This window comes from Zea mays, chromosome 5 (genome assembly GCF_902167145.1).
Source record: "Zea mays cultivar B73 chromosome 5, Zm-B73-REFERENCE-NAM-5.0, whole genome shotgun sequence".
In the NCBI taxonomy this organism is placed as follows: domain Eukaryota; kingdom Viridiplantae; phylum Streptophyta; class Magnoliopsida; order Poales; family Poaceae; genus Zea; species Zea mays.
The window spans coordinates 42,580,991-42,653,079 of record NC_050100.1 but is presented as its reverse complement, the minus strand read 5'-3'; positions in this window follow the sequence as shown (position 1 = coordinate 42,653,079).

The window sequence follows — 72,089 nt, the reverse complement described above, 5'->3', positions numbered from 1 at the left end:
GTTGGATGTAATGTAGATAGGAATAGTATATCTAAGACTTGCCAATTTTTGGGAAGATACCTAGTGTCCTATAGTTCAAAGAAACAAAAATCTGTTGCCCTATCCACCATCGAGACCCAGTATATTGCGGCAAGACATTATTGTGTGCAATTACTTTCGATGAGGCAAACCCTTAGGGACTTCAGCTATAATCTGAGCAAAGTCCCACTCCTATGTGATAACTAAAGTGCTATCCGCATGGTGGAGAATTATGTAGAACACAAACTGTTAGCTGCACTAAGCACATATATATCCGATACCACTTTCTGAGAGACCGCCAACAAATGGGAGATATCGTTATAAAACATGTGAGCACCCATCACCAATTAGCCGATATCTTCAACAAGCCATTGGATGAAAAGAGATTTTGTGAGTTGAGGAGTGAGCTTAATATCTTAGACTCTTGGAACGTGGATTAAATGCACACTTGCATATTTTTCATATACCTTTAATCATTATGCTTTAGTTTCTTTATGCTTAAACTGTTCATATTATACTTGTGCCAAGATTCAAAGTGTAGAAAATCATCCCCAGACCTCACAAGTTCAAGTGTAGTGATGTGTGCATTTAAGGAGAGGATAGTCTACATATTGACCTTTTTTGAGACTAACATTGCTTTCGAGTTGATCATGTGTGTAGTCTCAAGGTATTTGAAAGGGAAATGATGAATTTGGACAAAGAAGGGCGCTTCCACTGCACTTCGATATCAAAGGTTCTTTGTCTACATTCACTTGATTTTCATTGCTTTTATTTCTTCTTTATCGATTTTTGGTGAGGCAATGGGAATGACCATATGGATTTCTTTATTTTGGTGCTTAATGCCAAAGGGGTACAAATTAGAGGTCAAAGCAAATGAACCCACCACCACTTGAGGTTTTAAAAGTATTTTGATTTTTAAACATGTCTTTTGATCCAAAACAATGTTGATAGCAAAGAGCTCTCATAGTGAAAATTGCTTAAAGTTGAGTTTTTGATCAAAGAGAGTTACTTTAAGTCAAAACTGGTTTGATTTGCAAACTCAAAGTGTGTTTGACTTAGAAAAGAGAAAATGTAGAAAATGTCTTGATTTGCAAAATTAAAACAAGTGGTGGCTAAAAGATCCAAATATGCCAAATCATTGAAAAACTTAGTATTTGTCATTTCAACTTAATTTGAACTTCAAATTGCAACTTTTATCTCATATTGCGTATCAAACTTGATTTGAGTTAGCCATATTCTAGTTGCTATGGTTGTGTTGGCATAAATCACCAAAAATGGCGAGATTGAAAGGGAAATGGGCAATTAAGCATTTCTACATGTTTTGGTGATTGAATGTCCAACACAACATCTTGGACTAACTTGTTTGTTAAGTGTATGAGTATAGGTTCAAGTGGTTCTAAGCTTAAGTTCGTGATTAATTATGTTGATGATATATATGCTAAATATTATTGCTTATGCTTAAATGGGTTTGGTATATACTTATACTTAGCAATCAGCTGTTGATAATAAAATATTGACCAATTAAAATGCTAACCGCATTAAACTTTAGCCTTACCTTGTTAACCTTGCATTTTCACCCCACTTGCTGAGCCCCCACAATGAGTGAGCTCACCCATTTCTTAATTTTGATCAGAAGTTTGTAGATGAAGATTATGATGATAAACTTGGTGGATGCTAGTCTAGTGATTCCCCCTATCATCTTCCTATGGAAGGATGCCCATGTTTTGTTGTACTTTGATGAATAAAGGTTAAGACATTAAGTCTGTGCAAAGTGTAATATGTTAATATAATCTTTATTTACGCTTTTATGCATTGTTCTTTTGATATATTATACTTGTGATGTCAACATATGTGTGGAAATAGATCTTGGCACACATATGCTATGCATTCGGTTTTGCCCTTAAAACCGGGTGTGACAGTAGAGTCTTGAGCAGAACTTGTGTCATGTGGTGTTGTGATATTACCTGTGGTGGAATGGAGGTGCTTACTAGAAGGGTGGATTGGAGATGAAGCAACACCAGACGTGTAGTCGGCAGAGCGGGATACCGAGTGGGTGGGGGTTTGCCTTGGCTTAGTGTGTTCAGGGTGTGGGAGGGAAAGGGTAACTGGGTGTATTTATAGCTGGGTACATATGGTTTGGTACGGTAGAGTTTACTGTTTATGGGAATAGTGGTGAAAGAATTGTCTGACATAGTTCAAATGGGGAAATTATAGGCAGAATATGGGACACGAGTATTTTTGGAGTTTTCTAAAATATGAACCATTCTTAAAGAATGACATGGTTGGATAGAGGATAAGTTGATAAGAATTTAGAAACTAGAATTATCGAAATCTAAGTTTGGAGTAGTTTTGGATTTTATAATCATAGGAATATTCCTGGAATATTCCAGAATTTGAATACATGGAGATATTTGGAAAATAAAAAAATACAATTGTATTTTTAGCAGAGTGCTAGGAATAATTTTTAGACTATTCATGAGCAGAGATTTATGTTGGTGGCAACTATTCCTACCCACTGTGTTACATGGGACAACAGTAAGGCATGACCCAGATGGCTGGAATACTGTGATATTTTGATTCAGGTGGGCTGTGGTATCTTGGGCTAGGTTTTATAGGATTGACGGCGTATCCATACAAACATGGTTCATCATTATTTTTGGAAGCCTAGTTCAAAAAAAAACCTTAAAGTTAAGCGTGCTCAACATGGAGCAATTCTGGAATGGGTGACCAAACGGGAAGTTCTTACCGGAAGAAAAATCATAGTCACCGGAGTCTTATGACTGCGATATTGGTCTGGCAGGTCTTAGGTGAGATTGTCATCATGATGGATGAGCAGTTGAATATTTAGGCGATCGGACGAACGATGAATAGTAATGATAATAGTAGGATAAACGATCTAAGGAACGTGGAGATCGTGGACTCATCGTAGTTTTCTGTAACCCCGATTCAATTAGCAACAAGGCTAAAAGGGGAACCCTACAAAAACAATATAGACACATTGTACTCATCTTCTTCCTAGAAACATCGCCTATAACCCACAGAGAACTCAACAACACACAAACAAAAACCACAGGACGTAGGGTATTACGCCTCCGAGCGGCTTGGACCTAAGCAATCGCTTGTGTCCTCGATATGCTCTGCATGTACCATTGAGTTGTGATAGTCGTCGCCTTCTTCTGAAAAGCGCTACGCGACCATCCTCATAGTGCGTTGCCGGTAGACGACACCGACAATATGGGTGGCAAATTCTCGAGGCTCAAAAAGTATGTCACATGGAGGAGAAATATTGCGAGATGTGTAAATGTATGAATAATGAGGTGCACGAAGAGTAGTAGCACACAATATGTTGGGGGCCTTCGGCTTCCGAAGGTCCTCAAAAACATGATTTAACAATGTTTCTGGAGTATAATGTGTGAACAGGTATCTTCGGACTTGAATCAGAAAGGGAGAAGCTCAAAAGATACGAAGGTTGACACAGTGCCGAAGCTGTGAAGCAGGAAAGCTTCGGCATGTTCGCAGAAAAGGGAACCGACTTAAAGATGAAAAGGCCATTTAGACCTCGATAGAATGCTATAGAATTATCACCAAATGTAAAGGGCATGTATGTAATTTTGTATGGGTTGTACCCCGTGCCTATAAATAGGTGAACAGTACCCCCGTACTGTTCACGCTGACTTGGCATTTGCTTTTGCGTCACACTTGTATTTTCATCTCCTTCCAAGCCGAAGGTACATTTATAATTCAATATTGTTTCTATTTCTTTATGATGAGTTAATAAAGTTAAATGAATAATGTTATATGATTATTCATGCTATCTTTTATGTTTCATATGCTTCGTCTTTTACTAATGTATATTGTAGTGATGAAGGTTAATCCTTCATGACCTTCGTCCGGAGATCGTTATATCCTAAGGGAAATAATGCTTCAAAGGACGAAGGATCTTAATGTTTAACATTTTCTATGTTGCCTTGTTCTTAACTCATAGCATTTGAGAACAAGTCCCCAACATTGGCGCCCACCTCCGGTGAACTCACTTCCACTTCGAGTTTTTGTGAACACCTTCGGAAGCTATAAACCTTCGCTATGGCGCCGAAGAAAGCTTCAGCAACTGGGGCAGGAGCACTACAACCGCTGGACCACAACCAGGAGACCGTCTCTCTTCGGGAGGCCCGAAGCCAGAAGAGAAAAGCCGTCAGCCCGACGCTTGAGGAAGAAGAGCTAGACCAAGAAATCAGAGAGATGGAGATGCTACATCAACAAGTGCAGAAGAAGAAGGAGAAGATGGCCCGCCTAGCTGAGTTGCAAAGGCAAATAGACGAAGCCTCTGAGGAAGTTCGCCATCTCACTCACGATGAGCAGAACAGAAGGCCTCATCAGAAAGACCTTCATCAGGAGGGCTTCGTCAACGAAGATGACTGGTATGATAATTTCCATCAGGGAAATTTTGTTTTCGATGATGCTTCTCCTCTGTCTGCTGAGCTGCAGGCTACACCTTGGCCTCCATCCTATAAGCCACCCCAGCTTCCCATGTTTGACGGCCACTCCGACCCGAAGCAATTCTTGATGAGCTACGAAGCAACAGTGTCTTCGTACGGGGGCAACGCTGCAGTCATGGCGAAGTCTTTCGTTATGGCCGTCAGGAATGTTGCTCAGACCTGGTATTCCTCCCTTCGGCCAGGAACAATCACTTCATGGCAGAAGCTGAAGGATATGTTACTGACCAGCTTTCAAGGATTTCAAACGAAGCCGGTTACAGCTCAAGCCCTCTTCCAGTGTATTCAGGATCACGAAGAATACCTTCAGGCGTATGTCCGAAGGTTCTTACGATTGAGGGCGCAGGCACCAACGGTGCCCAATGAAATCGTTATCGAAGCCATGATCAAGGGGCTTCGCCCTGGACCTGCAGCTCAATACTTTGCTCGGAAGCCTCCTCAGACCTTGGAGAAATTGCTCCAAAAGATGGATGAGTACATTCGTGCTGACAATGACTTTCGCCAAAGAAGGGAGGAGGCCTTCAGATTTTCTGAAATGACCAGGGCCTTCGGAGGAAGATACTACCCGAGGCATGTCCGTTCCATCCACAACACTCAGAATGATGATAAGGGGAGTCAGCAGAACAGACCGCAGTGCTCCTCACAGGCTTCGGGGCAACAACAAACTTCCTTCCGGCCACCAGCTCCAAGAGGCAGAGGCGCCAGGGGCTTCGGCGGAAGATTCGGAGATCAGCCAAGGAGACTGTTTTGCTTGTTCTGTGGAGAAGGCAAGGGCCATACCACTAGGACGTGCCATGTTACAATCCAGAAGCAAAAGGAAATAGCCGAAGCTGCATCTCAACAAGCTCAGCCGAAGCAGGTCATGCATACTGCTTCGTATCATCCGCCTTATATCCCACAATACATAGACAACCACCCTGCAGCTTCTGTAGCTTCGGCAAGTCAACCTCAAGCTTCCTGGCAGCAGCTTCCGCCTCCACCTCCATTGCAGCAAGGTCAACAGCCAGAAGGGAGTCAATACGCTCCACATCAGAGGGACTTCAGAGAACAGTCCGAAGCTCGCACAGTCAACAGCACTGTGCCAGAGTCGAAGCACATTTATTGACATATCCTACCTTTGATAGCAGTTTTTTCTATTCAGTTTTATTTTTTGAAGCAAGAAACATTGATAGTTTTCATGTAATAATTTCGTTGTTTCCTACGAGGAAAGTTTATTTGCTTCACAGGCTTAAGTTACTGAAGCCCAAAACTTTTTCCGTTACCAAGGAGGACCTTCGGATTAAAAATCCTTCGGAATAACAGAAAGTCGTTCTAAGGAACGCAGAGTAAGTTTATAAAGTCACAAAAAGCCGTTCCAAAGGGAGCGCAGAGTAAGTTTTCTGCTCAGAAGTCGTTCCTAAAGGAATGCAGAGCTTACAGCGAAAAGTCAACGCTGATACCGTCTAAGTAAAAGACGAAGAAGCTCCTAAGGGAGGCTTACAGCGAAAAGTCAACGCTGATACCGTCTAAGTAAAAGACGAAGAAGCTCCTAAGGGAGGCTTACAGCGAAAAGTCAACGCTGATACCGTCTAAGTAAAAGACGAAGAAGCTCCAAAGACGTTCCTAAGGGAATGCAGAGCTCACGAATGTATTTTGTGTGTATCTTCGGAACAAATGTCACATGCATAACATAACATCATCACATCATTTTGCATGGCATAAGCATCATACATCATATTGCATTTGGCAAGAGAAGAGGATACTCTCAACCTTCGAAGGGATGCTTTGAAAAAGTGACATTGAAACTGTATAGCTTCGGAATACAGTTTCGGGGAATATTTTCACGAAACATGGGCGAACTTTATCAGATCAATATCAAAGTTGCATAGCTTCGGAAAATAGCTTCGGAAAATGTTTTCACGAGGCATCGATGTCATTCATCAGAATAATTTTAACGAAGGCTGTCTTCTTCACGACGCATGAAAAGAAGGGAAGGTGTTTTTTCGCCGAAGGCTCAAAAGTGGTATGTATTTAAAGTTTCATGCATCGTAAAGAATTCAATAATGAAAAGAGACTTGTATATTACATTCAAATGTACAAAGTGTTGCATAGATTACACTTTAAATGTTTTTTCCAAATAGCATCTAATTTTCCCTCAATACTGCTTCGGCGGCTTCATTCAGAAGTTGGTCAACAACCTTGTCCAAGATAGTTTCGGCCATTTGTTTAATTTCTTCGTCGACATTTGATCCAGCAGTTTCTGAGGGAAGAGAACATTTCTTCATTACTTTTGCAAACCTTGAGCAAAGTTTGGAATAAAAATTACAACACAATAAGAGCGACTAATTGGTACCTAATTGCCTTTCGGGCTCTGTACTCCTTTCGGCAGCTTCTACCACTTTTCTGGCGTCATGAATGCCTTTTTCGCTCCTTTGGATGATCTCTTGCGCCATTCCTCGGCCGCCGTCGTTCCAGATATCAGTAAAAAATTTGCCACCAACCACGCTTGCTTCGGCCGAGGGGTCCTTGACGTCTTCGGAAGATAAGGTAGCTTCGGATTGAGCTAAAAATTTTACATGCCCGCAACCTTTCTTCTCTAAGACAGAAGCAATTCCTCTGGCGCCCGAAAAAGCGCATATGTCGCCACGACTGTTCAGAATCTCTTCGAAGGCCTCTGCTTCGTGGCTAATCCATTCCAGCGGACCTTCGGGATTGCCTCGAGAGAAATTCTCTTCGCTGGAAAAGGCGCCTACGCTGGCGAAGCTGGATTTAATTTTATTCACACATTCTACAGATTTGACATAGCATTTCCCCTGAGATGTGCGAAGCTCCTTAACTCTTGATTCCAATTTGCTGACCATAAAATCACTAAGTTCTCGTTTCGTTTCCTCAAGCGCGCGCTCCTCTTTAGCTCTAGCCAGCTGTTTCTGAAGATCTTTAATCTCGCGTTTTTGAGCTTCGGCCTGGGCCTTTGAAGCAGCTTCGTCTTTTTTCACTTTATCTACCAGTGTAAGCAGAATTTTATCTTTTTCCAAAGCTTCGTTTCTCAGTCTGATAACTTCGGAGCGTAAATTATTAAACGCAATTTCATAGCTTTCATCTTCGGCGCTCTTTTGGGCTCTTAGTGCGTTGCTTAGGATCAGGCCCTATACGAAAAAGAATTCATATAAGAAAAAAGGAATGAGTTGCGTAAAAATAAGGGGGTTTTTCAAGTGTTTAATTCCTATACCTTCAGGCTGTTGTACGCAAGACTGTCTGCGAGATCTTCTTTCGTCATGGCGCTTAATCCAGATTCAAGCTTCGGGAAACCAATACTTCTGGCCATTTCTCGGCAGACAGATAGCTCTTTGTTGTCAGGCAGGCAGTATAAGAAGTCATCTTCATTCGTTCCATTGAATATTACTGCCCCCTTCGGATATTTTAGTTCCTTTGCATAATGGATGGCTTCATGAGTTTCTTCTTCAGATAGCTTCTTCCCCGAAGCATGTCGTATCATGTAATCACGCATGCTGGCAGGTGCTTCGGGGATGGCGGTGTCAGTTTCTTCAACTAATACTGGTTCTGGAATTTTTATTGCTTCGGCTTCAAAAGGTTGCTCCTTGTAGGGCTCTGAAGGCCCAGCTTCAGCTTCAGCTTGTTGAGCCGAAGCTTCAGTAGAAGCTTCAGCAACTTCAACACTCTTTTTTGGAATTGTGCTTGAAGACTTAATTGTCTCCAAGACGTCTAGTACATTTACCATTCTTTTCCTTTTTGGGGTCACTGATGGCCCCTTTTGGTTTTTTGCTGTTTCAATATTTACTGCAGGACTCAAAACTTCTAATGTTTTTTCCTTAGTCGGTTTTTTCGCTTCTTCCATTTTTTCTGTGGATGGCGCTTCGGCCATCTCTGCAGTTTCTGGCAGCAAGGTTGGCTGTTCAGCTTCGGTGGCCGAAGAAGCTTCTCCGGTAAACTCAGGCACCGAAGCTGGTTCAATATAGCGTGGCCGGTGTGTGAGGACCTTTATCCTCTTTCTCTTTGATTCTGGCTCGCTAGGAGCAGTTGCAGCCTCCTCTTCTGCAGAGGTTGTGTTCTTTCTTTTCTGCCCTCGAGTGAGATAACGATAGTCAGGGTAAAAGAACCCAATTGCATCAAACACCCGATTGAGTCTCTTCTTTTTTCGGCCTCCGAAGGCTGCTGATAACGCAGTGTTCTCAGCCTTCGAATATGCGCCAAGAAGTTCGTCACTTAATATTTCAATGCTTTTCAACCAGTCGTCGTCAGGTTCGACAAATTTGTCCCCATATTTGAATGTGTATTTTAATCTGACTAGTCCGCCTTCGTCGGACTCTTTGATGGTTTCCTTCGGCATTTCCCACTTTTCTGCAAGTGGCCATACCCTGAAGGCAATATGTTCTTGGACCAAGTCCCTTGTCCCAATAAACGAGCAGACTACTCCGAAGGCCCTTTGGCATTCTTCGGCGGCTTCGTTCATTTCAACCTTCGGCCTCCGAAGGCCGAAGCTTTGCCAAATAGGACGCATAATTATACCTTTGATGTCTTCTCGTGCTGATAAGTCATTCTTCACATAAAACCATTCTGTCATCCAATCCCCGGGCCATCTCTTCCGAAAGGTTGGTACGGGACAGCTTGCCCCGGACCGAGAAACGAAGCTGTAGCAGCCAAAGTTGTTATGGTACTGTTCTTTGCCCCAAGGCTTTGTTTCATATAATAATTCATGAACATTACAGAAGCTTCTTGCGTCAGGCTTCAGACCTTGGCTCCTCGCAGCCCACACGAAGATATTTAGCCTTATAATTGCCTCGGGAGTAAGTTGATGAAGATAGACTTCGAAGATTTTCAACACCTCCACGACGAAGCTGCTCAAGGGGAATCGCAATCCAGCTTTCAAAAAGCTTCGGTACACCACAACTTCATTTTCTTCAGGGTGTGGACAAGTTTTTTCCCCTTCGTCCGCCCTCACAATGGACAGATCCCGGAAATACCTTCCTCTCATATTAACAAGATGATTCTCTTTGATAGTTGATTTACCATAAACTGAATGGCTTGGTCGCCAGGGGCGATCTTCGGAGTCTTCGCCACCGCTGTCCATATCATAACTTTCACTGTCACCAGTATCTTCAGACAGCCCCTCCAGAATTTCCTTGGTAATCTTTTCTGTGTTGGACTTCGACATCGCTATAAGAAACCCTAGGTTCTTCTCTTCATCAAGACTCAGCTTCATCTCAGCAGCAGCCTTCTTAGCAGCTTCAGACATCTTCGGAAGCGCTAAAAAACTGTTTCTAAAAGCCGAAGCTTCAAAGCTAAAAACTTAGCAGATCACAGTGCACAAGAGCTAAAAAATGAGTGAGCAGGAGTGGTTGGCCAGAAAGCGTGCAAAATAAGTTTGCGGTATGGCCGTATTTATACGCTTGATGCGTTGAAAGTTGAAAGACCCCACTTGTCATTGAATGTTGCTATTCTAGCAAAGGGAAGGTGTTTTTTCGGACCTTCGGCATAAAGCCTTCGTTCATATCGCAATCTGAATTTATTATTTCAAACAAATTAATATTGCGAGGGGCTACTGTTGGGGGCCTTCGGCTTCCGAAGGTCCTCAAAAACATGATTTAACAATGTTTCTGGAGTATAATGTGTGAACAGGTATCTTCGGACTTGAATCAGAAAGGGAGAAGCTCAAAAGATACGAAGGTTGACACAGTGCCGAAGCTGTGAAGCAGGAAAGCTTCGGCATGTTCGCAGAAAAGGGAACCGACTTAAAGATGAAAAGGCCATTTAGACCTCGATAGAATGCTATAGAATTATCACCAAATGTAAAGGGCATGTATGTAATTTTGTATGGGTTGTACCCCGTGCCTATAAATAGGTGAACAGTACCCCCGTACTGTTCACGCTGACTTGGCATTTGCTTTTGCGTCACACTTGTATTTTCATCTCCTTCCAAGCCGAAGGTACATTTATAATTCAATATTGTTTCTATTTCTTTATGATGAGTTAATAAAGTTAAATGAATAATGTTATATGATTATTCATGCTATCTTTTATGTTTCATATGCTTCGTCTTTTACTAATGTATATTGTAGTGATGAAGGTTAATCCTTCATGACCTTCGTCCGGAGATCGTTATATCCTAAGGGAAATAATGCTTCAAAGGACGAAGGATCTTAATGTTTAACATTTTCTATGTTGCCTTGTTCTTAACTCATAGCATTTGAGAACAAGTCCCCAACACAATAGTTGTGCATAGGAGGAGATTTTGGATGTGAAAACTAGTTGGGGCAAATCATCGAACACTTGGAGGGCATGTTAACAAGGAGTGGTGGAATATGCAATTTAGAGAGGGAAGATGTCACGCCCGGATTTAAGGACAAATCCAGATGTCTCACATGTGTGCCAAGATCAAATCTCACACATATCATGACTCAGTGTATAGAAATTAATGTCACAAACTTTATTACATTGTATAATTTTTGTAAAAAATAACTAAATAAAATAAATCATATGACGACACAATCCTCCATAGGCACAGTTGACTGGGAGACAATAGCCTAGACTCTTCGAACTCATCGTAATAGCCTTCCTTCGACGTACCTGCTCTTGACGTGGGTAGAGATTATAGCAAGAGTGAGCTCCTATACGATCAGCGCTCAGCAAGTGTGGGGAAAAAGTATAGTGTAAGGCTCACTAAGGAATATGGCTGAGGCTGAGCATAGCTTTAATTTTGTTGGTCAAAATTTTATTAGCAACTACTATGTATAAGTAAATACCAACCCAATTAAGTAATACTACCTCCGTTCACAAATATATGACACCATTGACTTTTTTCGAAAACTTTGACCACTTGTCTTATTCAAAAATGTAAAATTTTAAGTCAAACATAAAATACATTAAGTGATAGAACAAACCGCAAAAAATAAATGACAAGTCATTATGTTTATGAACGGAGGGAGTAGATCATAAATGAAATCCCAGTGAAAGCTCTCTTGTGGGGTTTGGTGTTTAAATGACAACCCAATTAAAGGACTAACAAGCGTGCTAAGTGTTGAACAGGTGTTTGATGCAAAGCTAATAGGGTTCAACACAAGTGAACAAGTGTGATGGTCCAAAGACTGAATTATCTATAGATAATGAACACTGCTTAAGTGAGACTCGGTGTGCGTAACTCAGAGACAACCGATCAAGCCAAGGATGGAGGCAAGAAGAGCTTTGAGGTACCGAGTGCACGGGAGAAGGTCAAGGAGACCAGGAACCCAAAGCCAGGGGTGAAGAAGAAGACTTGCAAAGTCAAGGTTGATCGAGTTAAGAGTTATGGTGCATCAAGGATCACTACATAAGGACATGACTTACAACCAATGAGGTAACATCTACAATTATATGGTGTAAGTCATAAGGCTCAAGATCAAGCTCGAGAAATGAACAAGGGAGTTGGAGCTCAGATATGTCAATCTAGATCAAGTCAAGTTGACTTAATAGTTTAGAGTCCAACATCGACCTCAAACATGCCAAATTGGGCAAAACAATGAAAAAGGTTAAGTATGTAAGGTTTGAGTGTTCAACCATGTTGCATACACCTCTTACTACAAATTTGGTGCTTTGGTTTGCTCTCTAACTCTTTCTGTAGAGAAAGTACCATTCTGAGCTCTGCTGGAGGAGAAACAGAAAAGCTAGGAGAAGAACAAGAAAGATGTAAGTTTTAGGACTAAATCAATTGGATTATACTCTAAATATGTTTGTTTAAGTCTTAGGAAAATCCTCCCAAAAGTTGAAGTCAAACGGAGAAAGAACGGAGGAAAAATCACTTAGTGTGCTGTTGGTTGGTGCACAGGACAGTGAATAGTAGCTGTCCGGTGCACAGGGCAGTGAATAGTAACTATGTCCGGTGCACATGACAGTGAATAGTAACATGTCCGGTGCACATGACAGTGAATAGTAGCTGCGTCCGGTGCACAGGACAGTGAATAGTAGCTGTGTCCGGTGCACAGGACAGTGAATAGTGACCTGTCCGGTGCACAAGACAGTGAATAGTAACCTGTCCGGTGCACCAACGGCTAGCTGTTCCAGAGAAGAAAACTACCAATCAGATCTGTTACTGTTCATTGTCCAGTGCGCCACCGGACAGTCCGGTGCACCCGCAACCAGGGAAGGTTGGGAGCTTCCAAAAATGAAGCTTCCTAGGCTCTTTGGGGCTATAAAAGGGACCCCTAGGCGCTTCAAACAAGAACACAAGAGCAACCAACAAGTGCATACATCATTTGGATCAATTCTCTCTCTCCCTCTCTTGTGTATCTCTCTAGTTTGTGTAGAGGCGAAGTTATAAGCCTTTAGAGAGAGGGGAAGTGTTGCTGAGAGCTAGAGCAAAATCTTGAGCGCATTGTTACTCTGCCGGAGTGCTGCCTAGAAGATTGTAAGCAACCACAGCATCATTGTAACTGACATCAACATAGTGGAAGGCTCTATATGTCGCACTGACAGATCTGAGCAAACGGAGGAAGGAGTTGAAATAGACTTCAAGCCAAGGTGTGGCTAACTCCAACGAGGACTAGGCAAGCATTTCAGGCTTGGCCGAACCTCAGGATAAATCCCTGTGTCTGTGTGCTCTGCTCTATGCTGTGTGCTATTTCTCTGTCTTATTTGTTGTTTATACTTGCACTTCTATATTTATATGTGGTACAAGCTGTCTTCGAAGTGCAGGGTATTTTAAGACAGAAACTTCAATTCCGCTGCAACCTACTCGAAGGGTCTTTCATTCCACTGCGATCTAGCCTTCGAGTAGAGTAAGAATTTCCAGTTTTAAAGTGATATTTATTATCCGCCTATTCATCCCCCTCTCTAGGCGACATCCAGATCCTATTCCTGGGCATAGGGAACTTTCAATTGGTATCAAAGCTAGGCCTCTCCAGTGTGGGCTTAGCCGTCCGGAGATGACGATGTCGTCACAAGAGGTAATTCTAGAACTTCTTCTAGGCGATGGTTCTAATTATAATTCTTGGTCTGTCTCTATTTATAATGCTTTCATGCATATTGATCCTGATTGGAGACAGGTCTTTAGTAGAAGTATTTTTCCCTCTGATATTAGTAAAAAACCTTCTAATGCTGAACTAAGATGTCTATCTCTCAATCACCATGCTTCCAACATCTTAGTTGACTCTCTTTCTAGAGGTGCTTATTTTGCCATCATGAGTAGTGATAGTGATTTATTTGTTGATGCTCATGATCTATGAACTAGAATTAAAATAAAATATTCTGAGTCCAATTGTACTACTTCTACTCCCTATGTTGCTTGTGGTACTAACCTTTCGAAGGGAGAAGAAAAACGATGGCAACCAAACAATGAATCCACCTAACTGACAGGTATGTCTTCCACTAGTTATAAATGTCATTGCTAACAATGATAGTGGAGACGAAAGCGATGATGAGGAGGAATATGAGGATGATAGCGAGGATGAGTCTTCATCACCACAAGGTACATTTTCCTGTATTGCTTCCACTGATAATAATGACAGGGAAAATGAGACTGGCGATGTGGAAGAAGAGGAGATTCGCCGGTTCTACACACATCTCAACAAAGAAGACAAAGTGCTCTTGGTTAAGCTGTTGAGGAGGAACAAGGAACAAGGCGAGACGCTTCTCAGGCTAGAGGAGACTCTCATCAAAACCAATGACAGCCTGGAGAAGATGACCAAAGGACATGAGGAGCTAAAGTGCTCTCATGATAATTTGGTCCAACGGTATGAATCTGTTTTATTCGAGCAAAGAAATAATCATGATGTATTATCTGATGTTGCTCAACTTAAAACTGAGAATTCTATGCTTAAGAGTCAAGTAGAAATGATAAATTTAGAAAAACTTGCTCTAAGTGAAAAATATAATATGCTATCTTATTCTCATAATGAATTAGTTGATGACCATACCATGCTTGATGTTGCTCATGAGGTTGTAATTGCGAACTTAAATTCATGTGAACCTCATCCTTGCACATGTGCGCATTTAGATAATATATCACCATGTGCTAACCCCTGTTGCTCAAAAGAAAGCCAATTTTTGATTGAGCATCAAGCTGCAGGATCAAAAGGAAAGTTGCTCATCAATAAAGAAAGGAACAAGAAAGCAAAGCAACTAAAGAGAAGACGCATTGCTCAACCTCCTCGAGATATCCACAGACGCATGGTGAAGAAGCTTGAGACTGGAGAAACTGCAGCAAGTGTTAAACTCCATAAGAAGGATGTTCCTAAAGCAATAAATGAAGAAATCAACATGAACAAGGAAAAAGGTAAAAATTCAATTAGTCATGTTGTTTGCACTGATCATCTCTCTATGTCATCCAAGAGCAAAAAGGGAAGAGGAAAAAAGAGGTGCTTCAAGTGCAAGGAATTAGGTCACTTCATTGCGTCTTGTCCACATAAAGACAAGGATGAAGGAATGAGGAGATGTTTTGGATGCAACAATAAGGACCATATGATCACTTCATGTCCGATCATGAAGAATCAAAGACGTGCACCCTCCAAGATGACCCTCACTAAGAAAAAAGACAAACAGCAAGTGTCATGTCAGGTTGAGCGACGCTTCTGCTACATGTGTGGTGAGCATGGTCATCTACCTAAGGTATGTAAGAAGGGTAAGGTTCCTAAAAAAGTAAATTTACCTCAGTCTTATTCGCTTAGGAGACCCAAATCATACACTTGTGCTAGATCAGTAATGAGATCACCTAGAACTAGCACAACTGCTATTTGGGTACCAAAGGCCCTTTTAGATGAACGTTATGGACCCATCTTGAGATGGGTACCAAACCGTGCCAACTAGACCACGCAGGTGCTCGAGATGGACTGGAGACCCTGGGGGAGCTTAAGATGGTTAATTCAAATTCTATGCTTAAGCTGTCAATTTTATTGTCTATTTATTGACCCGAGGTTGAATTATTGTGCAATACTAATCTCATGTTCATCTTGAGTTAAATAAGTTGTAGAGGTCCTCAATCATTATTGGTGAATCAAGCAAAAGACTTTGATGAGAATCTGCAACTTGCTCTCCAAAGAACGGTACCCGTGTATCTTAAGTGCATTATTTCCAATCAGTATTGCTCTTAAGTTGGATTGTTGTGCTATACATATCCTTGGAGTAGTTATGCCTTTGAAATTGCTTGTGTTGAATATCTTTCAATTAATGATTCATGATTTCCAAGATCATAATAATGCTTGCTCAATCATGATTGTGTGCTTTATAGGTTATATCTCTTGAATCATTCAATGGGTAGCTTTTCATTTGATATATCTACCACGATTAACTCTCTTGGTGTATGTGGCTAAACCTATATTTTTTTGTAAATCATGTTGTGTGATTTTTAATGATTATGCATTAACCTATGTGCAAGCATGATAGTTTTGTTTAGTCCATGTTCACATGATTACTCTGTCTTGGTACTCTATGTATACCAAAATAAGAAATCCATGTTGTGTCTCTAATGCACCCTCTCGAGCTATGAGGTGCATGAGCAAAAGGAGCCCTAAATTGGTGACAACAGGTGCTCTCACTCCACACTACCTAAAAAGAATGAATCTCATGGCATTCAGGTAAAAGGCAAAGGTATGAAGGATGGAACTATGCAATTTCATTGAATATCTTGAAGTTCCGTTGATTGTGATCATAGCTATGTTCTTGCCTTTCAATTGGTAGTATCTTGGCTTAGGTGCTTTATGCTTTAAAATGTTGTTTCCTTTGGTGTACGTAAGAAAATACTTCTTAATCATGGTGTGCTTAGACATTGTGCTTTATATGCATGATCTTGTCGTTTTTCAATTGGTATATGTGTTGCAATGATCATCATGTGTGAAGTGTGCCTACGTTGCTTTTAAAATGTTATATATCTTGAGACATGCATTGTTTCCACTAGTCATAAGTTGTATTATGTCATCTATTCAATTGGTATCTTTTTGTGATGCAATTGATATATTATGCCTAGACCAAGGTATGTTGTGATCCCCTCTAGTTCTGAGGACACTAGAATGTGCAAGGTGCGAGTCATTCAAATACTTGATGCACAACTTTAGGGGGAGCAAACATAACTTGTGTCTTTTGAAACTAACTATTTCTTGAGTGATCCTATATAGTCTCAAGGTGGAAAAGGGAAGATGAGCAAGAAATGGAGCAATCAGGACTTGGGTACCTCCACAAGTCGAGTAATTGGTATCTAAAGTTGTGAGTAATTGCATATTTAAAGATTGCTCGTGCTCTATTGTAGTTGGTGATCCTAGATGCTTATCTTTAAATATCATGGAGCTATGACAGTGATGATCTTTCAATTAGTAGCCTTGGTAGTGTGCTTCAATTGGTATCTCTTGGTAATCACTAGAATAGAAGCTTCATCTTGTGCCACAATACTATAACTTGTTCTAAGTTTGGTGTCTTAGCAACTAGAAAAGGTCAGGATAAATGACCAGGCACAAGTGTTAAGGAGCTCCCTAGAGATAAAACTTTCAAGATGGAAATCTTAAATTGATGGCAAAAGGAACTCCGCCTACTTAGATGGAAAGTACACCATAACATGGTAAAGGTACAACAGGAGGTATTGACCTTTTGCGTATTTGTATCTTAATTTTCCTCCAATGCTTGTGTTGCATATGTTTAATGTGTAAGGGGGGAGTAATGTTAGTGTGTTGCATTTTACCTGCTTAATACCCTGCTGTCCCTTGACATCATCCTATGTTCTTGCTTGAATATGGTTTTGGTGTTTGATGTCAAAGGGGGAGAATTTGTGCATTAAAGCTCACCTCAATCTGAGAGGAAAGCTTATCTTAAGTGTGAAGAGGGTGAAGATTAATTTTTTGTGTGCTAAAGGACCCAAAGGGGTTTCCTTGAGTTCCTTTGATCTTAAGGAAGAATGTGTTAGTTTTGTTGATAATACTTATCATATGCTTATTGTTGTATTATATGGTGATAATGCATAATTAGTGCTTTCGTTGATATGAATCAATTGGTATCTATTGTTTTTGTCCTGTAATAGATATTCATATGGTTCTGGTGCTTTAAATTGGTATCTTAATGGTGAATAGTGGTAGGTTGATATTCCTATGGCATATCCATTTAATTGGTGTTTAACTCTTATTATGTGCATTTGTGTGTTATATGCATCACAGTTTAATTCTTGACACAATGCATCCCACGGGTGCTAAGGTGTAGTAATGCTTCGAATTAGCCTAAGTATGTGCAATTTGGCATATAAGGCCAAAGTTGAGATTTTAATGTAAGCACATATTTTAGGGGGAGCATTCTATAAACTTAGAATTCAAAATTTGTGCTTTAAATCTTATTCTTGTGTAAGCTTTAATTGTGTTGCCATCAATCACCAAAAAGGGGGAGACTGAAAGCTCTCTTGTGGGTTTTGGTGTTTAGATGACAACCCAATTAAAGGACTAACAAGTGTGCTAAGTGTTGAACAGGTGCTTAATGCAAAGCTAATAGGGTTCAACATAAGTGCAAGTGTGATGGTCCAAAGACTGAATTATCTATAGATAATGAACACTGCTTAAGTGAGACTCGGTGTGCGTAACTCAGAGACAACCGATCAAGCCAAGGATGGAGGCAAGAAGAGCTTCGAGGTACCGAGTGCACGGGAGATGGTCAAGGAGACCAGGAACTGAGAGCACCTAGAGGGGGGGGGTGAATAGGTGATCCTGTAAAAACTTCAAACTTAAGCCACAAAAACTTGTTAAGTGTTAGCACGATTATTGCCAAGTGGCTAAGGTGAAGTCTCAACAATCTCAACAAAACACAGTACCACAAGAGAATCAAGCACAGAGTGACACAGTGGTTTTATCCCGTGGTTCGGCCAAGACCAACGCTTGCCTACTCCACGTTGTGGCGTCCCAACGGACGAGGGTTGCAATCAACCCCTCTCAAGCGGTCCAAAGACCCACTTGAATACCACGGTGTTTTGTTTTCCTTTCACTATCCCGTTTGCAAGGAATCTCCACAAATTGGAGTCTCTTGCCCTTACAAGTATATGATCACAAATGAAACACAGAGTAAGGGAGGGAAGCAACACACACAAATCCACAGCAAAAGCGCACACACACGGCCAAGAATCGAGCTCACAAGACTATCTCAGAGTTCTCACTTAGAACAGAGCTCGAATCACTTAGAAACACAAACGAATGCGCAGAGACTTAGTGTGGATGATCAAGAATGCTCAAAGGTTGCTTGTGTATCTCCTCCATGCGCCTAGGGGCTCCTTTTATAGCCCCAAGGCAGCTAGGAGCCGTTGATAGCAAATCCGGAAGGCCATCCTTGCCTTCTGTCGTCGGGGGCACCGGACAGTCCGGTGCACACCGGACACTGTCCGGTGCCCGATTTGTTTCCTTAAACGGCGAAGACGACCGTTGCAGACCGTTGGCAGATCTGGCGCTGTTGGCGCACCGGACATGTCCGGTGCACACCGGACAGTCCGGTGCCGTCTTCCGACCGTTGGCTCGGCCACGTGTCCCGCGCGGATTGCGCGGCCGACCGTTGGCCCTGCCGACCGTTGGCTCACCGGACAGTCCGGTGCACACCGGACAGTCCGGTGAATTTTAGCCGAAGTCGCCGGAGAAAAACCCGAGAGCGGCTGGTTTGCGCTGCGCTGATCTGGCGCACCGGACACTGTCCGGTGCACACCGGACAGTCCGGTGCCCCAGCCCGAAGCAGCCTTTGGCTGTACACAGCCACTCTCCACTTCTTTTCTTTTCTTCTTTCTCCTGTTTCTAACACTTAGACAAGATGTTAGTACACAAAACTAATGTACTAAGGCTTAGAAACATACCTTTACTTGTGATTTACACTTTGTTCATCCATGAGCATATTTTCACATTTAGGCCCTTGTGTTTGCACTCAATCACCAAAATACTTAGAAATGGCCCAAGGGCACATTTCCCTTTCAATCTCCCCCTTTTTGGTGATTTATGCCAACACAACATAAAGCAAGTGGAACAAGTGCAAAATCACTTCAAATAAAAACTCAAATTGGTTTTGATTCAATTTTGGCATATATGGATCATCCTTTGCCACCACTTGGTTTGTTTTTGCAAATCAAACTCAAATCTCTATCTCTAAGTCAAACACACATGTTGAAGTTTAAAGAGAGTCATTCCAAAAGAGATTGATCAAAGATTTCAAAAACTCCCCCTATTTCCCATACTCAATACTTCTCCCCACAAGAAGCCAACTTTTGACAATAGAGACAATAAGAGACAATAAAAGCTTTTGACAAAAACAAAAACTCTATCCTACTCTTTTCAAAATCTCTCAAGTGGTAGCTGTCCCCCTATTTCCCATACTCAATACTTCTCCCCACAAGAAGCCAACTTTTGACAATAGAGACAATAAGAGACAATAAAAGCTTTTGACAAAAACAAAAACTCTATCCTACTCTTTTCAAAATCTCTCAAGTGGTAGCTGATCCATTTATCGCTTTGGCCTTTATTTTCTCCCCCTTTGGCATCAAGCACCAAAACGGGATCAATCTTGGCCTTTTAACCCCATTGCCTCACCAAAGTCTTCAATTAAGAGCAAATGGCAATAATATTTCATGAGATGAACTTGGAATTAGTTACCCTCTCATCGGAGTGCAGTGGAAGTCTTTCATGGTCCAAGTCCACCTTTTCCCTTTCAATCCTCCTTCGAGACTAAATTATCAAACTCAAGCACATGGTTAGTCTCAAAGGGTCAAGTTGTAACACATCTCCCCCTGCACATGTGCATCACTTTGCAACGGACTTGTGAGGTCCAGGGAGTGTTTGTACAACTTGAGCACCATAATAAGCAACATAATGCAGAAAGGAACATGATCAAAAGCATAACTACATGTATGCTACAATTCAATCCAGGTTCCGCGAATCTAAGACATTTAGCTCACTACGCAACCTGCAAAAGGTCTTCTCATCTAGAGGCTTAGTGAAGATATCGGCTAGCTGGTTCTCGGTGCTAACATGAAACACTTCGATATCTCCCTTTTGCTGGTGGTCTCTCAAAAAGTGATGCCGGATGTCTATGTGCTTTGTGCGGCTGTGTTCAACAGGATTTTCCGCCATGCGGATAGCACTCTCATTATCACATAGGAGTGGGACTTTGCTCAGATTGTAGCCAAAGTCCCTGAGGGTTTGCCTCATCCAAAGTAGTTGCGCGCAACACTGTCCTGCGGCAACATACTCGGCCTCAGCGGTGGATAGGGCAACGGAATTTTGTTTCTTAGAGTTCCATGACACCAGGGACCTTCCTAAGAATTGGCACGTCCCCGATGTACTCTTCCTATCTACCTTACATCCAGCATAGTCGGAGTCTGAGTATCCAACTAAGTCAAAGGTAGACCCCTTTGGATACCAGAGCCCGAAGCAAGGCGTAGCAACCAAATATCTAAGAATTCGCTTCACCGCCACTAAGTGACACTCCTTAGGATCGGATTGAAATCTAGCACACATGCATACGCTAAGCATAATATCCGGTCTACTAGCACATAAGTAAAGCAAAGAACCTATCATTGACCGGTATGCTTTTTGATCAACGGACTTACCTCCTTTGTTGAGGTCGGTGTGTCCGTCGGTCCCCATCGGAGTCTTTGCGGGCTTGGCGTCCTTCATCCCAAACCGCTTTAGCAGATCTTGCGTGTACTTCGTTTGGGAGATGAAGGTGCCGTCCTTGAGTTGCTTCACTTGGAACCCAAGGAAGTAGTTCAACTCGCCCATCATCGACATCTCGAATTTCTGCGTCATCACCCTGCTAAATTCTTCACAAGACTTTTGGTTAGTAGAACCAAATATTATGTCATCGACATAAATTTGGCACACAAACAAATCACCATTACAAGTCTTAGTAAAAAGAGTTGGATCGGCTTTCCCAACCTTGAAAGCATTAGCAATTAAGAAATCTCTAAGGCATTCATACCATGCTCTTGGGGCTTGCTTAAGTCCATAGAGCGCCTTAGAGAGCTTACACACATGGTCGGGGTACCGTTCATCCTCGAAGCCAGGGGGTTGCTCCACGTACACCTCCTCCTTGATTGGCCCGTTGAGGAAGGCGCTCTTCACATCCATTTGAAACAACCTGAATGAATGGTGAGCGGCATATGCTAGCAAGATACGAATTGATTCTAGCCTAGCCACAGGAGCAAAAGTCTCCTCGAAATCCAAACCTGCGACTTGGGCATAACCTTTTGCCACAAGTCGAGCCTTGTTCCTCGTTACCACCCCGTGCTCGTCCTGTTTGTTGCGGAACACCCACTTGGTTCCCACAACATTTTGCTTCGGACGAGGCACCAGTGTCCAAACTTCATTGCGCTTGAAGTTGTTTAACTCCTCTTGCATGGCCAACACCCAGTCCGGATCTAGCAAGGCCTCTTCTACCCTGAAAGGCTCAATAGAAGAGACAAAGGAGTAATGCTCACAGAAATTAACTAATCGAGATCGAGTAGTTACTCCCTTGCTGATGTCACCCAGAATTTGGTCGACGGGATGATCCCTTTGAATCATCGCTCGAACTTGAGTTGGAGGTGCCGGTTGCGCTTCTTCCTCTATCATTTGGTCATCTTGTGCTCCCCCTTGATCAAGCGCCTCCACTTGAGGTACCTGTTCGTCATCTTTGGTTGGGGGTTGCACCATAGTTGAGGAAGAAGGTTGATCTCGTTCATCTTGTTCCTGTGGCCGTACTTCTCCAATCGCCATGGTCCGTATAGCGGCCGTCGGAACATCTTCTTCATCTACATCATCACAATCAACAACTTGCTCTCTTGGAGAGCCATTAGTCTCATCAAATACAACGTCGCTAGAGACTTCAACCAAACCCGATGATTTGTTGAAGACTCTATACGCCTTTGTATTTGAGTCATAACCTAACAAAAACCCTTCTACAGCTTTGGGAGCAAACTTAGAATTTCTACCCTTCTTCACTAGAATGTAGCATTTACTCCCAAATACACGAAAGTACGATACATTGGGTTTGTTACCGGTTAGCAGCTCATACGACGTCTTCTTGAGGAGGCGATGAAGGTAGACCCTGTTGATGGCGTGGCACGCCGTGTTCACGGCTTCCGTCCAAAAGCACTCGGGGGTCTTGAACTCTCCTAGCATCGTCCTCGCCATGTCGATGAGCGTCCTGTTCTTCCTCTCTACCACACCATTTTGCTGTGGTGTGTAGGGAGCGGAGAACTCGTGCTTGATCCCTTCTTCTTCAAGGAACTCCTCCACTTGAAGGTTCTTGAATTCGGACCCGTTGTCGCTCCTTATCTTCTTCACTTTGAGCTCAAACTCATTTTGAGCCCTCCTGAGAAAGCGCTTGAGGGTCCCTTGGGTTTCAGACTTATCCTGCAAAAAGAACACCCAAGTGAAGCGGGAAAAATCATCAACAATAACTAAACCATACTTACTTCCCCCTATGCTTAGATAGGCGACGGGTCCGAAGAGGTCCATATGCAGCAGCTCCAGGGGTCTTGAAGTGGTCATCACATTCTTGCTGTGATGTGCTCCTCCCACCTGTTTCCCTGCTTGACAAGCTGCACAAGGTCTATCTTTTTCGAAATGAACATTGGTTAGACCTATCACATGTTCTCCCTTTAGAAGCTTGTGGAGGTTCTTCATCCCCACATGTGCTAAGCGGCGATGCCACAGCCAGCCCATGCAAGTCTTAGCCATTAAGCATGCATCTAGACCGGCCTCTTCTTTTGCAAAATCAACTAAATAAAGTTTGCCGTCTAATACACCCTTAAAAGCTAGTGAACCATCACTTCTTCTAAAGACAGACACATCTACATTTGTAAATAAACAATTATATCCCATTTGACATAATTGACTGACAGATAGCAAATTATATCCAAGACTCTCCACTAAGAATACATTTGATATAGAATGCTCATTAGAAATTGCAATTTTACCTAGCCCTTTTACCTTGCCTTGATTCCCATCACCGAATATGATTGAATCTTGGGAATCCTTATTCTTGACGTAGGAGGTGAACATCTTCTTCTCCCCCGTCATATGGTTTGTGCATCCGCTATCAATAATCCAGCTTGAACCCCCGGATGCATAAACCTGCAAGGCAAATTTAGGCTTGGGTCTTAGGTACCCAACTCATGTTGGGTCCTACAAGGTTAGTGCAAATATCCTTAGGGACCCAAATGCAAGTCCTGTCTCCCTTGCATTTTGCCCCTAACTTCCTAGCAACTATTTTCCTATCCTTTCTACAAATAGCAAAGGAAGTGTTTAAAGCACAATAAATTATAGAAGGTTCATTCACTACTTTCCTAGGAGCATGAATAACATTCTTTCTAGGCACATGAGCAATATTTCTCCTAGGCATATCCCTATCATGCTTATAAGAAGAACTAGAGGCAAACATGGTATGAGAATCATAAACATGTGAATCAAAATCATTATAAGCATTTCTAGCATTTCTCCTATCATAATACATAAAAGCATGGTTCTTTTTAGCATTACTAGCCATAGGGGCCTTCCCTTTCTCCTTGACGAAGATGGGAGCCTTATGGCTTGTTAAGTTCTTGGCCTCTCTCTTGAAGCCAAGACCATCCTTAATTGAGGGGTGTCTACCAACCGTATAGGCATCCCTTGCAAATTTTATTTTATCAACTTCATTCTTGCTAGTCTTAAGTTGGGCATTAAGACTAGCCACTTCCTTATTTAATTTGGAAATTAAAACTAGATGTTCACTACAGGCATCAACATCGAAATCCTTACACTTAGTGCAAATCTTAACATGTTCTACACAAGAATTAGATTTATTTGCTACTTCTAACTTAGCATTTAAATCATTGTTAACACCTTGTAAAGTAGAAATGGTTTCATGACAAGTAGATAGTTCATAAGAAAGCATTTCATTTCTTTTTACTTCTAAAGCATATGATTTTTGTGCCTCTACAAATTTATCATGTTCATCATACAATAAATCCTCCTGCTTTTCTAAAAGCCTATCCTTTTCATTCAATGCATCAATCAATTCATTGATTTTATCTATCTTAGATCTATCTAAGCCCTTGAACAAGCATGAATAATCTATGTCATCATCACTAGACTCACTATCACTAGAAGAAGCATAAGTGGAGTCTTGAGTACTCACCTTCTTCTCCCTTGCCATAAGACATGTGAGACGCTCGTTGGGGAAGAGAGCCGATTTGTTGAAGGCAGTGGCGGCGAGTCCTTCGTTGTCGGAGTCGGAGGAGGAGCAATCCGAGTCCCACTCCTTTCCTAGATGCGCCTCGCCCTTTGCCTTCTTGTATTGCTTCTTCTTTTCTCTTTTGTTCCCCTTTTCCTGGTCACTTTCATTATCGGGACAGTTAGCGATAAAATGACCAAGCTTACCGCATTTGAAGCATGAGCGCTTCCCCTTGGTCTTGGTCTTGCTTGGCTGCCCCTTGCGACCATTTAGCGCCGTCTTGAATCTCTTGATGATGAGAGCCATCTCTTCATCGTTGAGTCCGGCCGCCTCAATTTGTGCCACCTTGCTAGGTAGCGCCTCCTTGCTTCGTGTTGCCTTGAGAGCGAGAGGTTGCGGCTCGTTGGTCGGACCATTCAAGGCGTCGTCCACATATCTCGCCTCCTTGATCATCATTCGCCCGCTAACAAATTTCCCAAGAACTTCTTCGGGCGACATCTTGGTGTACCTGGGATTTTCACGTATATTGTTCACCAAGTGAGGATCAAGAACGGTAAATGACCTTAGCATTAGGCGGACGACGTCGTGGTCCGTCCATCGCGTGCTCCCGTAGCTTCTTATCTTGTTGATAAGGGTCTTGAGCCGATTGTATGTTTGCGTTGGCTCCTCGCCCCTTATCATTGCGAACCGTCCAAGCTCGCCCTCCACCAACTCCATCTTGGTGAGTAAGGTGACGTCGTTCCCCTCATGAGAAATTTTGAGGGTGTCCCAGATTTGCTTGGCGTTATCCAAGCCGCTCACCTTATGGTATTCATTCCTGCACAAGGAAGCTAGAAGAACAGTAGTAGCTTGTGCATTCTTATGAATTTGTTCATTAATGAACATGGGACTATCCGAACTATCAAAATGCATTCCACTCTCTACAATCTCCCATATACTAGGATGGAGAGAGAATAGGTGACTACGCATTTTGTGGCTCCAAAATCCGTAGTCCTCTCCATCAAAGTGTGGGGGCTTGCCGAGTGGAATGGAGAGCAAATGAGAATGTGAACTTTGCGGAATACGAGAGTAATCAAAAGAAAAGTTCGAATTAACCGGTTTTCTTTGTTTGTCGCAGTCGTCGTCCTTTTGGGAAGAAGAGGACTCATCGCTGTCGTAGTAGACGATCTCCTTGATGCGTCTTGTCTTCTTCTTCTTCCCATCTCTTCGCTTGTGGCCCGAGCCCGAGTCATTAGACTTGTCATCCCTTGGCTCGTTGACGAAGGACTCCTTCTCCTTGTCGTTGATCACAATTCCCTTCCCCTTAGGATCCATCTCTTCGGGCGGTTAGTCCCTTTCTTGAAGAGAACGGCTCCGATACCAATTGAGAGCACCTAGAGGGGGGGGTGAATAGGTGATCCTGTAAAAACTTCAAACTTAAGCCACAAAAACTTGTTAAGTGTTAGCACGATTATTGCCAAGTGGCTAAGGTGAAGTCTCAACAATCTCAACAAAACACAGTACCACAAGAGAATCAAGCACAGAGTGACACAGTGGTTTTATCCCGTGGTTCGGCCAAGACCAACGCTTGCCTACTCCACGTTGTGGCGTCCCAACGGACGAGGGTTGCAATCAACCCCTCTCAAGCGGTCCAAAGACCCACTTGAATACCACGGTGTTTTGTTTTCCTTTCACTATCCCGTTTGCAAGGAATCTCCACAAATTGGAGTCTCTTGCCCTTACAAGTATATGATCACAAATGAAACACAGAGTAAGGGAGGGAAGCAACACACACAAATCCACAGCAAAAGCGCACACACACGGCCAAGAATCGAGCTCACAAGACTATCTCAGAGTTCTCACTTAGAACAGAGCTCGAATCACTTAGAAACACAAACGAATGCGCAGAGACTTAGTGTGGATGATCAAGAATGCTCAAAGGTTGCTTGTGTATCTCCTCCATGCGCCTAGGGGCTCCTTTTATAGCCCCAAGGCAGCTAGGAGCCGTTGATAGCAAATCCGGAAGGCCATCCTTGCCTTCTGTCGTCGGGGGCACCGGACAGTCCGGTGCACACCGGACACTGTCCGGTGCCCGATTTGTTTCCTTAAACGGCGAAGACGACCGTTGCAGACCGTTGGCAGATCTGGCGCTGTTGGCGCACCGGACATGTCCGGTGCACACCGGACAGTCCGGTGCCGTCTTCCGACCGTTGGCTCGGCCACGTGTCCCGCGCGGATTGCGCGGCCGACCGTTGGCCCTGCCGACCGTTGGCTCACCGGACAGTCCGGTGCACACTGGACAGTCCGGTGCACACCGGACAGTCCGGTGAATTTTAGCCGAAGTCGCCGGAGAAAAACCCGAGAGCGGCTGGTTTGCGCTGCGCTGATCTGGCGCACCGGACACTGTCCGGTGCACACCGGACAGTCCGGTGCCCCAGCCCGAAGCAGCCTTTGGCTGTACACAGCCACTCTCCACTTCTTTTCTTTTCTTCTTTCTCCTGTTTCTAACACTTAGACAAGATGTTAGTACACAAAACTAATGTACTAAGGCTTAGAAACATACCTTTACTTGTGATTTACACTTTGTTCATCCATGAGCATATTTTCACATTTAGGCCCTTGTGTTTGCACTCAATCACCAAAATACTTAGAAATGGCCCAAGGGCACATTTCCCTTTCAGGAACCCAAAGCCAAGGGTGAAGAAGAAGACTTGCAAAGTCAAGGTTGATTGAGTTAAGAGTTATGGTGCATCAAGGATCACTACATAAGGACATGACTTACAACCAATAAGGTAACATCTACAATTATGTGGTGTAAGTCATAAGGCTCAAGATCAAGCTCGAGAAATGAACAAGGGAGTTGGAGCTCAGATATGTCAATCTAGATCAAGTCAAGTTGACTTAATGGTTTAGAGTCCAACATCAACCTCAAACATGCCAAATTGGGTAAAACGATGAAAAAGGTTAAGTATGTAAGGTTTGAGTGTTCAACCATGTTGCATACACCTCTTACTACAAATTTGGTGCTTTGGTTTGCTCTCTAACTCTTTCTGTAGAGAAAGTACCATTCTAAGCTCTGCTGGAGGAGAAACAGAAAAGCTAGGAGAAGAACAAGAAATATGTAAGTTTTTAGGACTAAATCAATTGGATTATACTCTAAATATGTTTGTTTAAGTCTCAGGAAAATCCTCCCAAAAGTTGAAGTCAAACGAAGAAAGAACGGAGGAAAAATCACTTAGTGTGTTGTCCGGTGCACAGGACAGTGAATAGTAACATGTCCAGTGCACATGACAGTGAATAGTAGCTGCGTCCGGTGCACAGGACAGTGAATAGTAGTTGTGTCCGGTGCACAGGACAGTGAATAGTGACCTATCCGGTGCACAGGACAGTGAATAGTAACCTGTCCGGTGCACCAATGGCTAACTGTTCCAGAGAAGGAAACTGCCAATCAGATCCGTTACTGTTCACTGTTCGGTGCGCCACCGGACAGTCCAGTGCACCCGCAACCAGGGAAGGCTGGGAGCTTCCAAATGAAGCTCCAACGACTCCTAGGCCCTTTGGGGCTATAAAAGGGACCCCTAGGCGCCTCAAACAAGAACACAAGAGCAGCCAACAAGTGCATACATCATTTGGATCAATTCTCTCTCTCCCTCTCTTGTGTATCTCTCTAGTTTGTGTAGAGGCAAAGTTATAAGCCTTTAGATAGAGGGGAAGTGCTGCTGAGAGCTAGAGCAAAATCTTGAGCGCATTGTTACTCTGCCGGAGTGCTGTCGAGAAGATTGTAAGCAACCACGACATCGTTGTAACTGACATCAACATAGTGGAAGGTGATAGTCGCCTAGAGGGGGGGTGAATAGGGCGAAACTGAAATTTACAAAAATAATCACAACTACAAGCCGGGGTTAGCGTTAGTAATAATAAATGAGTCCACAAGAGAGGGCGCAAAACAAATCGCAAGCAAATAAAGAGAGTGACACGTGGATTTGTTTTACCGAGGTTCGGTTCTTGCAAACCTACTCCCCGTTGAGGAGGCCACAAAGGCCGGGTCTCTTTCAACCCTTCCCTCTCTCAAACGGTCCCTCGGACCGAGTGAGCTTTCCTTCTTCTCAATCAACCGGGAACAAAACTTCCCCGCAAGGGCCACCACACAATTGGTGCCTCTTGCCTCGGTTACAATTGAGTGTTGATCACAAGAGCAAAAGAGAAAGAAAGAATGCGATCCAAGCGCAAGAGCTCAAAAGAACACGGCAAATCTCTCTCGCTAGTCACTAAGGGCTTGAGTGGAATTGGAGAGGATTTGATCTCTTTGAATGTGTCTAGAATTGAATGCCTAGCTCTTGTAAGTGGTTGAGAAGTGGGAAGACTTGGATGGCAATGAATGTGGGGTGGTTGGGGTATTTATAGCCCCAACCACCAAACTTGACCGTTGGCTGGAGGCTTCTGTTCGATGGCGCACCGGACAGTCCGGTGCACACCGGACAGTCCGGTGCCCCTGCCACGTCAGCGCTGCCGTTGGATTCTAGCCGTTGGAGCTTCTGACTTGTGGGCCCGCCTGGGTGTCCGGTGCACACCGGACATGCACTGTTTGATGTCCGGTGCACCGGTATGGGCAGCCCTGACGTCTGCGCGCGCTGCGCGCGCATTTAATGCAGCGCAGGGAGCCGTTGGCGCCGCAGGGAGCCGTTGCTCCGCTGGCACACCGGACAGTCCGGTGCACACCGGACAGTCCGGTGAATTTTAGCGGAGCGGCTGCCGCGCGAACCCGAGGCTGGTGAGTTCCGGAGGCCGATCTTCCTTGGAGCACCGGACATGTCCGGTGCACACCGGACAGTCCGGTGAATTATAGCGCGCCGGCTTCCGAGAAATCCCGAGGGTGAAGGGTTGGAGTCAGCGTTCCCTGGTGCACCGGACAGGTACTGTTCACTGTCCGGTGGCACACCGGACAGTCCGGTGCGCCAGACCAGGGGTGCCCTCGGTTGCCCCTTTGCTCCTTTATTGAATCCAACCCATGATCTTTTTATTGGCTAGATGTGAACCTTTTGCACCTGTATAACTTATACACTAGAGCAAACTAGTCAGTCCAATATTTGGGCAATTCAACCACCAAAATTATTTAGGAACTAGGTGTAAGCCTAATTCCCTTTCAATCTCCCCCTTTTTGGTGATTGATGCCAACACAAACCAAAGCAAATGTAGAAGTGCATAATTGAACTAGTTTGCATAATGTAAGTGAAAAGGTTACTTGGAATTGAGCCAATTTCAACTACTTACAAGATATGCAAGGAATGTTTCTTTCTTATTTAACATTTTGGACCACGTTTGCACCACTTGTTTTGTTTTTGCAAAACCTTTTGTAAATCCTTTTCATAGATCTTTTGCAAATAGTCAAAGGTAAATAAATAAGAGTTTGCAAAAGCATTTTCAAGATTTGAAATTTCCTCCCCCTTTTTCGAATGCTTTTCCTTTGACTAAACAAAACTCCCCCTGAAAGAGATCCACCTCTTAGTGTTCAAGAGGGTTTTGATATACCATTTTTGAAATGCTACTTTCTCCCTCTTTTGAACACAATAGAATACCAAATGATAAAGACTTTTGGAAAGCACTAAATTTTTGAATTTGGTGGTGGTGGTGCGGTCCTTTTGCTTTGGGCTCATTTCTCCCCCTTTTTTGGCATGAATCGCCAAAAACGGAATCATTAGAGCCCTAGAAGTGCAATCTTCCCCTTTGGTCATAAATAAGTGAGTTAAGATTATACCAAAGACGAAGTCCTTTTGCGTTTGAGCTTTTACTCTCTCCCCCAAGGATGAAGTCCTTTTCTTTGATGCTCATTTCTCCCCCAAAGACGAGAGAGTTGCTCGGAGTGATGGCGAAGTATGAGTTACGGAGTGGAAGCCTTTGTCTTCGCCGAAGACTCCAATTCCCTTTCAATATACCTATGACTTGGTTTGAAATAAACTTGAAAACACATTAGTCATAGCATATAAAAGAGATATGATCAAAGGTATTCAAATGAGCTATGTGTGCAAGCTTAGCAAAAGAAATTTCTAGAATCAAGAATATTGAGCTCATGCCTAAGTCTGGTAAAAGATTGTTCATCAAGTGGCTTGGTAAAGATATCGGCTAATTGATCTTTAGTATTAATGTAAGAAATCTCGATATCCCCCTTTTGTTGGTGATCCCTAAGAAAATGATACCGAATGGCTATGTGCTTAGTGCGGCTATGCTCAACGGGATTGTCGGCCATTTTGATTGCACTCTCATTATCACATAGCAAAGGGACTTTGGTTAATTTGTAACCGTAGTCCCGCAGGGTTTGCCTCATCCAAAGCAATTGCGCGCAACAATGTCCTGCGGCAATGTACTCGGCTTCGGCGGTGGAAAGAGCGACCGAATTTTGCTTCTTTGAAGCCCAAGACACCAAGGATCTTCCCAAGAACTGGCAAGTCCCCGATGTGCTCTTCCTATTGATTTTGCACCCCGCCCAATCGGCATCCGAATAACCAATTAAATCAAATGTGGATCCCCTAGGGTACCAAAGCCCAAACTTAGGAGTATAAGCCAAATATCTCAAGATTCGTTTTACGGCCGTAAGGTGTGATTCCTTAGGGTCGGATTGGAATCTTGCACACATGCATACGGAAAGCATAATGTCCGGTCGAGATGCACATAAATAAAGCAATGAACCAATCATCGACCGGTATACCTTTTGATCCACGGACTTACCTCCCGTGTCGAGGTCGAGATGCCCATTAGTTCCCATGGGTGTCTTGATGGGTTTGGCATCCTTCATCCCAAACTTAGCAAGAATGTCTTGAGTGTACTTCGTTTGGCTAATGAAGGTGCCCTCTTGGAGTTGCTTGACTTGGAATCCTAGAAAATACTTCAACTCCCCCATCATTGACATCTCGAATTTCTGTGTCATGATCCTACTAAACTCTTCACATGTAGACTTGTTAGTAGACCCAAATATAATATCATCAACATAAATTTGGCATACAAACAAGTCATTTTCAAGAGTTTTAGTAAAGAGTGTAGGATCGGCCTTGCCGACTTTGAAGCCATTAGCAATAAGGAAATCTCTAAGGCATTCATACCATGCTCTTGGGGCTTGCTTGAGCCCATAAAGCGCCTTAGAGAGCCTATAGACATGATTAGGATACTCACTGTCTTCAAAGCCGGGAGGTTGCTCAACATAGACTTCTTCCTTGATCGGTCCATTGAGGAAGGCACTTTTCACGTCCATTTGATAGAGCTTAAAGCCATGGTAAGTAGCATAGGCCAATAATATGCGAATTGACTCAAGCCTAGCTACGGGTGCATAGGTTTCACCAAAATCCAAACCTTCGACTTGTGAATACCCTTTGGCCACGAGTCGAGCTTTGTTCCTTGTCACCACACCATGCTCATCTTGCTTGTTGCGGAAGACCCATTTGGTTCCTACAACATTTTGGTTAGGACGTGGAACTAAATGCCATACTTCGTTCCTCGTGAAATTGTTGAGCTCCTCTTGCATTGCCATCACCCAATCCGAATCTTGGAGAGCTTCCTCTACCCTGTGTGGCTCAATAGAGGAAACAAAAGAGTAATGTTCACAAAAATGAGCAACCCGAGATCGAGTAGTTACCCCTTTATGAATGTCGCCGAGGATGGTGTCGACGGGGTGATCTCGTTGGATTGCTTGGTGGACTCTTGGGTGTGGCGGTCTTGGTTCTTCCTCATCCTCCTTTTCTTGATCATTTGTATCTCCCCCTTGATCATTGCTATCATCTTGAGGTGGCTCGACTTCTTGATTTTGCTCTTCATCATTTTGAGCCTCATCCTCATTTTGAGTTGGTGGAGATGCTTGCATGGAGGTGGATGGTTGATCTTGTGTACTTGGAGGCTCTTCGGATTCCTTAGGACACACATCCCCGATAGACATGTTCCTTAGCGCGATGCATGGAGCCTGTTCTTCACCTATCTCATCAAGATCAACTTGCTCTACTTGAGAGCCGTTAGTTTCATCAAACACAACGTCACAAGAGACTTCAACTAGTCCAGTGGACTTGTTAAAGACTCTATATGCCCTTGTGTTTGAGTCATATCCTAGTAAAAAGCCTTCTACAGTTTTAGGTGCAAATTTAGATTTTCTACCTCTTTTAACAAGAATAAAGCATTTGCTACCAAAAACTCTAAAGTATGAAATGTTGGGCTTTTTACCGGTTAGGAGTTCGTAGGATGTCTTCTTGAGGATTCGGTGAAGATATAACCGGTTGATGGCGTAGCAGGCGGTGTTGACCGCTTCGGCCCAAAACCGGTCCGGTGTCTTGTACTCATCAAGCATGGTTCTTGCCATGTCCAATAGAGTTCGATTCTTCCTCTCCACTACACCATTTTGTTGTGGCGTGTAGGGAGAAGAGAACTCATGCTTGATGCCCTCCTCCTCAAGGAAGCTTTCAATTTGAGAGTTCTTGAACTCCGTCCCATTGTCGCTTCTTATTTTCTTAATCCTTAAGCTGAACTCATTTTGAGCCCGTCTCAAGAATCCTTTTAAAGTCTCTTGGGTTTGAGATTTTTCCTGTAAAAAGAATACCCAAGTGAAGCGAGAATAATCATCCACAATAACTAGACAGTACTTACTCCCGCCGATGCTTATGTAAGCGATCGGGCCAAATAGATCCATGTGTAGGAGCTCCAGTGGCCTGTCAGTCGTCATTATGTTCTTGTGTGGATGATGAGTGCCAACTTGCTTCCCTGCTTGGCATGCGCTACAAATCCTGTCTTTCTCAAAATGAACATTGGTTAGTCCTAAAATGTGCTCTCCCTTTAGAAGCTTATGAAGATTCTTCATCCCAACATGGGCTAGTCGGCGGTGCCAGAGCCAACCCATGTTAGTCTTAGCAATTAAACATGTGTCGAGCTCAGCTCTATCAAAATCTACTAAGTATAGCTGACCTTCTAACACACCCTTAAATGCTATTGAATCATCACTTCTTCTAAAGACAGTGACACCTATATCAGTAAAAAGACAGTTGTAGCCCATTTGACATAATTGGGAAACAGAAAGCAAGTTGTAATCTAATGAATCTACAAGAAAAACATTGGAAATAGAATGGTCAGGAGATATAGCAATTTTACCCAAACCTTTGACCAAACCTTGATTTCCATCCCCGAATGTGATAGCTCGTTGGGGATCCTGGTTTTTCTCATATGAGGAGAACATCTTTTTCTCCCCGGTCATGTGGTTTGTGCACCCGCTGTCGAGTATCCAACTAGTGCCCCCGGATGCATAAACCTACAAAACAAGTTTAGTTCTTTGTTTTAGGTACCCAAACGGTTTTGGGTCCTTTAGCATTAGATACAAGAACTTTGGGTACCCAAACACAAGTCTTTGAGCCCTTGTGCTTGCCCCCAACAATTTTGGCAACTACCTTGCCAGATTTGCTAGTCAACACATAAGATGCATCAAAGGTTTTAAATGAAATGGCATGATCATTTGATGCATTAATAGTTTTCTTTCTAGGCAACTTGGCATGGGTTGGTTGCCTAGATCTAGATGTCTCACCCTTATACATAAAAGCATAATTAGGGCCAGAGTGAGACTTCCTAGAATGAATTTTGTTAATCTTATTCTCAGGATACCCGGCAGGGTACAAAATGTAACCCTCGTTATCCTGAGGCATGGGAGCCTTGCCCTTAACAAAGTTAGACAAGTTCTTAGGAGGGGCATTAATTTTGACATTGTCTCCCCTTTGAAAGCCAATGCCGTCCTTAATGCCCGGGCGTCTCCCATTATAGAGCATGCTTCTAGCAAATTTAAATCTTTCATTTTCTAAGTCATGCTCTCTAATTTTAGCATTAAGTTGTGCTATGTGATCATTTTGTTTTTTAATTAAGGCAAGGTGATCATGGATAGCATCAACATTAATATCTCTACATCTAGTGCAAATGGACACATGCTCAATAGTAGATGTAGAGGGTTTGCAAGACTTCAATTCAATAACCTTAGCATGCAACAAATCATTCTTAGTTCTAAGGTCAGAAATAGTAGTATTGCAAACATCAAAATTCTTAGCCTTAGCAATTAATTTCTCATTCTCATTTCTAAGGCTAGCGATGGAAGCATTCAATTCATCAATCCTAGCAAGCAAATCAACATTATCATTTCTAGGATCAATGCAAACATGAGAATCAACCTTAGCCAACAAATTAGCATTTTCATTTCTAAGGTTGTCTAAAATTTCATGGCAAGTGCTTAGCTCACTAGATAATTTTTCACATTTTTCTCTTTCTAGAGCATAAGCATTTTTAACCTTAACATGTTTCTTGTTTTCCTTGATTAGGAAGTCCTCTTGGGAGTCCAAGAGATCATCCTTTTCATGGATAGCACTAATTAGCTCATTTAATTTTTCCTTTTGTTCCATGTTAAGGTTGGCAAAAAGAATACGCAAGTTATCCTCCTCATTTTTATCATCCTCATCACTAGATGTTTCATATTTAGTGGAGGACTTTGATTTTACCTTCTTTTTGCCGTCCTTGGCCATGAGGCACTTGTGGCCGACGTTGGGGAAGAGGAGGCCTTTGGTGACGGCGATGTTGGCGGCGTCCTCGTCGTCGGAGGAGTCGCTTGAGCTTTCGTCGGAGTCCCACTCCCGACAAACATGGGCATCGCCGCCCTTCTTCTTGTAGTACTTCTTCTTCTCCTTCCTCTTGCCCTTCTTGTCGTTGTCCCTGTCACTGTCACTTGATAATGGACATTTAGCAATAAAGTGACCGGGCTTACCACACTTGTAGCAAACCTTCTTGGAACGGGATTTGTAGTCCTTCCCCTTCCGTTGCTTGAGGATTTGCCGGAAGCTTTTGATGATTAGGGCCATCTCCTCGTTGTCGAGCTTGGAGGCGTCAATTGGTTGTCTACTTGGTGTAGACTCCTCCTTCTTCTCCTCCGTTGCCTTGAAGGCCACGGGTTGCGCCTCGGATGTGGAAGGCTCATCAAGCTCGTTGATCTTCTTGGAGCCCTTAATCATGCATTCAAAACTAACAAAATTCCCGATGACTTCCTCGGGGGTCATTTGTGTATATCTAGGATTGCCACGAATTAATTGTACTTGAGTAGGGTTAAGAAAAATAAGGGCTCTCAGAATAACCTTAACCACTTCGTGGTCATCCCATTTTGTGCTCCCGAGGTTGCGCACTTGGTTCACCAAGGTCTTGAGCCGGTTGTACATGTCTTGTGGCTCCTCCCCTTGGCGAAGACGGAAGCGACCGAGCTCCCCCTCGATCGTTTCCCGCTTGGTGATCTTGGTGAGTTCATCACCCTCATGCGCCGTCTTGAGTAGGTCCCAAATCTCCTTGGCGTTCTTCAACCCTTGTACTTTGTTGTATTCCTCCTTGCTTAAAGAGGCAAGGAGAATGGTTTTGGCTTGAGAGTTGAAGTGCTCGATTTGGGCCACTTCGTCCGTGTCGTAGTCCTCATCCCCTACGGCTGGTACCTGTACACCATACTCAACAATATCCCATAATCTTTTGTGGAGAGAGATTAGATGACATTGCATCAAATTACTCCACATAGCATAATCTTCACCATTAAAAGTTGGTGGTTTGCCTAATGGGACGGAAAGTAAAGGTGTATGTTTAGGAACGCGAGGGTAGCGTAGGGGGATCTTACTATACTTCTTACGCTCTTGGCGTTTAGAAGTGACGGACGCCGCGTCGGAGCCGGAGGTGGAGGTCGATGAAGTGTCGGTCTCGTAGAAGACCACCTTCCTCATCCTTTTGTGCTTGTCCCCACTCCGATGCGGCTTGTGAGAAGATTTTTCCTTCTTCTCCTTATGGTGAGAAGAGGAAGATCTTTTCTCCTTCCGCTTGGAGGATTTCTTCTTCTTCTCTCTTCTCTTGGTGCGGGACTCTTCCGATGAAGATGAAGTGCTCCCTTGGCTTGTAGTGGGCTTGTCGTCGCCGGTCTCCATCTCCTTCTTGGCGTGATCTCCCGACATCACTTCGAGCGGTTAGGCTCTAATGAAGCACCGGGCTCTGATACCAATTGATAGTCGCCTAGAGGGGGGGTGAATAGGGCGAAACTGAAATTTACAAAAATAATCACAACTACAAGCCGGGGTTAGCGTTAGTAATAATAAATGAGTCCACAAGAGAGGGCGCAAAACAAATCGCAAGCAAATAAAGAGAGTGACACGTGGATTTGTTTTACCGAGGTTCGGTTCTTGCAAACCTACTCCCCGTTGAGGAGGCCACAAAGGCCGGGTCTCTTTCAACCCTTCCCTCTCTCAAACGGTCCCTCGGACCGAGTGAGCTTTCCTTCTTCTCAATCAACCGGGAACAAAACTTCCCCGCAAGGGCCACCACACAATTGGTGCCTCTTGCCTCGGTTACAATTGAGTGTTGATCACAAGAGCAAAAGAGAAAGAAAGAATGCGATCCAAGCGCAAGAGCTCAAAAGAACACGGCAAATCTCTCTCGCTAGTCACTAAGGGCTTGAGTGGAATTGGAGAGGATTTGATCTCTTTGAATGTGTCTAGAATTGAATGCCTAGCTCTTGTAAGTGGTTGAGAAGTGGGAAGACTTGGATGGCAATGAATGTGGGGTGGTTGGGGTATTTATAGCCCCAACCACCAAACTTGACCGTTGGCTGGAGGCTTCTGTTCGATGGCGCACCGGACAGTCCGGTGCACACCGGACAGTCCGGTGCCCCTGCCACGTCAGCGCTGCCGTTGGATTCTAGCCGTTGGAGCTTCTGACTTGTGGGCCCGCCTGGGTGTCCGGTGCACACCGGACATGCACTGTTTGATGTCCGGTGCACCGGTATGGGCAGCCCTGACGTCTGCGCGCGCTGCGCGCGCATTTAATGCAGCGCAGGGAGCCGTTGGCACCGCAGGGAGCCGTTGCTCCGCTGGCACACCGGACAGTCCGGTGCACACCGGACAGTCCGGTGAATTTTAGCGGAGCGGCTGCCGCGCGAACCCGAGGCTGGTGAGTTCCGGAGGCCGATCTTCCTTGGAGCACCGGACATGTCCGGTGCACACCGGACAGTCCGGTGAATTATAGCGCGCCGGCTTCCGAGAAATCCCGAGGGTGAAGGGTTGGAGTCAGCGTTCCCTGGTGCACCGGACAGGTACTGTTCACTGTCCGGTGGCACACCGGACAGTCCGGTGCGCCAGACCAGGGGTGCCCTCGGTTGCCCCTTTGCTCCTTTATTGAATCCAACCCATGATCTTTTTATTGGCTAGATGTGAACCTTTTGCACCTGTATAACTTATACACTAGAGCAAACTAGTCAGTCCAATATTTGGGCAATTCAACCACCAAAATTATTTAGGAACTAGGTGTAAGCCTAATTCCCTTTCAGAAGGCTCTATCTGTCGCACTGACAGATCTGAGCAAACAGAGGAAGGAGTTGAAATAGACTCCAAGCCAAGGTGTGGCTAACTCCAACGAGGACTAGGAAAGCATTTTAGGCTTCACCGAACCTCGGGATAAATCCCTGTGTCTATGTGCTCTACTCTGTGCTGTGTGCTAGTTCTCTGTCTTATTTGTTGTTTATACTTGCACTTCTATATTTATATGTGGTACAAGCTGTCTTCAAAGTGCAGGGTATTTTAAGACAGGAACTTCAATTCCGCTGCAACCTACTCGAAGGGTCTTTCATTCCACTGCGATCCAGCCTTCGAGTAGAGTAAGAATTTCCAGTTTTAAAGTGACATTTATTATCCGCCTATTCACCCTCCTCTAGGCAACATCTAGATCCTATTCCTGGGCATAGGAAACTTTCACCCACAATGCAATGCATGTCCGTTTAAAAATTAATTCCTTAATTTGACCATGTGAGAGACGCCTACCATTCATGAACGTGAGCACGGCTGATATACTAGTTTCACACTCTATAGAAGTCACACATATTTACTCACAAGTCATGATACCTATTTGCCATGTGGTCATTAATCTCATACACCTCTTTCAAGGAGGCGAGACAGGGTTCACTACGAGGCCTTTACAAAGTTCCACTAGCAAGAAAAAATTTGCTATAGTTTCAGGCAGAGGGCATATAGGCCTTTTTCTACGGTCTGAAAACGTCGTCGTAGCAATTCTAGACATCACTATACTTATGCAACTCCTCCATGCTTGCCCCTTTCGGGTATGATTCTCACACACTAGCTTCACTACTTAATTAGCCAAGACCAGAGCCATAGTAGTTCTTGTGGTTGCACTATTTTCCTGGGTTGGCACTCCATGTTCCAATTAAACAATGCAATCTTATCATGCATAATAATAAAGCCAACAATAATAAAGCATGATCATAATTCATAAGTATCATTAATCCCAAAAACCAGGTAGAGCACTGGCAAGTCTACCCAATAATCAATAATCCAAGTTTAAGTAAGGTATGGAGAAAACACGACTAGGTAACCTATTAGGTCCCATTAGTTTAACCTAACAGTGCATGCAAGGCGAAGAACATAAAAGTTAATATTAATATGTCAACAACATGAGCAAGGACACAACTTGCCTTTTTGGTGCAACTTCGAGTACTTCTCAAAGTTGGGCTACAGATCCAAATAACCTCGCTTCTATTCGCAAAGCATACACATAGACAAATAATAAATAAAAATAAGATTACACCAAACATGAAAACGAACTACATAATATTATTCTACACGTCGACACGAGTTCGTAGGTTCAAGAACCACTAAAATCAGAGTTAAAATGAATAAGTTATGAAATTTCTAAGAATTCTGGATTAATTTTTATACTAGAAAACAATTTTCAGATTTAATTTTGTATAAATCAGTGACATAGATGGTGAGTTCCATTTTACCAAAAGCCAGGGGCTAATTCCTAAATAAAATGACCTATTTGTTATGTTGTTTCAACAATTGTGGACGGTGGGTTCTATTTCATAAAAGACAAAGGACTCTTTAGCAAACTTCCCCGACCCAAGTGGTATTGGCAATCGTGATCCGTCCAATCTGACTTCAAGGGTCACGATTAAATCTAGGTATTTATGAACCAGTAGGAACCAAGTGATCATCGGATAGAAGATCGATGGCCCTTGAAACGACCACACTTTCACAAATTCCGAGCCCTCGGATCCAATCTCGATGACCCAGAATTTATGACATGAAGGGGTATTGTATGACCTAATCTAGACTGCACGATCCATGATCAACGACCACTGTGATCTCTCCCACCTCACTTCACCAAGGCACGACGATAGTGCTGGGAATATGGGCTGGGTTTTTTGGGTCAGCACGAGCATGACCTGAAAATAGGAGCCTAAAACACGACCCGACACGAAATAATATGGGCTAGGCTAGCACGGCCCGAAGACGGGCCTGGACTGGGCCTCAAATTCCGGTCCATCAGGCCCCCGGCACGGCCCGCATAGATGGGCCGGGCTTGGGTCGGCACGGCCCAATTAAGCCCAATTTGTTTAATTTCTTTAATTTAGTAATATATCAACTTTATATTGTTGTTATATTTGAAGTTTATGTGGTCAAATGATGCTAGAATTGTTTAATATCATTAACTTAGTAAGCTATGAACTTTATATGGTTGTAATATTTTGATTTTATGTGGTCAAATATACGGACCGGGCTTGGGCCGGCACGGCCTAACGAAGGCACGACATGGTTTAGGGCCGGGCTGGGCCACTGTTTTTACACTTCGGGCTGACACAACACGATCCAAAAGTTTTTTAGACTTTCCTGACCTGAACCCGTTTGGCACGAAGCACGATGGGCTTGGGCCGGGCTGGCCCGGCCCGGCCCAATTCCTAGCACTACACGACGACATCACACAGCACATGGCGGAGGCCATCGCCGGCGCGCACGACCATCTGATAACCTAGTGCATTATCCTCACCGCAAACACAGCTACACGACGCGGAGACCATGGCAAGCTAGGTTGTGGCGTCTTACCGGTGAATAAGCTGTCAACTGAGCCGATCCACAACGCATGGCAACATCTCGATCTTTTTCCACAAGCGTGCCCTGGTACTCCAATTGCTCCCTACGCTCGGCTAGCCTCCGGGAGCGTGTGGCTTGCCCCGGTGATTCATCGCGGCCACCCATCGAGGACCAATGGGATGGCGCGCCACAACTTTGTCTTCAATAGCGATGACATCTCCTTCTCTCCCTCTGCTATCTCTCATTGCTTGTGCTCGGTGTATCTCTTGGGTGCTTGGGGACTTGACGCCGCCACAACCAATAGACGAGAGGGGGCTTCGGGTTCCACCATATATTCCCTAAGGCCATGTTCGGTTAGGGTGTTACCGGCCGGGATGAAGCCCAGAACCCCATGGATCGCTCCCGCCTGGAAATTATCCCTGTCCATCAGAAACGCGCGTTCGGTTAAGCCCGACATGGGCTACTTCCCGGCCTTTCCTCGTCACCCAGGCCTTGGAACCAGGCCCGGTCGCTGCGGGGTGGGAAATATCCCAGACGCACGCAGACAATAGGTCGCTTCTCACCGACCAGCATGGATTAGGGCAACAGGCATGAAGGGCACGCCGCATGCGCGTGGCAACGGTGGCACGGAGACCGGATTCCTCACGCCTGCTGGCGTCGATCTCCTCCGGAGTCTGCTTCTCACCGGTATTCTTCTTGCTCCCTGTCTCAACTAGGGCGTTTAGGGTTCTTACGTCTCTTATTAGATCCAACAGCTCAGGCGGCGGCGAGTTCTTAGATCCAATCCCAGTGATATTCGGTGCCCGCTCCCGGTGCGCGAGCGGCTGGCTGATAACGGGGGAGGCGTTGTTCCCTCCGTCCAGCCAGCCTCTGATGGCGTCGATCTACAAAGTCTGTCTAAAACAGTCGTGTTTTGAGTTCTCGGAGCTAGTTGTTTTTTGTTTCCTACCTCGTCGGCCGCTAGAGCTGCCCTGGGAATCTCAATCATCATTCCGATCTTGTACCCAATAGTTTTACCCATACTGGTGAAAACTTTGTTAGCGACTTGACGGATAAGGGCCACCTGATGTCCCAATTCCTGCAAATATCAAGTATCAGTTGTCTAAAGGAATGCCTGCCTACAGTCTTTCTTGTTATTGTGTATTTTAGGGTTTAGGTACAAAAAAAAAAGATGCATGCCTGCGGTGTTCCAACAAGAGGAACCATTATCTCTGGAAAGACTTGAACGCCCTGGTTGGTCATCGCTATAGCAGCTTCAAAGATGGCACGGACTTGCATTTCTGTTAGCTCAGGTTCATCAGGTTCTCACCTGCTATGCATGCCTCTTTCAGCTCATCGTATAACCCCAGCTCCGACTTAGCTTCGTCCTTCACAACAGTAGTGGGAAGAAAAAGAAAAACACAAAAATATAAGCTTGGCATGATCATCAGAATCAGTGAGATCCCATTAAACACTCTGCCACACCTCTTTCTTGTGAGGCAGTACTAACTACAGAGCCTGGTGATCAAGATCATCAGGGACAAAAGGTGTAGCTGATGGCGCAACCTCCTCTTCCACACCCCTGTCATAAGGAAGCCGATCAGAAATTTGTGACCCCCCATTGTTCATTGTCCACCGGAAATCTAGAAGCTACAACAACTCAGACTTTACCTGGTGCAGATCAGCTGTCCCTTCCAAACAAACCAAATCTTGCACGATGGATCAGCTCTCTCATTTTGTTTAAGAACATTTCAATTTTGTTTCCTTTTTTTAGTTCCTAGTATTCGCACAACAAGCTGAATAATAGTTTTGGATTTTGGAGTATATTCCAAAATGTATTTATAGAAAGTTTATGAATTAAGTACAAAGTTTAGAAATTACAGGGTTTTGAATTAGGAGTGCCTGATCTATAATGTGATTATAGAAAGTTCATAAGTTCATAATGTGATTGTAAAGTTGTTTTGGATCTGTTCACAAGATCTTATCTTTGTGTGTAATTACTTCATGTATATTCATGGCAAAGTATTTTGATAACGGAGTTGTGTTGGTTATCTATTTCATCAATTTAACTACCTGGTAACTATTTTGATAGATAACAGAGCTGTGTTGGAAGGAGGGTTCATCGGAGAGTGGCCACTAACATATTCTGCAGGTTACATTCTACCTTTTGCCACTCACTACTGTTGAAGCAAATGAGCAATCTTATTAGGATATAGAGGATTTGATATACTAAATTTACTTCTTATTGTGCAGACTCTTGATCCATATATTTCAGATGAGAGTAGGATTAGCTGAGCCTCAGCCTGCAGAAGGAATACAGACTGTGCCCTCCTCATGAGAAAAAACTAGACTATTTAATATGCTTTCTATGCTCACACCATTGAGCACAACACACAATTTGAACTTGTTGCTTTGAGTTGCTTGTACTGACTTGCCTGTGAAAAAACTTTGTGTTGGTCTGAAGAACACTGAAAAAACTATGCTTTGGTCTGCTCTAAATCTAGATGATAATTTCTTTGATTCTGATTCTGAAATGATGGTTGAGTATGCTTGAATAAATTCTTTGTATGTACTGGTTGTACTGCTTGAATAAGCGGGCATACTAGATACACACGGGGCCAAACACAATTGTGCTAAGGATTAATCGAATGGATTTTTGAGAGAAGGATTAAATCCAGAGAGGGATTAAACCCCCAAGGGGATTGAATGAAAGAGAGGGATCCACTCAATCCCTCCTTGGATTTGGTCTACTTGGGGAATAAATCCATTGCAAACGAACAGACCCTAAGGCCATGTTCGGTTAGGGTGTTACCGGCCGGGATGAAGCCCAGAACCCCATGGATCGCTCCCGCCTGGAAATTATCCCTGTCCATCAGAAACGCGCGTTCGGTTAAGCCCGACATGGGCTACTTCCCGGCCTTTCCTCGTCACCCAGGCCTTGGAACCAGGCCCGGTCGCTGCGGGGTGGGAAATATCCCAGACGCACGCAGACAATAGGTCGCTTCTCACCGACCAGCATGGATTAGGGCAACAGGCATGAAGGGCACGCCGCATGCGCGTGGCAACGGTGGCACGGAGACCGGATTCCTCACGCCTGCTGGCGTCGATCTCCTCCGGAGTCTGCTTCTCACCGGTATTCTTCTTGCTCCCTGTCTCAACTAGGGCGTTTAGGGTTCTTACGTCTCTTATTAGATCCAACAGCTCAGGCGGCGGCGAGTTCTTAGATCCAATCCCAGTGATATTCGGTGCCCGCTCCCGGTGCGCGAGCGGCTGGCTGATAACGGGGGAGGCGTTGTTCCCTCCGTCCAGCCAGCCTCTGATGGCGTCGATCTACAAAGTCTGTCTAAAACAGTCGTGTTTTGAGTTCTCGGAGCTAGTTGTTTTTTGTTTCCTACCTCGTCGGCCGCTAGAGCTGCCCTGGGAATCTCAATCATCATTCCGATCTTGTACCCAATAGTTTTACCCATACTGGTGAAAACTTTGTTAGCGACTTGACGGATAAGGGCCACCTGATGTCCCAATTCCTGCAAATATCAAGTATCAGTTGTCTAAAGGAATGCCTGCCTACAGTCTTTCTTGTTATTGTGTATTTTAGGGTTTAGGTACAAAAAAAAAAGATGCATGCCTGCGGTGTTCCAACAAGAGGAACCATTATCTCTGGAAAGACTTGAACGCCCTGGTTGGTCATCGCTATAGCAGCTTCAAAGATGGCACGGACTTGCATTTCTGTTAGCTCAGGTTCATCAGGTTCTCACCTGCTATGCATGCCTCTTTCAGCTCATCGTATAACCCCAGCTCCGACTTAGCTTCGTCCTTCACAACAGTAGTGGGAAGAAAAAGAAAAACACAAAAATATAAGCTTGGCATGATCATCAGAATCAGTGAGATCCCATTAAACACTCTGCCACACCTCTTTCTTGTGAGGCAGTACTAACTACAGAGCCTGGTGATCAAGATCATCAGGGACAAAAGGTGTAGCTGATGGCGCAACCTCCTCTTCCACACCCCTGTCATAAGGAAGCCGATCAGAAATTTGTGACCCCCCATTGTTCATTGTCCACCGGAAATCTAGAAGCTACAACAACTCAGACTTTACCTGGTGCAGATCAGCTGTCCCTTCCAAACAAACCAAATCTTGCACGATGGATCAGCTCTCTCATTTTGTTTAAGAACATTTCAATTTTGTTTCCTTTTTTTAGTTCCTAGTATTCGCACAACAAGCTGAATAATAGTTTTGGATTTTGGAGTATATTCCAAAATGTATTTATAGAAAGTTTATGAATTAAGTACAAAGTTTAGAAATTACAGGGTTTTGAATTAGGAGTGCCTGATCTATAATGTGATTATAGAAAGTTCATAAGTTCATAATGTGATTGTAAAGTTGTTTTGGATCTGTTCACAAGATCTTATCTTTGTGTGTAATTACTTCATGTATATTCATGGCAAAGTATTTTGATAACGGAGTTGTGTTGGTTATCTATTTCATCAATTTAACTACCTGGTAACTATTTTGATAGATAACAGAGCTGTGTTGGAAGGAGGGTTCATCGGAGAGTGGCCACTAACATATTCTGCAGGTTACATTCTACCTTTTGCCACTCACTACTGTTGAAGCAAATGAGCAATCTTATTAGGATATAGAGGATTTGATATACTAAATTTACTTCTTATTGTGCAGACTCTTGATCCATATATTTCAGATGAGAGTAGGATTAGATGAGCCTCAGCCTGCAGAAGGAATACAGACTGTGCCCTCCTCATGAGAAAAAACTAGACTATTTAATATGCTTTCTATGCTCACACCATTGAGCACAACACACAATTTGAACTTGTTGCTTTGAGTTGCTTGTACTGACTTGCCTGTGAAAAAACTTTGTGTTGGTCTGAAGAACACTGAAAAAACTATGCTTTGGTCTGCTCTAAATCTAGATGATAATTTCTTTGATTCTGATTCTGAAATGATGGTTGAGTATGCTTGAATAAATTCTTTGTATGTACTGGTTGTACTGCTTGAATAAGCGGGCATACTAGATACACACGGGGCCAAACACAATTGTGCTAAGGATTAATCGAATGGATTCTTGAGAGAAGGATTAAATCCAGAGAGGGATTAAACCCCCAAGGGGATTGAATGAAAGAGAGGGATCCACTCAATCCCTCCTTGGATTTGGTCTACTTGGGGAATAAATCCATTGCAAACGAACAGACCCTAAGGATGCTTGTAACTGCTGCGAGGGATTTGGTTTGTTACGAAGCGATTCAGACGTAACAACCCGAGGTGGGAGAACCATTTGGTCCTTCGGCCCCATAGCTCAGCGAAGCGACGACGCAGCGCGCGAACATGTCGTTGATTAAGCGGTGGGCCCCGCATGACGGCGAGTGAACAACATGGGGGTGGGATGTGTGGGGGGAGAATCAGAAAGGGAGTTGGGCCGACAAGGGATTTTCGGCCCAAGCAACAGGTAAGTCATTCTTTTGCTTTTTTTTCTTTTCTATTTTGGTTTTCAACTTTCAAACTACTAATTCAAAATCTGGTTTTGAACACAAGTTAAATACAACAAGCAAAACTCCAAGAGATGCAAATTCACTTCATTTTTTACTCATTAAAGCAATCGTTTCAAAGATGTGATGCACACACCAAGATAGTGATCCTTTTCGAATGCATAACCTAATTAAAAGAACATTCAAAATTAAATTATTATTATTTTTAAAATAAGTTCTAATGTATAGTCCATATTAAGAGATACTTTAACTAAAATCCTTAGAGAATATTTGTAAATATATATAGTTCAACAAAGGGATAACAAATTCTCATAGTGTCTTTTTATTTAAACTTTTATTAGAGATCATATATATTTTTGGAGAAGTATAAATAAAATTCATATTAAAATATATTTTAATTCAAATCTTTGGACAATTTTACTAAACTCCAAAAATAAACTTTTTGGGGTGCTCTAAAAAGAATCTTGACCTCGAGATTTGAATAGAGTAGAGAATATATGTAAAAACCTTTGTTTTTTGTTATTTGGCTTCTAGTATTAGTTTCAAAGTCAAAAGTTTTTTTTTGTTCAAAGTAGGCAGCTATGGGTGTATTTGGTTACCTAATAAGCAAGATGAGAAAAGGTTGGAGGGAAAGTAAAGTTTTCATTCTAGATGGTGCATCTTAACTCATCTAAATATCTGGTCTGATTCTATCCTTCCTTGACAGGGTTGATATTTTCCTTTTCCGGTTTTGGTGTTACCATTCGAGTCAGGGACATACAGATAGATGTCGGTAGGAGACTACATTAGGTAGGTCAAAATCTTGTTTGATGTTAGGTTGGAATAGATAGAATATGCAACCTATTAAGAGTGCATGGCTGAGTTAGACTAGGGTACCAATTTATCGTTGAGTGAATTAGGTAGGAATTTTAGGTGTAAAGTCCAAACTGGTTAACCAATCTATCTTACTGGTATTAACTAATCTGGTTTATCTAGTTCTAACCTTCAGATAGGTGCAAGAAAATCATTTAGATGAGATAAGAGATTTGTAACACCCTGAATTTGGGGGTATAAAATTTCTTTCTAATTATCACCAAAATTCATGTGTTACTCTTCTCTCTCTAGTATCTATCTATCTCTAGATTGTCTCTCTCTCTTTCTTTTAAGTAGAATTAGCTTAAGTTAGTAGAGGTTAATTATTTATTTTTGCCAAAACATTACGGGTCATGACATGTTGCATCATGCTGAGCTTAAATATTCTTTGAATTGTTGCATATATTTGAATTAGTTTGAATTTGAAACCTAATTTGAATTTGGAATTGAAAATCCTAGAGAAAAGAAATGGAAAAGGAATTAGGAAATTCAGGAAAAAGGAAAAGTCATTCTGGCCCAAACCAGCCCAGCTCGGCCCAGTCAGGCCGCGCGCCCGCGCTCCTGTTGCCCCTGTCAGCGACAGTTTGTCCCGCGCTCCCTTCCCTCCCTCTCGCTCGCTGTACAGTGGGGCCGACTTGTCGGCGCCAATTGCTTCGCCCGCGCGTCCCTCTTCCTTCTCTGTCTTGCGGGCCCGTTCTGCCAGGCGCTGAGCCGTTGCCCGCACGCCCCTTCTCTCTGTCTCTACGCTGTGGGCCTTCCCTGTCAGCTCCGCCCTCCTCGCGCCCGCCGTGGACCAGCAAGCGCGCACTCGCGCATGTCGCCGGGATCCTCGGCCACGTCGCTCTGCCCACGCCCCAGCTCCTTTTGAGCCCCCGCCCATGCCCGCACTCACTCCCCCGCCTCATTTCACGCAGTCCCGCCGTCGCTCGCGCTCTGCTCACCCCGTCAGACCTCGCCGGAGACCCGCGTCCGCCTCCTTGGCCATCTAGCTCACCGGAGACCGCGCCAAGCCACCCCGAGCTCCGCCCCGAGGTGAGACACCTGTACCGTGCCCAGTTTCCCCAATTGCGCCCTGTGGTCGGCCAATTTCGGCTTTGCCGGAGTTTGGCCGTGGCGGTCCGCCGCGCCCGCGCGGTGACTGGCCCAATTAGCCCGGCCTAGTGCCCGGTGTTAGTCCCTAAGGCACCCCTCCCTCTGCTGAAGCTATCCTAGGCCTTAGCGCGCCTCAAGCCCCCTCCCCGCGACTGGAATCCTTCACCGGAGTTCCTTCGGTCCGCCCGATCTGTCCTCGGATTCGTGGCCTTTTCCCCGCCATTGAGTTTGTCGTAGCATTCTCTCCCTCTCTGCCCAATCCCGGTGACCCTAGAACCACCCTAGCACGCGCCTGCCCCAACTCCGGCGACTTCACCGCCACGAAGAGGAGCGGCGCCACCTGCAGCCATTCACCCCCCGGTCTGATCTCCCCTGTCCGATCTTGATCGCGCGGCCCAGATCGCGGGATACCGCTTCACGCACGCGCGCCCTGCACCCCTGGCCCGCCTGTCAGCGCCCGTGTCCCCTGGCGCTGGGCCCACTCGGTCAGTGCGCTCAGTCGCTGACACCCCCTGGCCCGCCTATCAGCGCTCGTCCGCCCGCGCACGCGCGCCCTCGGCCACAGATCTAATATCGGCCGTCGGTTTCTGATCTAACGGTTTGAATCACCCGATACCCCTTCGCGCGGTAGTTTTATTAAAGAGACCCTCGGTTTGTTTAGAATCAACCCGTCGTCCCTGGTTTTCGCGCGCAGGCCCCTGTATTCTTGCAGATTGAACCCTGGACTTTTAAATATTCATAGAATTAGACCTAATTTCATATTTTGAATTCCCAAACTTGTTTATTTCATATCATTTGCATATGAACTCCAAATTTAGTGATTCAAATTGCAAAATCTTCATAGGATTATTCTCTATTTAAATAAATTAGTTCCATTTACATTATGTGATTTCTAATTTTATGGGTAACTATGAACTAGTATATGTTTAAATTTGTCTATTTAATAAAATAAAAAAGGAAAAACCCTAGAGATTAAAGCATGTTTAATCTTATGAGATTAATGATTTGTACTACATGAATTCATCCCTGGTCTAACTTTTAGGTCACAATAAAATAAATTGAACTAGGTTATGTAATTGTGGGCAATACTTAAAGGAATAATAATCTATTTCTAAATGAAGTTAGTTTATGTTATAGTTTATGTTATACTTTGATCTCATTATCACTTATGTAGTATTGTGTCTTTTAAAGATGTATTCCTATGTTTGTACATGTTTGGTGTGCTGTTCATTTGTACTTTCCAAATGTATTGAATGCATGCTCGCTTTATTTAGACAACTAGCAGTTCGAGGTTCCTGAGTGTGTTGTTGGAGACCTTCCTGAGCAACAACCTGATGAAGGCAAGTATCCTCTGACCTATTATGTCCTACATACTTTATAATTCACTATCCCGTGTTACATTATCAAACCTAAGGATTGACTAGTCTGTATTTACCTTATCCTTGTTTACCTTTTTGGGTTATCATGGTTAGCTTTATGCTATTGCTTTAACTTAATCAATGAACATGATGTGATTTTTTGTGATACGATGATGTTATCCCGATGATGATATTGTGATACTCTAGGGGGCTCAGGCCTTTTTCATGAGTACCTCTCCGTAAGGACCTGTTCGTGGAGTGACCACCCGGGATAACAGTGCAGCCATGAGGGTGGAATGGGACGCCCTTAGCTGATTAATTAGATGAACCTGGGGGTATAGTTGGCTTTACCGGAGGGCCATCAATGGGGCCCAGGGCGTAGTGCTCGCTCTGCCAAGTGGGGGTGCAGAGGTTCATTCGATTTGGTTTTGTTAGTCACCCACTGTCGGCGTTTCGACCCCGGGGAGTCCCTGGACCGAAGAGTAAATTGTCGCCGCGTGCCCCAGCCCAGATGGGTCGGCGCAAGACGGAGCGCGAAGGGGGGAAAAGCCGGAGGGAGACAGGCGTGAAAGGGGAAACCCGCGGCCTTCGTGTTTGTCCCGCGCCCAGGTCGGGTGCGCTTGCAGTAGGGGGTTACAAGCGTCCGCGTGGGAGGGAGCGAGAGGCCTGCACGCACCGTCCCGTCCTCCCCGCGCGGCCAACCCTCTATAAGAGGGCCCTGGACCTTCCTTTTATAGGCGTAAGGAGAGGGTCCAGGTGTACAATGGGAGATGTAGCAGTGTGCTAACGTGTCTAGCAGAGAGGAGCTAGTGCCCTAAGTACATGCCGTCGTGGCAGCCGGAGAGGTTTTGACACCCTGTTCGTGTGATGTCGTGGCCGTCGGAGGAGCGCTGGAGCCTTGCGGAAGGATAGCTGTCGGGGCTGTCGAGTCCTTGCTGACGTCTCCTTGCTTCCGTAAGGGGGCTGAGATCCGCCATCGTCATGGAGCACGCGGGGCGCCATCATTATTTGTTTTACCGGGGCGAGCCAGATAGGACGCCGGTCTTGTCCCTCGTAGCCAGAGCTAGCTAGGGGTAGAGTAATGATGGCCCCTCCTGTGACGTGGTCGGTCCGAGCCCTGGGTTGGGCGAGGCGGAGGCTCCTCCGAGGTCGAGGTCGAGTCTGTCTTCCGAGGTCGAGGTCGAGTCCGAGCCCCTAGGTCGGGCGAGGTGGAGACCGTCGGCTGAGGCCAGGGCTGAGTCCGAGCCCTGGGTGAGAGCACCTACAGGGGGGGGGTGAATAGGTGATCCTGTGAAAACTTAAAACTTAATCCACAAACCTTGATTAGGAGTTAGCACATTTAAGCCAAGTGGCTAGAGAGGAGAGTTTGCACAACACGAAAACCACAAAGAGATCAACACAGAGATGGCACAGTGGTTTTATCCCATGGTTCGGCCAAGTCAACACTTGCCTACTCCACGTTGTGGTGTCCCAACGAACGAGGGTTGCAATCAACCCCTCTCAAGCGGTCCAAAGACCACTTGAATACCACAGTGTTTTGCTTTGCTTTTCTATATCCCGTTTGCGAGGAATCTCCACAACTTGGAGCCTATCGCCCTTACACTTCGATGTTCACAAAGAAGCACGGAGTAAGGGAGGGATGAGCAATGCACACAAGACACGAAATCACAGTACCAACACACACACACAAGTCGCAACAAGAGCTCACAACACAACTCAGCGAGTTCACAACTCAAATGGAGCTCTAATTGCTATCGCAAAGAATCAAATGCGCGGAATCGAAGTCTTGGTACTTATGAATGCTTAGAGAATGCTTGGTGTACTCCTCCATGCGCCTAGGGGTCCCTTTTATAGCCCCAAGGCAGCTAGGAGCCGTTGAGTGCATTCCAGGAAGGCAATTCTTGCCTTCTGTCGCCTGACGCACCGGACAGTCCGGTGCACCACCGGACACTGTCTGGTGCGGATTTCTTTCCTTCTTTGGCGAAGCCGACCGTTGGCGTTTGGGAGCCGTTGGCGCACCGGACACTGTCCGGTGCACACCGGACAGTCCGGTGCCCCCTTCCGACCGTTGGCTCTGCCACGTGTCTCGTGCGGATCGCGCGGCCGACCGTTGGCCCGGCCAACCGTTGGCTCACCGGACAGTCCGATGCACACCGGACAGTCCGGTGAATTATAGCCGTACGCCGTTAATCACTTCCCGAGAACAGCTAGTTCGCCTGAGTCAGCCTGGCGCACCGGACACTGTCCGGTGCACCACCGGACAGTCCGGTGCACCCAGACAGAGCTGACTTTGGCTGAACAAAGCCATCTTTAATTTCAGCTTGATTTTTCCTGTTTCCAGCACTTAGACACAATACATTAGTCTCTAAAACAATGTACTAAGTCTGAGAAACATACCTTTATACTTGATTTGTACTTTGTCCACCATTTAACACTTAGGCACTTGTGTTGGACACTAAATCACCAAAATACTTAGAAATGGCCCCAAGGGCACATTTCCCTTTCAATCTCCCCCTTTTTGGTGATTTATGCCAACACAACATAAAGCAAGTAGAACAAGTGCAAAATCAATTCAAATAAGAACTCAAACTTGTTTTGATTCAAATTTGACATATATGGATCATTCTTTGCCACCACTTGGTTTGTTTTTGCAAATCAAACTCAATTTCCTATCTCTAAGTCAAACACACATGTTGAAACATCAAGAGAGACATTTCACGAGAAATTGATCAAGGATTCAAAAACTCCCCCTTTTTCCCATAATTAAGCCTTCTCCCCATAAGAGACCAACTTGACAATAAGAGACAAATAGGAGTATTTTGACAAACAAAAACTCTAACTCTACTATTTTCAAAATTCTCAAGTGGTATAGCTGATCCATTTCTTGCTTTGGCCTTATTTTCTCCCCCTTTGGCATCAAGCACCAAAACGGGATCAATTTTAGCCCTTTAACCCCATTGCCTCACCAAAATCTTCAACTAAGAGTAAAAAAGCAATAAGAGTACAAAGATGAACTTGGAATTAGTTACTCTTTCATCGGAGTGCAGTGGAAGTCTTGCATGGTCCAAGTCCACCTTTTCCCTTTCAAACTTCCTTTGAGACTAAATTAAGCAAACTCAAGCACACAGTTAGTCTCAAAGGGTCAAGTTGTAGCACATCTCCCCCTAAATTTGTGCATCACTCGCAAATGGACTTGTAAGGTCCGGGGAGTGCTTGTACAACTTGAGCACCATAAATAAACAACAATATGCTTAAGTAACATGATCAAGGCATAAAGACATGTATGCTATCAATCAATCCAAGTTCCGCGAATCTAAGATATTTAGCTCACTACGCAACTTGCAAAAGGTCTGCTCATCTAAAGGCTTGGTAAAGATATCAGCTAGCTGGCTCTCGGAGCTAACATGAAACACTTCGATGTCTCCCTTTTGCTGGTGGTCTCTCAAAAAGTGATGCCGGATGTCTATGTGCTTTGTGCGGCTGTGTTCAACAGGATTATCCGCCATGCGGATAGCACTCTCATTATCACATAGGAGTGGGACTTTGCTCAGATTGTAGCCAAAGTCCCTGAGGGTTTGCCTCATCCAAAGTAGTTGCGCGCAACACTGTCCTGCGGCAACGTACTCAGCCTCAGCGGTGGATAGGGCAACGGAAGTTTGTTTCTTAGAACTCCATGACACCAGGGACCTTCCTAAGAATTGGCACGTCCCCGATGTACTCTTCCTATCGACCTTACATCCAGCATAGTCGGAGTCTGAATATCCAATCAAGTCAAAGGTAGACCCCTTAGGATACCAGATCCCGAAGCAAGGCGTAGCGACTAAATATCTAAGAATTCGCTTCACAGCCACAAAGTGACACTCCCTTGGATCAGACTGAAATCTAGCACACATGCATACGCTAAGCATAATATCCGGTCTACTAGCACATAAATAAAGTAAAGACCCTATCATAGACCGGTATGCCTTTTGATCAACGGACTTACCTCCTTTGTTGAGGTCGGTGTGTCCGTCGGTTCCCATTGGAGTCTTTGCGTGCTTGGCGTCCTTCATCCCGAACCTCTTGATCAAGTCTTGCGTGTACTTCGTTTGGGAGATGAAGGTCCTATCCTTGAGTTGCTTCACTTGGAACCCAAGGAAGTAGCTTAACTCGCCCATCATCGACATCTCGAACTTTTGAGTCATCACCCTGCTAAACTCTTCACAAGACTTCTGGTTAGTAGAACCAAATATTATGTCATCGACATAAATTTGGCACACAAAAAGATCACCATCACAAGTCTTAGTAAAAAGAGTTGGATCGGCTTTCCCAACCTTGAAAGCATTAGCAATTAAAAAGTCTCTAAGGCATTCATACCATGCTCTTGGGGCTTGCTTAAGTCCATAGAGCGCCTTAAAGAGCTTACACACGTGGTCGGGGTACCGTTCATCCTCGAAGCCAGGGGGTTGCTCCACGTACACCTCCTCCTTGATTGGCCCATTGAGGAAAGCGCTCTTCACATCCATTTGGAACAACCTGAAAGAATGGTGAGTAGCATAGGCTAACAATATGCGAATTGACTCTAGCCTAGCCACAGGAGCAAAAGTCTCCTCAACGTCCAAACCTGCGACTTGGGCATAACCTTTTACCACAAGTCGTGCCTTGTTCCTTGTCACCACCCCGTGCTCGTCTTGTTTGTTGCGGAACACCCACTTGGTTCCCACAACATTTTGCTTGGGACGAGGCACCAGTGTCCAAACTTCATTTCTTTTGAAGTTGTTGAGCTCCTCTTGCATGGCCAACACCCAGTCCGGATCTAGCAAGGCCTCTTCTACCCTGAAAGGCTCAATAGAAGAGACAAAAGAGTAATGCTCACAAAAATTAACTAATCGAGACCGAGTAGTTACTCCCTTGCTAATATCACCCAAAATCTGGTCGACGGGATGATCCCTTTGAATCATTGCTCGAACTTGGGTTGGAGGTGCCGATTGCGCTTCTTCCTCCATTACATGATCATCTTGTGCTCCCCCTTGATCACACGCCTCCTCTTGATGAACCTGTACATTGTCTTGAGTTGGGGGATGCACCATTGTTGAGGAAGAAGGTTGATCTTGCTCCTTTTGTTCCATTGGCCTCACATCTCCAATCGCCATGGTGCGTATTGCGGCCGTTGGAACGTCTTCTTCATCTACATCATCAAGATCAACAACTTGCTCTCTTGGAGAGCCATTAGTTTCATCAAATACAACGTCGCTAGAGGCTTCAACCAAACCCGATGATTTGTTGAAGACCCTATACACCTTTGTATTTGAGTCATAACCTAACAAAAACCCTTCTACCGCTTTAGGAGCAAATTTGGAATTCCTACCCTTCTTCACTAGAATGTAGCATTTACTCCCAAAAACTCGGAAATACGAAATATTGGGTTTGTTACCGGTTAGTAGCTCATACGAAGTCTTCTTGAGGAGGCGATGAAGGTAGACCCGGTTGATGGCGTGGCAAGCCGTGTTCACGGCTTCCGACCAGAAGCACTCGGGGGTCTTGAACTCTCCAAGCATCATCCTCGCCATGTCTATAAGCGTCCTGTTCTTCCTCTCTACTACACCATTTTGCTGTGGTGTGTAGGGAGCGGAGAACTCATGCTTGATTCCTTCCTCCTCAAGATAGTCCTCCACTTGAAGGTTCTTGAACTCGGACCCATTGTCGCTTCTTATTTTCTTCACCTTGAGCTCAAACTCGTTTTGAGCTCTCCTTAGGAAGCGCTTGAGGGTCCCTTGGTGTAGCATCCCAAAAATTCAAATCCTGAAATTTTCTCAAACTCGCTCTAAATTCAAAATGAATTTCAAATTTCGTTTCAAAATGTTTGTTTGCAAGTTGATATCAACAAATAAATTATAGTGGTCTATATTTTCTCCAAAATCCTCCTCAAAATATCCTACAAATATTTCCTCAGTGACCCCCCTCAAATTCTTTCCAGAAATACTGCCGAGATATTTCCCCAGTAATCCCCCTCAAGTTCTTTCCAGAAATATTGCCCAGATATTCCACCGATATATCTCCAAGTATTTTCCTCTTGAGAAATACCTTCAGAATCATTTTTCAAGTCCCTATAAATATTTTCTTCATAACTTTCCTCATGCTCATACGTATACGTATGCCTCCAGTGTCATACGGTGAGCTCTACAAGCAAATCTCGCTTATACAAGGCAAATACATGCTAACCTCCCACTAATCATCTCATCCTCCCACTAATCCTTTCATCCCTCCCCCTAATCCCCCCACCATGGCTATAAATAGAGGGGCAAGGGCCTCCTCTCATCCCACCCCAAGCCATTTCATGGCAACTCTCTTCCCCCCACACATACACCCACTCCATGTTCCACACAAGCACACACTAGCACAAGGATCGTTCGATCGTTCTTCGATCGTTCGTCCCCTGTTCTTGGTTCGTTCGTCCGTTCGTCCGATCGTTCGATCGTTCGTCCGTTCGTTCGTCCAAATAATCTTTTTCCTACCGTTATGCTGCCGAAATTCCGATCGTTCGTTCGTTCGATCATTCGATCGTTCATCGTTCGTTCATAGTTCCTATTCATCGTTCATCGTTCGTTCATAGTCCCTATTCATCGTTCTTCCAGATAATCTTTGTCCTGCCGTTATGCTGCTGAAATTCTGATCGTTCGTTCGTCCGATCACTCGATCGTTCGTCCGTTCGTTCATCCAAATGATCTTTGTCCTGCCGTTATGCTGCCGAAATTCCGATCGTTCGTTCGTCCGATCATTCGATCGTCCGTCCGTTCGTTCATAGTTCCTATTCATCGTTCATCATTCGTTCGTACGAACTATTCACTATCACTATTCACCATTACTATTCACCATTACTATTCATCGTTACTATTCACATACACTATTCATCATCGTTACTATTTACCATTACTATTCATCATCGTTACTATTCATCGATGATATCTATAATTTCTTTTCCAATCGCCACTATTCATCGTTACTAATCATCGTTACTATTCATCGATTAGCCGATTACCCCAAATTTCAACTACTCATACATCATGCTGTCCAGTCCACCTAAGACCAGCCAGACCCATATTCCAGTCATACGAACTCCGGTGACTATGATTTTCCTTCCAGTAGGGAACTTCCCATCTGGTCACCCATCCCAGGTTTCTCCAAGTTGAGCACGCTTAACTTTAAGATTCCTTCGAACCAGGCTTCCAAACTCCGATTCCAATAATTCTTGTTTCTAAATTCTTATCAAACTATTCCCTATCCAACCATGTCATCCCTTAAGCATGGTCCATATTCCAGAAAACTCCCAAAATACTCTTGTCCCATATTCTGCCTATAACTCTCCTGTTCATACTAAGTCAGACGATTCATTCGTCACTATTCTCACCAACAGTGAACTTCACTGTGCTACACCACATACACCCAGCTATAAATACACTCAGCTACCCTCTCCCTCTCCACACACACTCAACACCCTCAGCCAAGGCAAACACCCAACCCACTCAGTTACTCCACTCTGCCGGCTACACGCATAGTGTCGCTTCGCCTCCAGTCCACCCTCCTGGTAAGCACCTCCGCTCCAGCACCTGTAATATCACAACACCACATGACACAGATTCTACTCAACACTATACCCATCCATATATCACTATTTTGACCACTATACTAAATATTTGTTGCTATACTTGTTGGTTTGTATGTTTGCTTGTTCATGTTGCATAGTTATCGGAGCGTTCGTGCCGTCTCGTGGAGGCCAGATCTGGAAGTCTACGCTAGGCGGTGGAGCCAGAAGCCATTTCCGCGAGCTCCCCTTCCCCCTTCGCCGAATAAGCACGACAAGCTCACTGGATCCCTTTGATTTATAAATTACCTATGATTTTTCAACCACAACCCTCAGCCTGTTATTTTATGCATGATATGATTTTGAGACAAGTTATTATGGCCACCCAGCCGCTTGCCGCAATCAATCCCTGATATATATGTTCCAAATGATTTGAGAAAAGGTCTGAGTTTTCAAAAGAAAATGATTTTCAAAATGTGTATGATGAAGGGTTTTCACCCTTATCACCTTGTGAGTGGGATAATCAGGGACTCCCTGGTTTAGGGGAGGGCCTAAGGTGTTGGCTCAGCTGGTTTAGGCGTGAGCAGAAGGATTGTCCCCTCGTATAAGGACCGGTTTGTCATCTTCACTACATGTACTCTTTAATAGTACAACCACTCGAGACTGTGTGGGCAGTCACTCAATCTGAACTCGTACGGTCCAACCCCAGGGTTATGAAGGCTGGGGAGCACCGGGAGGATAAGGAGGGGGAAAGTTTTGTCCGGTTTGGACATGGTGGTGGCCTGACTCCTTCCGGATAACCGTTAAGGTTAGGACGTGCGGGGAAAGAAAGAGATTCGGATTCGGGTCTCACTAGCTATGGGATTGCAGAGCCGGACTAGTGGGTAAAGTGTACACCTCTGCGCAGAGTTTGAAAACCTATTCGAATAGTCTGTGTCCACAGGAATGGACGAGTCTGGTATGGTATGGCAATTAATGTTTTGTTTTCCAAAAAAAAGAGATGGTTTTGAGAAAAGTGGTTTTTAAAAGGTTCGGCGGTTGAGCCGTGAGCTATGGTGGACGGGAAGTCCAGTAGCTGTTTTTGAAAATGAAAACCAGTGGGAACTGCTGAGATACCTGGATGGTTTAGTCCAGGGGATTTTGTTATAATACTGAAAAAACTTCCTGCTCCTTTTGGAGAGGATGCGCTTTGCAAAAATACAAAATGTTTTTCAAAACAACTCTGCATAAAATATTGCTGTTTCTGCAAAATATCCTGAGCTCCACATATTCCATGCATTATATCTGATTTCCCCATTCCACGGGTGAAGGTGGGCTGCTGAGTACGTTTGTACTCACCCTTGCTTATTTGTTGTTTTTCAGAAAAAGGAGATCGGGTAAGAGTTATGACTGTTCCCAACCTTGCCTGTGGCTGTTGGACCGCTGAATTGCTTCACTGCGTATATCGGGCTGCTTTAGCCCCACTCTGATGATATGTCCCGAGTTGTGGACCAACTCTTAAAGTTGTTCGCCACCTTTATAGGTTTGTCTCGTTTAAGCAGATCTGGAATCATCTGATGTATAAATGTGTTTACTAGCCTCCTGGGACTAGTAATTGTATCACATTTGAGTCCCAGAGTATTGGGGACGCTTCAGGTGGTATCAGAGCTGTTAGGTTGACCGCAGGACGTAACCCTTAGCCTGATCAAAAGTTTTTGAGTCAAAACTATTTTCTTAAAAAAAATTCTTGCTCTCATCCCTTCATTTCAAAAATGTTTTCCCCTTTCCTTCTCTCTGAAGTCAGATGGAGGTTCGTTGCCAAACCAGCTTTTGCCAGAATGAAGATGGTTTCCCCAAGTTGCTGAGAGCATGCACAGTTCGCCTCGGAATCAGGAGCCAGCCAGAGTATGATGGTCGTGAATTCGTCGAGCATGGCACAGAGAAGTGTGTCGTGATTGTGTACATTGGATCCAGTCCACACCATGTGGAATGGAGTGTCACTGCTGCTGGGCACAGATTCAGAGACACCTGTCAAGTCGTCGCCCGCAAGGCATTGATGACCCTGTGTCAGATCTATGAAGAAGAAGTGGCCGACACACCGCTCAGATTCTTTCCGCCCTTTCAGAGAGACCGTCCCGTTTGGATGGCCAGGATGCGTGCATTGGAAGAGCAGCAGCTGCTTGAGGATGACCCCACAGTCGTGTACCTCACTGCATACCTGCTCACCCTGGATGCACAATATGATTTCTTGGCTCGGCACCACCGTCAGATGATTGCCCGAGCAGAAGATGCAGAGAAGCGCAACCGTCAGCTCCATGTGGATCTCACCACAGCTCAAGCCCGTGTAGCTGCCTTGGAAAGTCGTGAAGTCATTGCTGTGGAAGCTCTGAAGCAAGCCAAGGATGAGCACGTCCAGAAGTTGATGGAGGCCTACTTGGTAACCCATAACCAACGTAGAGCCCTGCGGATCCAAGAGCCCGCTCCATCCAACCCAGTTCAACCCAGGAGAGCCAACGATCCCCAGATTCTTGAAGGTCACCCGGTCTCTATCAGAGGAGAGAAGAAGGCTTGGGAACTACCGGAAGGAGCCATAGTCTTGGAAGGAATTCCAGTCTTCCCTCAGGCTATGAATAAGCAAGAGCACCGTGAATCCTCCCAAGATCCCCCGCCAGAGTTGTTTGAGCCCCTCACCATGAAGAAGATTCTAGCACCATCCCTTGACGTCAAGGAAGAAGCTGCAAGCACCCCGCCAGCACCACCGCCCTCTGAGGAGCTACAAGAGCCAGTCCTGCTTGAAGAAGAGTTCGACCCCGTGCTGCCATCTCAGTCGCTGCCAGAAGAAGTCATCAACATTAGCTCCCTCTTGACCCATCCAGGAGATGTCTCAGATTGAAGTTGTGCGCCAGCCTTGCCAGAAGAGAAGTTGCCTGGTCTGAAGTTAGTATGCCCAGTCCTCTGCATGCATTGGGTAGTGAAGTTTTTCTTCACTTTGGCTAGAGCCCTGCATGTATGAAAGGTAATCGTGTAGACTCATGTTTTGCAAAACTCTAATTGTGTGGCCCCCTAGGGCATTTCAAAATGAATTTCGCTTGATGTTTTCTCCCCTTTTGAGTGCATATGTGATGCTTTAACGTTAGTGCTCATAGGTCGCATTTAGCATAGTTCTCAATTCAGGAGCCAAGCAATAGTAGTTATGCTTAGCCCCCGAATCTGAGTAGTCTGTGCTTTGGAAAAACTCTATCCTTCCCTTATTCAAAACATTCGATTTGTTTGTGCTTATCATTGCTGAGCTTGTGTGTTTTCTTTTTTTTAAGAAAGGTTTTCTCTAAAAACATAGATCACAAATTAGATCTAATCCTCACCTTATGCTTCCATTCTCATCTTAACCCATCTCAAGAGAAAAGTGCCTTACCCAAGAAGATACCGGGAAGCTTACCCTTGAAGCATGGAATAAGCTACAGAAGCAACCAGTCCAGCCGCTCAGTCAAAAGGACCGATCGTGAGAATCAAAGCACTGCCCCTGAGTCAAAGTAAACAGGAAAAGAGGACAAAAGGAGTTATTACCATACAGAGAGGCAAAGATTCTTGGAACCAGAGACCACAAACATCAGGGTCATCGACCCCACCACTCACCCGTGCCCCTCGCACGCGTGCCCGCCTCCATGCGCACTACCACCGCCCCACGCCCCCTTTTGCAGCGCACTACCACCGCCCCACTCCCCCTTTGCAGCGCACCCACCACCGCCATTATCGCCGGCAACACCAGGCCCCCCTTCCCCTTGTCGCACCCGCTGCCGCGTAGCACCTACTCCATCACCACTACTCCGCAACCGAACACCCCCGCTCGCCTATAAACCCCCCCCACCAGCTCCCTCAACTCCCATCTCGCACAAAGCAAAAACAGCCCTGATAAAATTCCCCCTGCCAAATAGCAAGCAACTTCATTTTCCACTCCCTCGCCCCTAAGATCACAATGCTCGGTGATTCTTGGGTTGAAGACTGTTGCACATGGTTCATAGTCTTTGGTTTTCTCCAGTGTATGATAGTAATACTCTTTGATAGAATCCTCGAGTGGGAAGAGCAAAGAGAAAGAAAGAGGCAGTGAAAAGTGAGAAGCGAAAAGAAGATAGTGAAGAGAAGATGAGAAGAAGGTTCTCCCAAAATCAACCATGTGTCAGTCATTTCTCCGCAGCCTGCTCAAGCAGCAACAGCAGAAGAAGGTCCCGTAACACCCTTGTTATGAGGTACTTCAAGGAGTTCAAATCCCCAAGATTAAAGAGTTCTACCCTCATTCTTTTTAAGTGGGGTAGTATTCCAGTAAGGTTCCTGCTGTGGAGAAAAAGAAGAAGGCCTGCAGCAAGCTTGTCGAGGACCAGATCACCGAAGCTTATAAATTTCTAGATGAGAAGTGGTCACCCAAGTTCCGTTGATGAAGCACCAGAAAACCAATCAAGGAAGAAATCCATGTGGAAGTTCGCAAGAGAAAGGTTTGTGTGTTGGCATCGATGCTTCCTCAATAAGCTAGCTGCCAAGCAAAAGCCAGATGCCTGAAGATGATCTTTGAGTAGCCAGAATCAGCGTTTGCAATCAACAACCAGATGCTCCGCCAGGCCAGATTTTGTTGAAGTTCCATCTCCTCGAAGAGTCTGCAAAGTGAAGATATGTAGCTGAAGTAAAGCTATACCCATAACCCTTTTAAGCCGAATCTCGAGGACGAGATTCCTTTTAAGTGGGGTAGATTTGTAGCATCCCAAAAATTCAGATCCTGAAATTTTCTCAAACTCGCTCTAAATTCAAAATGAATTTCAAATTTCGTTTCAAAATGTTTGTTTGCAAGTTGATATCAACAAATAAATTATAGTGGTCTATATTTTCTCCAAAATCCTCCTCAAAATATCCTACAAATATTTCCTCAGTGACCCCCATCAAATTCTTTCCAGAAATACTGCCGAGATATTTCCCCAGTAATCCCCCTCAAGTTCTTTCCAGAAATATTGCCCAGATATTCCACCGATATATCTCCAAGTATTTTCCTCTTGAGAAATACCTTCAGAATCATTTTTCAAGTCCCTATAAATATTTTCTTCATAACTTTCCTCATGCTCATACGTATACGTATGCCTCCAGTGTCATACGGTGAGCTCTACAAGCAAATCTCGCTTATACAAGGCAAATACATGCTAACCTCCCACTAATCATCTCATCCTCCCACTAATCCTTTCATCCCTCCCCCTAATCCCCCCACCATGGCTATAAATAGAGGGGCAAGGGCCTCCTCTCATCCCACCCCAAGCCATTTCATGGCAACTCTCTTCCCCCACACACACACCCACTCCATGTTCCACACAAGCACACACTAGCACAAGGATCGTTCGATCGTTCTTCGATCGTTCGTCCCCTGTTCTTGGTTCGTTCGTCCGTTCGTCCGATCGTTCGATCGTTCGTCCGTTCGTTCGTCCAAATAATCTTTTTCCTACCGTTATGCTGCCGAAATTCCGATCGTTCGTTCGTTCGATCATTCGATCGTTCATCGTTCGTTCATAGTTCCTATTCATCGTTCATCGTTCGTTCATAGTCCCTATTCATCGTTCTTCCAGATAATCTTTGTCCTGCCGTTATGCTGCCGAAATTCCGATCGTTCGTTCGTCCGATCACTCGATCGTTCGTCCGTTCGTTCATCCAAATGATCTTTGTCCTGCCGTTATGCTGCCGAAATTCCGATCGTTCGTTCGTCCGATCATTCGATCGTCCGTCCGTTCGTTCATAGTTCCTATTCATCGTTCATCGTTCGTTCATACGAACTATTCACTATCACTATTCACCATTACTATTCACCATCACTATTCATCGTTACTATTCACATACACTATTCATCATCGTTACTATTTACCATTACTATTCATCATCGTTACTATTCATCGATGATATCTATAATTTCTTTTCCATCGCCACTATTCATCGTTACTAATCATCGTTACTATTCATCGATTAGCCGATTACCCCAAATTTCAACTACTCATACATCATGCTGTCCAGTCCACCTAAGACCAGCCAGACCCATATTCCAGTCATACGAACTCCGGTGACTGTGATTTTCCTTTCAGTAGGGAACTTCCCATCTGGTCACCCATCCCAGGTTTCTCCAAGTTGAGCACGTTTAACTTTAAGATTCCTTCGAACCAGGCTTCCAAACTCCGATTCCAATAATTCTTGTTTCTAAATTCTTATCAAACTATTCCCTATCCAACCATGTCATCCCTTAAGCATGGTCCATATTCCAGAAAACTCCCAAAATACTCTTGTCCCATATTCTGCCTATAACTCTCCTGTTCATACTAAGTCAGACGATTCATTCGTCACTATTCTCACCAACAGTGAACTTCACTGTGCTACACCACATACACCCAGCTATAAATACACTCAACTACCCTCTCCCTCTCCACACACACTCAACACCCTCAGCCAAGGCAAACACCCAACCCACTCAGTTACTCCACTCTGCCGGCTACACGCATAGTGTCGCTTCGCCTCCAGTCCACCCTCCTAGTAAGCACCTCCGCTCCAGCACCTGTAATATCACAACACCACATGACACAAATTCTACTCAACACTATACCCATCCATATATCACTATTTTGACCACTATACTAAATATTTGTTGCTATACTTGTTGGTTTGTATGTTTGCTTGTTCATGTTGCATAGTTATCGGAGCGTTCGTGCCGTCTCGTGGAGGCCAGATCTGCAAGTCTACGCTAGGCAGTGGAGCCAGAAGCCAGTTCCGCGAGCTCCCCTTCCCCCTTCGCCGAATAAGCACGACAAGCTCACTGGATCCCTTTGATGCATAAATTACCTATGATTTTTCAACCACAACCCTCAGCCTGTTATTTTATGCATGATATGATTTTGAGACAAGTTATTATGGCCACCCAGCCGCTTGCCGCAATCAATCCCTGATATATATGTTCCAAATGATTTGAGAAAAGGTGTGAGTTTTCAAAAGAAAATGATTTTCAAAATGTGTATGATGAAGGGTTTTCACCCTTATCACCTTGTGAGTGGGATAATCAGGGACTCCCTAGTTTAGGGGAGGGCCTAAGGTGTTGGCTCAGCTGGTTTAGGCGTGAGCAGAAGGATTGTCCCCTCGTATAAGGACCGGTTTGTCATCTTCACTACCTGTACTCTTTAATAGTACAACCACTCGAGACTGTGTGGGCAGTCACTCAATCTGAACTCGTACGGTCCAACCCCAGGGTTATGGAGGCTGGGGAGCACCGGGAGGATAAGGAGGGGGAAAGTTTTGTCCGGTTTGGACATGGTGGTGGCCTGACTCCTTCCGGATAACCGTTAAGGTTAGGATGTGCGGGGAAAGAAAGAGATTCGGATTCGGGTCTCACTAGCTATGGGATCGCAGAGCCGGACTAGTGGGTAAAGTGTACACCTCTGCGCAGAGTTTGAAAACCTATTCGAATAGTCTGTGTCCACAGGAATGGACGAGTCTGGTATGATATGTCAATTAATGTTTTGTTTTCCAAAAAAAAGAGATGGTTTTGAGAAAAGTGGTTTTTAAAAGGTTCGACGGTTGAGCCGTGAGCTATGGTGGACGGGAAGTCCAGTAGCTGTTTTTGAAAATGAAAACCAGTGGGAACTGCTGAGATACCTGGATGGTTTAGTCCAGGGGATTTTGTTATAATACTGAAAAAACTTCCTGCTCCTTTTGGAGAGGATGCGCTTTGCAAAAATACAAAATGTTTTTCAAAACAACTCTGCATAAAATATTGTTGTTTCTGCAAAATATCCTGAGCTCCACATATTCCTTATATCTGATTTCCCCATTTCGCGGGTGAAGGTGGGCTGCTGAGTACGTTTGTACTCACCCTTGCTTATTTTTTGTTTTTCAGAAAAAGGAGATCGGGTAAGAGTTACGACTGTTCCCAACCTTGCTTGTGGCTGTTGGACCGCTGAATTGCTTCACTGCGTATATCGGGCTGCTTCAGCCCCACTCTGATGATATGTCCCGAGTTGTGGACCAACTCTTAAAGTTGTTCGCCACCTTTATAGGTTTGTCTCGTTTAAGCAGATCTGGAATCATCTGATGTATAAATGTGTTTACTAGCCTCCTGGGACTAGTAATTGTATCACATTTGAGTCCCAGAGGATTGGGGACGCTTCACTTGGGTTTCAGATTTATCCTGCAAAAAGAATACCCAAGTGAAGCGGGAAAAATCATCAACTATAACAAGACCATACTTACTTCCTCCTATGCTCAGATAGGCGACGGGTCCGAAGAGGTCCATATGAAGCAACTCCAGGGGTCTTGATGTTGTCATCACATTTTTGGCATGATGAGAGCTTCCCACCTGTTTCCCTGCTTGACAAGCTGCACAAGGTCTATCTTTTTCGAAAGTAACATTAGTTAGACCTATCACGTGTTCTCCCTTTAGAAGCTTGTGAAGGTTCTTCATCCCCACATGTGCTAAGCGGCGATGCCACAGCCAGCCCATGCTAGTCTTAGCAATTAAGCATGCATCTAGACCGACCTCCTCTTTTGCAAAATCAACTAAATAGAGTTTGCCGTCTAATACACCCTTAAAAGCTAGTGAACCTTCACTTCTTCTAAAGACAGACACATCTACATTAGTGAATAGACAATTATATCCCATATTACATAATTGACTCACAGACAGCAAGTTATATCCAAGCGACTCAACTAAGAACACATTAGAAATAGAGTGCTCAGATGAAATAGCAATTTTTCCTAACCCTTTCACCTTGCCTTGGTTCCCATCACCGAATATGATTGAATCTTGGGGATCATTGTTCTTGACGTAGGAAGAGAACATCCTCTTTTCCTCCGTCATGTGGTTTGTGCATCCGCTGTCGATAATCCAGCTTGAGCCCCCGGATGCATAAACCTGCAAGGCAAATTTAGGCTTGGGTCTTAGGTACCCAACTCATGTTGGGTCCTACAAGGTTAGTCACAATAGTCTTAGGGACCCAAATGCAAGTCTTATCACCCTTGCATTTTGCCCCTAGTTTCCTAGCAATCACTTTTCTATCCTTTCTACAAATTGCAAATGAAGCATTGCAAGCATGATAAATTGTAAAAGGTTCATTGTTTACTTTCCTAGAAACATGAACAACATTTCTTCCAGGCATAACATTTTTCCTAGTCAAATTTCTATCATGCATAATAGAAGAACTAGAAGCAATCATGGCATTTGAATTGTAAGCATTACAACTCCTATCATAATGAACATTCCTAGAATATCTCCTATCATGGTATAAGAAAGCATGGTTCTTTTGCACACTATTTGCCATAGGGGCCTTCCCTTTCTCCTTGATGGGGATGGGATCCTTATGGCTTGTCAAGTTCTTGGCTTCCCTCTTGAAGCCAAGCCCATCATTAATTGAGGGGTGTCTACCAACCGTGTAGGCATCCCTAGCTAATTTTAGTTTATCAAAATCACTTTTGCTAGTCTTAAGTTGGGCATTAAGACTAGCTACTTCATCATTTAATTTAGAGATGCAAACTAGGTGTTCACTACAAGCATCAACATTAAAATCTTTGCACCTATTGCAAATATTAACATGTTCTACACAAGAGTTGGATTTATTTGCTATTTCTAGTTTAGCATTTAAATCATCATTAACACCTTTTAAAGTAGAAATGGTTTCATGACATGTAGATAGTTCACAAGCAAGCAGTTCATTCCTTTTAATTTCTAGAGCAAGAGAATTTTGTGCACTAACAAATTTATCATGCTCTTCATACAAAAGATCCTCTTGCTTTTCTAATAACATATTCTTATCATTCAAGGCATCAATTAATTCATTAATTTTATCAAACTTGGTTCTATCTAGGCCCTTGAATAAACATGAATAATCTATTTCATCATCATCACTAGATTCATCCTCACTTGAAGAAGCATAAGTACTAGTATTACGAGTGCTTACCTTCTTTTCCCTTGCCATGAGGCAAGTGTGATGCTCGTTGGGGAAGAGGGATGACTTATTGAAGGCGGTGGCGGCGAGTCCTTCGTTGTCGGAGTCGGACGAGGAGCAATCTGAATCCCACTCCTTTCCAAGATGTGCCTCGCCCTTCGCCTTCTTGTAGTTCTTCTTCTTTTCCCACTTTCCACTCTTCTTTTCCTGGTCACTATCATTATCGGGACAATTAGCGATAAAATGACCAATCTTACCACATTTGAAGTAGGAGCGCTTCCCCTTCGTCTTGTTCTTGTTGGAGTGCTCCTTGCGACCCTTTAGCGCCGTCTTGAACCTCTTGATGATGAGGGCCATCTCTTCATCATTAAGTCCGGCCGCCTCAACTTGCGCCACCTTGCTAGATAGCGCTTCCTTGCTCCTTGTTGCCTTGAGAGCAATAGTTTGAGGCTCTTGGATTGGACCATTTAATGCATCGTCGACGTATCTAGCCTCCTTGATCGTCATCCGCCCGCTTACAAACTTTCCAAGGATCTCCTCGGGCGTCATCTTCGCGTACCTAGGATTCTCACGAAAGTTGTTCACAAGATGTGGATCAAGGACGGTAAAGGACCTTAGCATTAGGCGGACAACATCGTGGTCCGTCCATCGCGTGCTTCCGTAGCACCTTATCTTGTTAACGAGGGTCTTGAGCCTGTTGTACGTCTGTGTTGGCTCCTCCCCTCTAATCATCGCGAATCTCCCGAGTTCGCCTTCCACCAACTCCATTTTGGTGAGCATGGTGACGTCGTTCCCCTCATGTGAGATCTTGAGGGTGTCCCAGATCTGCTTGGCATTGTCCAAGCCGCTCACCTTATGGTACTCGTCCCTGCAAAATGAGGCTAACAACACAGTAGTAGCTTGTGCATTTTTATGAATCTGTTCATTTATAAATAAAGGACTATCCGAGCTATCAAATTTCATTCCACTCTCTACTATCTCCCATATACTAGGATGGAGAGAGAACAAGTGACTACGCATTTTGTGACTCCAAAATCCGTAGTCCTCTCCATCAAAATGAGGAGGTTTACCAAGTGGAATGGAAAGCAAATGTGCATTTGAACTATGCGGAATACGAGAATAATCGAAAGAGAAGTTTGAGTTAACCGTCTTCTTTTTCTCGTAGTTGTTGTCGTCATCCTTTTGGGAAGAAGAGGACTCGTCGCTGTCGTCGTAGTAGACGATCTCCTTGATGCGCCTTGTCTTCTTCTTCTTCCCATCTTTTCGTTTGTTGCTCGAGCCCGAGTCGGTAGGCTTGTTATCTTTAGGCTCGTTGATGAAGGACTCCTTCTCCTTATCATTGATCACAATCCCCTTGCCCTTAGGATCCATCTCTTCGGGCGATTAGTCCCTTTCTTGAAGAGAACGGCTCTGATAACAATTGAGAGCACCTAGAGGGGGGGGGGGTGAATAGGTGATCCTGTGAAAACTTAAAACTTAATCCACAAACCTTGATTAGGAGTTAGCACAGTTAAGCCAAGTGGCTAGAGAGGAGAGTTTGCACAACACGAAAACCACAAAGAGATCAACACAGAGATGGCACAGTGGTTTTATCCCGTGGTTCGGCCAAGTCAACACTTGCCTACTCCACGTTGTGGTGTCCCAACGGACGAGGGTTGCAATCAACGCCTCTCAAGCGGTCCAAAGACCCACTTGAATACCACGGTGTTTTGCTTTGCTTTTCTATATCCCGTTTGCGAGGAATCTCCACAACTTGGAGCCTATCGCCCTTACACTTTGATGTTCACAAAGAAGCACGGAGTAAGGGAGGGATGAGCAACGCACACAAGATACGAAATCACAGTACCAACACACACACAAGTCGCAACAAGAGCTCACAACACAACTCAGCGAGTTCACAACTCAAATGCAGCTCTAATTGCTATCGCAAAGAATCAAATGCACGGAACCGAAGTCTTGGTGCTTATGAATGCTTAGAGAATGCTTGGTGTACTCCTCCATGCGCATATGGGTCCCTTTTATAGCCCCAAGGCAGCTAGGAGCCGTTGAGTGCATTCTAGGAAGGCAATTCTTGCCTTCTGTCGCCTGGCGCACCGGACACTGTCCGGTGCGGATTTCTTTCCTTCTTTGGTGAAGCCGACCATTTGCGCTTGGGAGCCGTTGTCCGGTGCACACCGGACAGTCCGGTGCCCCCTTCCGACCGTTGGCTCACCGGACAGTCCGGTGCACACCGGACAGTTCGGTGAATTATAGCCGTACGCCGTTAATCACTTCCCGAGAGCAGCTAGTTCGCCTGAGTCAGCCTGGCGCACCGGACACTGTCCGGTGCACCACCGGACAGTCCGGTGCACCCAGACAGAGCTGACTTTGGTTGAACACAGCCATCTTTAATTTCAGCTTGATTTTTCCTGTTTTCAGCACTTAGACACAATACATTAGTCTCTAAAACAATGTACTAAGTCTGAGAAACATACCTTTATACTTGATTTGTACTTTGTCCACCATTTAACACTTAGGCACTTGTGTTGGACACTAAATCACCAAAATACTTAGAAATGGCCCAAGGGCACATTTCCCTTTCACTGGGGTCGGGCGAGGCGGAGTTCATCGTCTTCCGGGGCCGAGGCCGAGTCCGAGCCCTGGGGTCGGGCAAGGCGAAGTTTGTCGTCTTCCGGGGCCGAGGCCGAGTCCGAGTCCGAGCCCTGGGGTCGGGCGAGGCGGAGTTCGTCGTCTTCCGGGGCCGAGGCCGAGTCCGAGCCCTGGGGTTGGGCGAGGCAGAGCCTCCTATGGCGCCCGAGGCCGGACTTGGCTGCTGTCAGCCTCACTCTGTCGAGTGGCACAGCAGTCGGAGCGGCGCAGGCGGCGCTGTCCTCTTGTCAGGCCGGTCAGTGGAGCGGCGAAGTGACTGCGGTCACTTTGGCTCTGTCGATGAAGGGCACACGTCAGGATAAGGTGTCAGGCCATCCTTGCATTAAATGCTCCTGCGATATGGTCGGTCGGCGTGGCGATTTGGCCAAGGTTGCTTCTTGGCGAAGACTGGGCCTTGGGCGAGCCGAAGGTGTGTTCGTTGCTTGAGGGGGCCCTCGGGTGAGACGTAAATCCTCTGGGGTCGGCTGCCCTTGCCCGAGGCTGGGCTCGGGCGAGGCGAGATCGTGTCCTTGAGTGGACCGAGCCTTGACTTAATCGCACCCATCAGGCCTTTGCAGCTTTGTGTTGATGGGGGTTACCAGCTGAGATTAAGAGTCTTGGGGGTACCCCTAATTATGGTCCCCGACAGTAGCCCCTGAGCCTCAAAGGGAGTGTTAATACTCACTTGGAGGCTTTTGTCGCACTTTTTTGCAAGGGGACCGGCCTTTCTTGGTTGCGTTTTGTTCCGGTGGGTGCACGCGAGCGCACCCGCCGGGTGTAGCCCCCGAGGCCTCGGAGGAGTGGTTTGACTCCTTCGAGGTCTTAATGCGTTTCGCGATGCTTCGGTCGGTCTGGTTGTTCCCTCATGCGAGCTGGCCGTAGCCCGGGTGCACGGTCGGGTCCCAAGTTCTCGGGCTGGTATGTTGACGCTGTCAACGGTTTGGCAGGAGCCGGGTTTGCGAGAGCAGCCCCCGAGCCTCCGCACAGAGCGAGAGGACGGTCAAGGACAGACTCGACTTTTTTACATACGCCCCTGCGTCGCCTTTCCGCAAGGAGGAGGGGGGAAAAGCGCCATGTTGCCCTTGGAGGGCGCCGAACATGGTGTCTCCAGTGAGCTGCTAACGGGTAATCCGAGTGGACGCCCGTGCCCCATTTGTTAGGGGTCGGCTAGTGGCCCGGAAGCACGCTCCAAAAGTACCTGCGGGTGATTTGCCGGACCCGGTCCCCTTTTGACGGGGTCCGAGGGCTCGATGCCTCCCTCTGATGGGATTCCGTTACAAAATTGTTCCCGTTGGTCTCAGAAATGTCCTAGGGTAACTCGGGAGCGTAGCCCGAGCCTTGGTTATGTATCGAACGTACCCAGGGTCATCCCTCGCTCTCCGTCTGAGGCGGCTGTCGAACCCTTCGAAGGCCAGCCTACGAACCCCTGATCAGTAATGGGCGCGGAGCCCAAGTGGCCTGAGGCAGCCGTTGAACCCTTCCGAGGGGCCGGCCTTCGAACCTCTGACCAGTAGTGGGCGCGGAGCCCGAGCGCTCTGAGGCGGCTGTTGAACCCCTCCAAGGGGCCAGCCTTCGAACCTCTGATCAGTAGGGGGGCTCGGGGCCCGTTTCCTTCGTGGAGAAGGATCCCTTTCGGGGTATCCCCTTTCCCGGTCCCTATTGTAAGAGAGAGAAAGAGGAAAAGGAAAAGGATACGAAATCGAATGACATGGCGCACCTTTTTTGACGCGGTCATTATGGCGGAGGTGAAGCGTCGCCTGCTTCGCCCGCCAAAGGCGCCGCCCGTCCTGCCGCAGAGTTAATGTGACGAGACGAGTGGTTCACGGGGCGGCCTTTGCGCGTGCGCGAGCCGTTCGAGGAACGGAACACGGGCGCGCCGTCTTCACGCCGTGGGAGAGGGTTCTCTTGCTGTCCCAGGAGGGGATGTGAGCTTGGCTGACGACTTGACCGCTGCTTCCGCCCGCTTGCCACCGCCATTACTGCCGGCCCATTTCTGGCCGTATCGACCGTCGCGCCTTCTCCCACGGCTGACTGACCCATGACCGATGTGCCTGGTTGGCACTGTTGGGTCATGCGCAGGGTTGCCTCGAGTTGTGGTACTAGTTCCGCAGTCGAGGAGGCACGGTAGTGGCGGGAGTGGCGATGCAGTTTCTTGCACGTAGCAACCGGCGCGCCGGTTACATGACATGTGGGCCTGGGCCTCCATGCTGGACGCGTCGAAGTCGAAAGGGTGCGCCCCCTTGGTGCGGTTGCATGTCGCCTGCATGGCGGTCCGCCCTTTCACCCGCTGGTCTGGGCGAAAGTGGAGGAATGCTCGTAACCGCTGGGCAGTTGCGCGCACCGCGCGCGGCGGTTTGGCTTCTTCTGCCCTGGGCCAGCTTGCATGACGCGTGGGACCCAGCCCCTGTATCGTAGGGGGAGGATCTTGGAGCGTGTTGGAGAAGACTCAGCCTGCGATGGCTGAGGACGCAAGTGGGGAGAGTTGCCTTTAAAAGGAGGGTGACCCCCTTGAAAGGCAACCATGTCTTTGCGCTCCCCTCATGCGTCGCGTCTTTCCACCTTCCGAGGCCCCGGATGGGGAACACTCGCAGTCCTTCCGCCTTATCGTTGGAGGAACGCAACTTCGCGGAAGTTGGTACCTTTCAGCCATCGTTCGGCTTCAAGGATTTTCATCAGCCAGCCTGGCCGCATCCCCTCGTTGATGGTCA